General features: G+C 39.5%; 1 long non-coding RNA gene across 2 annotated transcripts; it reads left to right on the top strand.

The window, feature by feature from the left end:
- Window positions 1-1,436: 1,436 nt before the first annotated feature.
- LOC109496516 lies at window positions 1,437-12,221 on the top strand. 2 transcript variants are annotated; one of them, XR_006593208.1, is made up of 3 exons: window positions 1,611-2,138; window positions 6,776-6,910; window positions 11,470-12,221. It is a non-coding gene; the product is annotated as an uncharacterized LOC109496516 (long non-coding RNA). The 2 variants fall into 2 exon arrangements; XR_002152566.3 differs by lacking the exon at window positions 6,776-6,910 and having other exon boundaries at window positions 1,437-2,138.
- The last annotated feature ends 48,727 nt before the right edge of the window (window positions 12,222-60,948 follow it).

Raw genomic sequence — 60,948 nt, 5'->3', positions numbered from 1 at the left:
TAGCTGTTGCTACTTCCTGGAGTTTCTTTTGAGGAGAATTCTTCCATTTCATCATTTTGCGTAGTCCCTGTGGTAGCTCCAAACTGCAGGGCACTTCCCCTGTGCTGTCTGGAGTAATTTGTTTTGGTGGGCGGGACTGCCGTCAGACCCCATGTCTGCCCCCAGCCCACTGCTGGGGCCACAGTCAAACTGGTATGTACCTTATGTTCCCCTCTCCCAGGGGCAGGACTCACTGTGGAGTGATTTGGCCCCTGTCTGGGCTGCTTGCACACTGCCAAGCCTGTGGTGCTGCTTCAGTGGGACCTGGTGTATTAGCCAGGGTGGATCCAAGGTTCACAGGGGCGGGAGGTATAGGCTTAGCTCACTTTGCCATCGGTGGTCCCCTGAGGGAGGGGCCCTGCAGCACCAGGAGGGAGGCAGGCCCAGTGGAGGGATGGATCCACGGAAGCACAACGTTGGGCATTTTCGTGGTGATAGCAAGTTCTGTGACGGGAACTGGTTCCCTTTGGAATATTGCCTGGGGGATGGGAGAGGGAGATGGTGCTTCCCAGGGGGCTTTTTTCCCCTGCCAAGCTGAGCTCTGTCTCCCGGGGCTCAACGACTCTGCCTCCCGGTGTCCTCTTGGCCTACCTGCTCTCTGAGAGCAGAGCTGTTGACTTTTAACCTTCCAGATGTTAAGTCCCATTGGCTGTCAGAACTCACTCCATCTGGCCCCTCTGCTTTTGTGAGCCACACTTCAGGGGCTCTGCTTTGCAGGGCGGGCTGCCCCTCCACCGCCTCAGCTCCCTCCCGCCAGTCCGCATAGCACCTACCGTCTCTCTGCCCTTCCTACCCTCTTCCGTGGGCCTTTTGTCTACACTTGACTCCAGAGAATCCATTCTGCTAGTCTTCTGGAGGTTTTCTGGGTTATTTAGGCAGATGTGGGTGGAATCTAAGTGGGTCAGCAGGATGAGGTGAGCCCTGTGTCCACCTATGCCGCCATCTTCTCCAGACTTCTTCCCAAATCTCTTCTTAAATCATTCCTGCCACAAGCTTCTGTCATCTGGTCCCTCAACTTCTAGGGGAAGTTTAGGTACATTCATATTGTCACCCACTCAATCTTCAGAACCCTTTTCATGTTGCAAAACTGAAACTCTTTATCAATTAACTCCTTGTTCATCTTTCTCCCAGCCCCTGAAACAACCACTCTACTCTGTCTCTATGAAATTTAGGGAATTATAGCATTTTTACTACCCAATCTGTACCTTATTTGTAAAAATTTCATAGTTTTATTTTCTTTTTCCTACATTTAATTAGTTGCATACTTGTTTTTTTTTTTTAACTAAATGGTGCTTTTTATTTAAAGAAAATTATTAAGTCACAGTTCAGGTGCACTACAGAGAAAATAATAACTCTAAGGTAAAAATTCAAACACTTATTGACTGTGTTTGGGAATTTATTTGCTTTATTGAGTCAATATTCAGTGATACCTAGCAGGAGTTTAGCAGTGTCCTGGAGAATTGGTTTCCAAAGATCAGGGTCCTTGCCCTGGAGGTCCTTATAGTTTCATGGGGGAGCCAGACCAATCTGTTCAATCTAGGAAGATTTATTAAGTGCCTACAATGTGCCAAAAAAAGTTCTAGATGTTTGGGTTACAGCAGTACACAAAATAGACAAATATCCCCGTGTCCCCAAAATCTTATTCCCTCAGAAGCACTAAAGGGTGAACATATTAATAATTTATGGGTCATCTGATCCAGACACATGTCCAGTCTCTGTCAATAGTATTTGGGGTTGGAATATACCATAACTCCTTGTTATGTACTATGATATTTTTATTCCACCCTCCCCCAAAAGTAAAGTAAAGTAAAGTAAAGTAAAGTAAAGTAAAGTAAAGAAGTAAACTAAAGTAAAAGTAGAGGCATTAGGATTGAAGAGAGGTAATAGGATGTGGTCCCAAAAATGGCACCCCTAGTGTGCCATAGCAACACAGCCTTGTAATTGTGAGGTAGATGCATGATGTCACTGTGTCCTAGAGGATTCATAAGGGTGGAGGACCAGGGTGACTATCACCCTTCATCCCCAGCTCAGCTAACTACCATTCTCACCACCAAGCTATCTTGAAGTTCTGTTCATTCATTTAAATTCTATTTTGAGTGGTAAGTAAAGTTTTATTATTTCCTTCTATGACACACTACGAATTTCATTTTGGATTTTCTCAGTATTTCATTTTAAGATATTTCCCAAGTGATTCTCTTGCTTTTGTGGGCATATATTATTGATACACAAAAATCATGTCTTTTCAATCAACCAGTGACTCTGTTTATTTCACATCGATTTTAATATGAGATTTGTACTATCTCAGATTTTCCCCATATTGTTATCCTTTTCTACATGTCCACTGTTCAATATTTGCTTTTTAAAAAAATTTTTTTTTAATGTTTATTTATTTTTGAGACAGGGAGAGACAGAGCATGAACGGGGGAGGGTCAGAAAGAGAGGGACACACAGAATCCGAAACAGGCTCCAGGCTCTGAGCTGTCAGCACAGAGCCCGATGCGGGGCTCAAATTCACGGACTGCGAGATCATGACCTGAGCCGAAGTCGGACGCTTAACCGACTGAGCCACCCAGGCGCCCCAATATTTGCTTTTAACGTTATTGAATTTTAAAAGAAAATAAATCAATTTAACAATAAAACAATTTAGGGGCGCCTGGGTGGCTCAGTTGGTTAGGCATCTGACTATGGCTCAGGTCATGATCTCGCAGTTTGTGAGTTCAAGCCTCACCTCGGGCTCTGTGCTGACAGCTCGGAGCCTGGAGTCTGACTAAGATTCTGTCTCCCTCTCTCTCTGCCCCTCCCCCACTCGCACACTGTGTCTCTCTTTCTCTCTTGATAATAAATAAACATTTAAAACTTAAAAAAAAAATAAAACAATTTAACAAAACATGCTGGGCCAAAAAATGTATATAAAGTACATTTTAATGTTGTAAAGTATATATATATATATATATATATATCCATACCTACACATAGAAACAAAATGGTTGGATAGAGATATGTAAAAATGTTAGTGTTTGCCTGTGATCTATTTTCTTTTCTGTGTGTTTGGAGTTATATGACTCTCTGAATATTGTACCTTTATTATTTTATAGGATACAATGTATACTATTTGGTAGAAAATTAAAGATTCATGTGCTGTGTCTTAGGTTGTGTATATCAATTATGTGAAAATTCTATCTAATTACCTTCATATGAGCCAAAATTAGACTATTTTTTATTCAGTGTTTTTGAGCTTCCATCATATTCTATCCAGTGAAGCTCTGTGAATTCTCAAGCAGCTTTAACCTCTGTTTGTTGAATAAAAAACTAGCTAAGTATTCATATCTGCCTGTGAACCCAACCCCATCCTTTGAAGTTTATCTATAATACGGTTTTCCTAAAAACATGAATATTGGAAATGTGTGAGAGAAAGCTCACAGGTTGATCTGGTAAATCAGTGCATTGCCTCTTATTGACTCTATTAACCTTAGTCTAGTTATGTTCCTTTGCTAAGTCTGTTCCTCCTCAGTTAAATAAGCCTAATAAATCTTATTATAGTTTTATGTGTTCGACACTTGGTGATTGTCAATAATAATCATTCTTAGTACTCCTAATTGTTCTTTAACAGAACGAACACATCAGGTTGCAGTGAAAACATTTCTCTTTCTCATGGCAACATATCCGTTGTTGATATTTACTGTTGAACATGGTATGACTGGGAATTTTAAGCACTTCAAATGTAAATGTGAGGTTTGACGTGATGTCATAGAGGAAACTACCAAACAATCCAGCTCCTGCTTTCTGCCTCAGCGTCCCTCTCCATGCTGGGTGTGGGTGGCTGACTAATAAGGACAGCCTGTACTCTGGGGAAGTGAGAGGCACCCACTTAGTCCAAAACACCTGTCAGGACTGTGCTCTGGGTAGAACTAGGTGGATGGTGGTGACCACATCCAAGCAATTTCCTCCCTCTGTGTTTAGCAATTTGCACTGTTCTCTGACTACCTCCTGTCCAGTATCACTCAACCAGGAAAGCAGCGTTAATAAAGCCTACCATTTGCTGAACACCTACTTAGCATTGGGCACTTAATTCATTTCAGCCACAAATATTGATTAAGAATAATCTATGTGCCAGGCAGTGTTGTTGGAGCAGGGGATGCACCAGTGAACTAAGCAATCTAAAATGCCTGCCCTTGTTGAGTTTATATTCTAGTGGGAGAGACAATGATAAACAATATAAATAAATCAACAAACTATGAAATGCAGTCAAAGGTAATGTGCTGTTAGAAAAGTAGTGAAAGAAAGGAGGAGTGGGAGTGCTGATTGGTGGGTATGCAGTTTTAAATGGTGTGTTCATGGCCAGTCTTGTTGAGAAGGTGACATTAAGCAGATACTTGAAGACGGTGAGGGATCAGAGAACAAGGGTATGTAGAGGAACAATGCTGCAGGCATTGAGAAGAACCCTACACACTCCTGAAGAGGGAGTGTGTATTCTATGAATCCCAAGAACACTGAGCTGGGCACTGCTGTTACAAATCTGAAATCACACCCTAGTGGGCTTGGGAGAGATACATAATTGTATGAGCAGTTACAACAAATTTGTAAGTACTTACCTAAGTTAGAGAGAATAAAGGGGACTTTGTCAGCATTTGCCTTTTAGAGAAGTCAGATGTGCTTGCCTGAAGAAGTGCCCTGAACCTCAGAACTGAAGGGATAGAAGTTAATCAGGATGAGGGAAAGAGTTATCCAGACAGAGGCATTAGCGTGACTGCCATTAGGAAGTACATCTCATAACTCTGCCTGTAGGGAAAGTAATTGTCTTAGGCCACCAGCTGTTGCATTCTGAAATCCATCTCCACGTTTTTATTAGACCACATTTCCCACAGGCTGCTCTCAGTCCATGACTGAGTGTGGCAGTGATAATAAGACTATTTCTGGGAGGCTGATTTTGTTTCTGTTCCATATGCACTTTATTCCTTTTCTGCCTTTTTCTGCCTTTTTGGTAATATTTTCTGGTTCCATTTTATCTTTTGTTGGCTTATTAGCAATAACTTTGGTTGCTATTTGAGGGTTTGATCTTGAGCTTAAAATGTACTTTTATTTTGTCACAGTATACTTTTAAATAAAGCTATTTTTATTTAACTTAATGAGAACATTACATTAATATTTCATTTCCCTCCTCCCAACCTTTGTGGGTTTTTCTCCATACATTTTACTTTTACATATGTTTAAAACAATTTTAATGTTTATTTATTTTTGAGAGAGATAGAGACAGAACACGAGCAGGGGAGGGGCAGAGAGAGAGGGAGACACAGAATCCGAAGCAGGCTCCAGGCTCTGGGCTGTCAGCACAGAACCCGACACAGGTCTCAAACCCATGAACCATGAGATCATGACCTGAGCCAAAGTCAGATGCTTAACCGAATCAGCCACCCAGGTGCCCCTACTTTTACATATGTTTAAATCCCTACATTACATTGTTATTTTTTTCATGAAGAGTCAAATATCTTTCAAAGAGTTTAAATAGTAAGAAAAAAATCTTATACCTCTACCCATGCAGTTACTATTTCAGGTACTTTCCATTGCTTTGCAGAAATCTATGTTCCCATTTGGTGTTGTTTTCCTTCTGCCTGAATGACTTGCTTGAACATTTCTAATAAGGGGAGGTCTGCTGTTGATTAATCCTCTTAGATTCTGTGTATGTGAAAAAGATGTTATTTAAGACATTATTTTGTCATTATTTTTGAAAAATATTTTCACTGCTTATAGAATTCTAGGCTCAGAGGTTTTCTTTTTGCTTTAGCAACTGTTGCTTACGTTGTCATTACTTGGGTTGTTTCTCAGGAAAAATCCCTCTGGGTAATTAACATTTCTTACCTTTTTGGTTGCTTTAAGATTTTCTCTTTATCACTGGTTTTGAGCAATTTGATTATCATGTGCCTTAGTATAGTTTCCTTCATGTTACTTGTGCTTGTGCTTTATTGAGTTTCTTCCATTTCTGGGATTATAGTTTTCATCAATATGGAAAAACGGGGGGCATAATTTCTTCAAATGTTTTATCTGTCCCCACCTCTTGATCCACTCCTCCAGGGACTCCAATTACACAAATATGAGAGCTGCTGGAAGTTCTCCCACAGCTCACTAATGCTCTGTGAATTTATAAAAACATTTCTTTTTCCTCTTCATTTAATTTTGGATAACTTATATTGCTATCTTTAAAGTTCAGTACTTTTTCTGCAATATCTAATGTGCCTTTAATCACACCCAGTGTATTTTTTATCTTTCACATTGTACTTTTCATCTATAGTTCATTTGTGGGTTTTTTTTTGGTATTTTACATATCTTAACTTTTTCCAATTTAATTTTTAAAATTTTCATTCCAGTATAGTGAGGATACTGTATTATATTAGTTTCAGGTGTACAATATAGTGATTCAGGTATTCTATATATTACTCAGTGCTCTTAACTTTTTAAACATATGGAATATAGTTATAATAACTGTTTTACTGTCCTTATTTGCTATTTTTAACTTCTGTGTCAGTCTGGGCTATTCTCAATTGATTCATTTATCATCCCATTATGAGTTGAATTTTCCCGCTTATTTGTATGCCTGCTAAGTTTTGATTGAATGTATGATAATGGATGCTACCTTATCGAATGATGGATATTACTGTGATGCTAAAATTATTCTTGTGCTTTTTCTACTATGCAATTAAATTACTTGGAAACACTTTGATTCTTTGGGTCTTCCATTTAGGATTTAGTATAACTGGAGCTGTAGATGGAGCAGTAGATGGCTAATTATTCTCCATGACCAAGAAATGATCTTTCTGAGTACTCTACCTAACATCCCATAAATCCTGAGGTTTTCCAGCCTGGCTGTTGGCAACAGGTACTTTTCTAATTTCTGTGCACGTACTAAATATTGTCTTCTCTAATCCTAGCACATGATTCTTTCTCTGTCCTCAGAAATTACCTCACACCCAAGTGTTGATGGGAACCCTCTTATGATCCTATAGATTTTACATTTAAATCTTGACATATATTCCTAACCTACCCTCCAGTCACATCAGCAGTGTATGAAAATAATGTTTATCCCTCAACTTCTCCAATATTTTTTGTGTATTCACTTATTTATTTGTTCATTCATTCATCTATTTACTTATGTTTTAATACTATTTGGTGGAACTAGAGCAGCACCAGGTCTGGGGATACTTACTCCCCACTACTGACAAAAGACTCTTCTGAGTACTAATCCAGTTACCCATGTATCCCTAGGTTTTCCAGTCTTACTGATTTAACAGGCACAATTACCACCTACTCCAAGCACTAGGCACTGTTCCTTCTAATCCTTTCAGATGGTACTTTCCCTGGCATCACATACATGTGCTTAATATATGAGGGAGACCCTTTGACCCCTATGGTTTTCTCTCATTGCAGCTTTCTCCTCTCTGGTATCTTTTGAACACTAGTTGCCTTGATTTCTCAGAAACTCAGTTCTCTCGTCTCAACTCAGAAAGTCCACTGGCTCCATCTGGGTCCCCCACCCACCCATGTGCTGTAGCCTGAAAACCTTCTCTAAGCAGTCATTGTTCACATCTCTTTTGTTTCTTCTCTCTCAAGGATCACTGTCCTTCACATTACCTGATATACAAGGATTTGCCAGCAAATGTTTTATATATTTGGTCTGTTTTTTCATTGTTACAAGTGGGAGTTCAAAGTTAAATATACCATTTTGGCTAGCAATGCAAGTAGATAGCCAATTGTGACACAAGGACTCCTCCACCCCGCCCCAGTGACTTTGCAAACTCTACTTAGAACTGATGTGTCAGGACACCTGGGTTGGTTAAGCGTCTGACTTTGGCTCCAGTCATGATCTTACAGTTTGTGAGTTCAAGCCCCCTGTTGGGCTCTGTGCTGACAGCTCAGAGCCTGGAGCCTGCTTCAGATTCTCTCTCTGCCACTCCCCCACTTGTGAGCTCTCTCTCGCGCTCTCTCTCCCTTTTTCTCTCTTTCTCTCAAAAATAAATAAATAAACATTTAAAAAAAGAACTGCTATGTAGTCAAAGATGCTTTTACCCAACCTTTATTCCTTCTCTGTTCTTCACTAGAGTTCAGACCAGAATAAGGTTCTAAAGGCTCTCCTAGCTTCCCCTGAATTCATGCTTTCTCTCACAGATGTTTCCCCTAATAAATTTTTTGCACATTGAATTCTGTTTTAACATCAGCTCCTCCCAAGTTCTGAACTAATTCAAAAGTAAGATACTCTGATCCAGAAGAGGGATATGTTCTTTGCGATAATATTTTCTCTACAGAGGCTACGTCTTATTTACTGAGTGTGGCCTGAAACCTTAAGTTTTAAATGCATATTACCCTGTGCATGGAACTAGTCTATTTTATTCAATCAAACCTTTATGGATGTATATTTAAGTTCTTTCCAGTTCTACACCTTTTCAAATATAGCTAGGGTAAATATCTTTGTTCAGAAAGCTTTGTACACCAATCTGATCATTTGATTAGAAGACATTTTTAAAAAGAAAATGTATGGACCCTATGGAGTTTACATTTAAATCTTGATGCATATCCCTAGCCTGCCTCTCAGTCTCACTAAGAGTGTATGAAGGTAAGTGTTATGTCTCATTCTTTCCAACGTTATATATTTACTTACTTACTTCTGCTTAGTAGTATTTTTCAAGGGATGAGATTAAAAAGGAAGTAAAGCAGGTCTCAGAGTTTATACAATAATCTTGTTCTATGGATAATTATGTCTCCCTTGTAACTGAAGCTTTCCTGCACTTCAGACTTCAGGGAATATGTCTTGAATCAAACGTGACTTTGTCGTGGTTTCCACAACCACTCAGTAAAACATTTGGATTTATTGTGCCTGTCCCCCTAGGAAACACCTCACAGCACAGATGTGTCTCCACTGACTCTGGCTTTGAGGAAAAGCATATCTGAAGCAGAATTCCAGCCCCATCACTTACTAACTGTGTCTGTGACCTTAAGCAAGCTGCTGTATCTCTGGGTGCCTCAGTTTCTGGTACATAAGGGTCAGGAGGTGTGACAGGCATAGGCAAGTTTTGAGTCCTGGTCAAAGACTTAAACATAGCACCTGAGGTTCCATTCACCTGTGAGGATGAGGCTCTGAGACCCACTCCTTCTCCTCCTGCTCTCCCGAGAAGGAAACATATGAGGTTGCAAACAGCCTAGTTATGGTCTAAAAGATGCCATTAATGCCAGGCATGGGAAAGTCACACATGAGTGAGGAGGAGAAAAATGCCAGGACTCCTGACAATCTCCTTTAGGTTCACAGCACTCAGTGATTGCAGGAGTAAGATCATTCCAATTCATAAGGGCCGGTACAAAAACATCTAGGGATTTTACAAACCAGTTGTTAGATTGTCAGCAGCTTGAAATCAGTAAAGGCAGGAGTGTTTACATGACAGAAATTAGCCAACATATGTTACAGTCTGGTGCATTCTCCCCTCCCCCTACCAGGACCAGTTTACCAGTGCACTACCAATGTGCAGAAGTCGATGGGGTTGGTGCCACTTGTATGCTTTTCTCTTAGTTTACCTATCTAAAACACTCACTTTATTTCATCCTTGGGTGAGTTGTTTAAGTAGAGGTAAAATAATATATTGTAAAAGTATGGATCTAACACCCATAGTTTATTCTGTGGCCTATTGTACCATCATTCAGGTCCCCACCTTTAAATGAACATTGTAGAAACTGGCACACCTTGGGTGGGTTTAAGGAACCTGTTGGGGAATCCAAAGGTCATGGATGAAGTTTGTCAGAGTCACTGGGAGGGTTGCCAGCAGTCAATTTAACTTTGTCTCCCTGGTGACAAACAGCCACCAGAAATGAACCACTAGAGAGAACTAGAATAACTTAGTTAAGATTAACTCTTGACATAGCAGAAAACATAATTAAATTAGTTTAACTTGTGATAAGAAATTATGTCAGAGAAACAAAAGTCCACTGCAGAGTAGTTATATACATGATTAACTTCATAAGTCAATGATGCCATAAAGTAACAAACTCCATATTTCTGAGCTTCTATTCTCACTGGATGGGCTTCTCCTAAGTCCAGATCCCCTTGTGGTACAGAAATTGTTGTCACAGGTCCAGGCACCATATCCAGACACATCAGCATTCGATGGAAAACAAAGGTCTGACCCTTACCGTGTGTGTGGTATTCTGAGTAAGGAAGCCTTTCCCCCCAAAGCAGAGCTCTCAGACTGCATTTCCAATAATCTCATTTTGAACTTGAATAAAATGTTGATATATTTGTAGTTTTACAAGGAATGTATATCATATTTCATCTATTAAAAATTAAATTTATTAGCTACACTCTTCTATTTAACATTTAATCTTTGTTGGATGAACAGGATTTGATGCATGGTTTTACATTTGATTATTTCTCCCTCCTAACATCTGATATTTAACTATGACACTAGATATATAAAACATCATCCCAGATTATGTTAGGATCTAGGATTGAAGAGAGGGAAAGACAGCATGATCTCTGACCTCAAGAAGCCAACTAGTCTGTTGGGAGACATTCAATAAAACAAGCACTGACAAGAAACTGTGATAAGTGTTTTCTATTAGAAGATAATTGTATGGACTTGTCTGCACTTAGCAGGAAATGACCTAACTCCAGAGGGTCAGAGAAAGCCTCCTGAGAATGAAGGTAACTAGCAATCAGCCAGATTAAGATGGAGGAAATCATTCCTGGCAAAGGATGTATGAGGTTGTGCACAAGAGCAAGTATGAGGTTGTGGAAATTAGAGCACAGGCCATGTGATGAATAGAAAGAGGATCAAATTTGGCTGAAACATAGCATGTGGGATGCTGACTCAAGATACTGCATGAAACATAATGAGCTTTACTGAATATTTACTGAGTTAATTACTTTTTTTATAATATCACTGATTGGAAGAACATTCTCTAAATTCTTAGGTCAGTACTGATGGATTATTTGTATAGGCATCTGTCTTTAACAGTTCCTCAGACTTTTAAGGATGCCATATTATATTTGACATTTGTTTCCTTAGTCTTCTAGAACCAACAGTTTCTCTTAGGAGCCCTGGTTCCATTTATTAGAAAATGGTATAAAGTAAAAAGACTAAGACCTGGATGCTGGGTTTGCTCATTATGACTAATAATACAAAACTCTCCAAAACAGGATAATAATTGCCAAACTAGTGGATTTTTGCTCCCATGTTTACAGGAGAAAAGTAGAGTCTGGATAAAGAATGTCACTGTAATATGTTTTTCACTCTATGTTTAATCATTAATATGCTTCATTGTTATTGGTTTCATTCCCATTAGAAAATAAGGATATTTCTCTACATTAAAAAATAAAAACTAATTTTTTATGACCCTCCCTGTTCTTTCTTCTCCTTCCACCACTTTTTTCCGCTTGACAACTTTTGGCTGCAGTCTTTTTTCTTATTAATTTCAAGCAAACTGAGAGCCTTGAGCTTCAATTTCCTGTCCAGCCCTGAGATTCAAAGGTAGCTTTGAGCTGAGACTATTCGTCCATGGATCCTCCACGTAAAGTTACCCCACCTTTTAATTCTGATTCATTGCTGATTCCACCAAAAGAAATGTCCCAGAAACTTACATCAACTTCCCAATCATCTTTCTCCAAAGTGCAAAACCTGGATCGTATTAACGTTAGCCCCAGTTTTAATAGCAACTACCTCACTCCTCTACCAGAGGAAACGATCCAACAGCAATACAGAGATGAGATGAGCCAACATGAGAGGCAGTGGGAGAAGTCAGCGTTCCCTCAGAAGAAAAAGACATTCATGGAGAACATGAGACAGAAAAGTTACTATCACATGGCACCTTATCGGGTTGAAAGGGAAGGAAAGATCTATTTCTCACATGATAGAGATCAGAATAAGTGTAAATGCCATTATTGCCTCATTCAAAGGGAAGCTATTTCCGGGAACTCTAAAGGGCAAAATGCATCCTCTTGGAAAATGCTAGTAGAAGGCTTTAGCCACTTGAACATCAACTCTGATACCACAGAGTCCCGCTGTCCATCAGAAAAGCTTCCACAGGAGTAGAAAAGAAAGAAGAGCCATCAAGAGAGGGAGAAGAAAATCAAACAGTTCTTCAGAGGCCCTGAAAACAATAATTGAAATAAACCGAAACTCATCCTCATGTGATGAGATCAGAATTAATTCAGATGTGTGAATATTGATTTTTATCCAAGTCCTTGGGTGGAACTTTTTGGGAAGCAAACAATTAGGGATGGTCACTAGGAGAAGCAAGATCCGATGTCTGGCAAAAAATCATATTAGAAAGAAACAATGTTTCAGTGATTTTAGGGTGATTCTGGGGCATGCTGGGAGCAAACTACTCTGAGGCTGGGAAGATGGTTAAACAATGGCTTTTAATTTGCCATTATTTCGTTTTCATGATGCAACTTGCTTTTTCCCTCCTGGGATCTTCTTTTCTCTTATATATTGTCATTAAGGTATAAAGGACCCATGTAGTGTGAATGTCTGGCTGGTTGCAAAGTGCTTTTGTTCTGTTTTATGGGTTGGCCACAAGAAAAAGCACTGTGTCTGATGAAATGCATGTGTGTTTTGGAATTCTGAAGTTAATGATAAGATGAGATCCACATCTAAAGTTTTGAATTAAAAGAATGTGTTGTAAAGGGATGTGTGAATAGAGCTTGTGGGCTTCACACTGAATTGTTTTGGTAGAACATACTTACCAAAAAGCAAGTATAGGTAAATATTTTATGCTTCTTTAAAATTGAGTATTAATCCTCCCTATGAAAAGAATTTCTAATGTGTTGCCTCAATTGTCAGCACCAAATACCTGTGTATATAAATAAGCCTATCATTCAAAGTCAGATATTTTATTCAGTATTGCCTGGCTCATATTTTGTCAAGGGACACTACATATGTAGATTTAGAGTAGAGGTGTAGGAAAGAGGTTTTGAAACATTTGCATTACTCTTTGGGATACCATAGTCAGGATGGCGTGAGGAGCAACCATGCCATTGGATGGACCAACTTCTCCATCTGGGTAGCAATGGGAAGCAGAATATCCTGCCTGGAGCGTAAGCATCTGCATGTTGTTCAGTTACCACTGGCTTAGGCACTCCATGATACGTTCTTCACTCCCAGGTGCTCCTTCTATGTTTAATATGAACAATACTCCCATGCCTGCTGTAGGGAATTAAAAGCAGAATCATGTTGTTTGTACTTCTCCCAAAATTATGACAGAGATTAGAGATGTGGTTTGGGTTTTCATGATATGAAATTAGCTACATTTCTCAACTTCATTCCTGTAGAAATTTCTGACAGTACCCCACCACAGAACATAACATTCTGTTAATGGGAAAACTACCTTAGCTCTGGAGCTATCTCCTTTCCTATGCAGTCTTCAGCAATGTGATTCAGTGAAATCCATGATATTTTCACACATGGAAATTACTTCAAGACTTACCAATTAACAGGGACTGGATTCCAGTTTTGTGATTGCACCAGAGAGTATGGGAGTTAAACGAATCCTATATGGTTTATACCACAATTCAAGGGGACAATGTAAAAAAAACAAAAACAAAAGTTTATACATTTAGAATTTCATAGCCTACTTTCCTTATGTAATTCAGATGAATATTTGAGAGAAATAAAATAGTTTGTTTGCTTCATTTGAACATGGCAATACTCTAAGTGTTTATAGGTACATGTACATTTAGATATAGAACTAATCTGCAACTGACCCAAAACAAAGTAGGGTTTTAGGTATAGATATTGACATACTTCTGCTAAAATTGATATGTGAATGCAATGAATAGCAAACACAAGCTTGAAGAACAAAGTTATTTATATTACATATGTATCAGTTATCAAGCCTTACTAGATAGAAGTCTGTACTAATTCAGATGATTCCGTATCAGCATAAGAACAGACAAATAGAGTAGTGGAAGAGAATAGAAAGTCCAGAAACACTTCCAGATTAAACACTATAGATATATATTCCCCTGTAATTCAGTGGGGCAACATTATTTCAATGTGGAAAAAATGAACTTTGATCACTACCTTACAGCATACAAAACATTAATTTAAAATTGTTTGGGGCAGGGCACCTGGGTGGCTCAGTCAGTTAAGCATCCAACTTCAGCTGGGGGTCACGATCTCGCGGTTCATGGGCTCAAGCCCCATATCAGGCTCTGTGCTGACAGTGCAGAGCCTGGAGCCTGCTTTGGATTCTGTATCTTCCTCTGTCTCTCTGCCCCTCCACCGCTCACACTCTGTCTGTCTGTCTGTCTGTCTCTCTCTCTCTCTTAAAATAAATGAATAAATAAACATTTAAAAAATTAAAAATAAATAAATTAAAATAAAATGGTTTGGGGCACCTGGCTGGCTTAGTCAGTATAGCATGTGACTATTAATCTCTGAGTCTTGACTTCAAGCCCCACATTGGATGTAGAGTTTACTTAAAAAAAATATAAAATGATAAAATGGTTTATCAAACTAAACTTGAAAGCCAAATCAGTAACATTTTTAGAAGAAAACAATATATCTTTGTGACTTTAAGCATACAAAGACTTTTAAAGAAGATATAAAAAGCACTACCTATAAAATCAAAATTTGATTAATTGTCCTTAACAAAATTAAGAATTTTAAGAGGTTAGGAAGATGGCTGGTAGGAGGACCCTAAGCTCACCTTACCCCATGGATATAACTAGATAATACATCAGTGTATACAACTAGATAATACATCTGTGTAAATGGCCCAGGTAATGACCCAAAGATTCACAGAACAAACCCTACAAATAAAGATGAGGTCACATAAAAGAGGGTATAAAGGGCAGTGATGTGGGGGAGAGCTAAACACTATGGGTCTGGCCACTGAAGGGAGGAAGTCTTGGGTGCAGAGAAGGGTAAGAGATAGACTTTCACATTGGGGAGCCCACAAAGGGAAGATGAATCCCCATAACATTTGGCTTTGAAAGTGAGAGGGGCCAAATTTCATGAGTTCTTACAACCAGTGGGACTTAAGCCTGTAATTTTAAAAATCAGCAGGCTAGGCTCTGGGAGGGCCCAGAGGGTGTTAGGAAGCTGAGTCCTTGCCCTTAAAGAGACAGCATGACAAAGAGCATGTGGAGAGCCACTGTAGAAGCAGCAGTTCAAAAAATGGGACATACAAGAGGGAGAGTTATTTGTTTATCTCAGTGTTGGCCCTGGAGAGGCAGGACTCACAGGGAGACCCCTCCAGTAACAAAGTTGGCAGGCAACATTTCCCTCCCCCTGCCTCAGCATAAACACATGGCCACCTGCAGAAACCATTGCAGAGCTGACACTAGCTACCTAGCTTGGTTACATCAAGGCCCTCCTCCCAACCTTTCAGCAGACCCACCATTTCCAGTCATGCTTGCCTCAGTCCCAGCATTGCCGGTCCCCTCCCCCAGAAAAATGACATAAACCTCAACAATACCATGTCTCCTGACCTGTACCTTTTGTGGGGCCTCAGTCCTGGCTGTAGTAGCTGGTCACTTCCTGGGGAAGACATGAACACCTTGTTAAAGCTTCATCTGCTGCCCACACGCACTTTCAAAGTGTCCCTGGCTAGCCCCTGTCTCCACAGCAGCTGCTGCATGTCCCCTGTGGAAGAGACCAGCACACAGCCTGCGGGCACCGTGTCCCCACCTGCATGTACTTTACTAAGTGACCATGGCTACTCTCTGAAGTGACTGCAAGTTCTCTGTGGAAGAGGACCAGTACCACCTTGTAAATAGTGCCTGCCCCACCCATTACTTTCAAGAGCAGGGGGCCTTCCTGACTTTCCTAATGCACAGAAACAGACACAGATAATTATTCAAAATGAGGAGACAGAGGAATATGTCCCAAATGAAAGAACAGGACAAAAATACATCAAGAGACCTAAGTGAAACAGATATAAGTACTATACCTGATAGAGAATTTAAAGTTATGATTATAACCATACTCGTTGAACTTGAGAAAAGAGTGGAGGACCTCAGTGAGACTCTTAACAAATAGATAAAAAAGAACCAAGCACAGATGAAGAATAAAATAAATGAAATTAAAAATACAATTGAAAGAATAAATAGCATCCTAGAGGAAGCAGAGGAGCAAATTACCAACCTGAAAGACAGAATAATGGAAAGTAATCAAGCTGAGGAGGTAGAACAAAAATTTATGCAAAGTGAGGATAGATTTAGGAAACTCGGTGACTCCATGAAGCATAATAATATTTTCATTATAGAAATCTCAGAAAAATAAGAGAGAAAAGAGGGCAGAAAATTTATTTGAAGAAATAATAGCTGAAAACTTCCCTAATCTGGGGAAGGAAACAGATATCCAAATCCAGGAGACACAGAGATCCTCCAACAAAATCAGCCCAAGGAAGTCCACACCAAGACACATTAGTAATAAAAATGGCAAAAAGTAGTGATGAAAAAAATTTAAATCGCCAAGAGAAAAGAAGACAACTGTACACGAGGGAAACCTCATAAGGCTCTCAGTGGATTTTTCAGCAGAAATTTTGCAGGCCAGAAGACAGTGGCATGATATATTCAAAACGCTGAAAGGGAAAAACCTGCAGCCAAGAATACTCTATCCAGCAAGGCTATCATTCAGAAGAGAATGAGAGAGAAAGAGTCTCTCAGGCAAACAAAAAATAAAGAAAGGAGTTTATGATAACTAAGAAAGTACTACAACAAAAATTAAAGGGGACTCTGGCTGGAAAGGAAAGACCATAAGTAAGAGTATGGGAAGCAGGAAGCACAAAAGCAGCAAAAATACATACATCTGTAAAAATCAGTCAAAAGATTCACAAAATAAAAGGATGTAACATATGACACCATATACCTAAAACATGAGGCGGAGAGGAGTAAACAACGGATTCAAGCATAAGTGACCATAAACTTAATATAGACTGCTACATACAGAAGATGTCATATATAAACCAAATGCTAACAACAAATCAAAAACTAGTAATAGATATACAAAGAATAAAGAGAAAGAAATCCAAGTATATCACTGGGGAAAGCCAGCAAACCATGAAAGAGAGCAAGAGAATAAAGCATCAGAAAAGATTAAAAAAACAACCACAAACCAAGTAGCAAAATGGCAATAAATACATAACTATTAATGATTATTTTGTTTTTAAAATAAGCTTATTTATTTTTAGAGAGAGAGAGAGAGAGAGAGCAGGGGAGGGGCAAAGAGAGAGGGAGAGAGACAGAATTCCAAGCAGGTTACACACTGTCAGTGTGGAGGCTGATGCAGGGCTCAAACTCATGAACCACGAGATCATGACCTGAGCTTAAATCAAGAGTCAGACGCTTAACTGACTCAGCCTCTATTAATAATTACTTTGAATGTAAATGGAATAAATGCTCCAATCAAAAGACATAGGGTGACAGAGTAAATTTAAAAACTTAAGACCCATCTATATGTTGCCTACAAGAGACTCATTTCAGACTGAAAGCCATGTGCAGATGGAAAGTGAGGGGATGGAGAAACATTTGTCATGCAAATGGATGTGAAAAGAAAGCCGGGGTGGCAATACTTATATCAGAAAAAAGACTTTTTTTAATTTAACGTTTATTTTTGAGAGACAGAGAGAGACAGAGCATGAGTGGGGGAGGGGCAGAGAGAGAGGGTGACACAGAATCTGAAGCAGGCTCTAGGCTCTGAGTTGTCAACACAGAGCCTGACACAGGGCCCGAACTCACAGACCACGAGATCATGACCTGAGCTGAAGTTGGACATTTAACCAACTAAGCCACCCAGGTGCCCCCAGAAAAAAAAGACTTTAAAGAAAACACTGAAACAAGAGACAAAAAAGGACACGTATAATCATAAGGGGGGGCAATCGAACACAAAGATGTAACAATCATAAATATTTATGAACCGTATGGGAGCATCCATATGTAATTACATCCATATGTAATTACATCCATATGTACATCCATATGTACATCCATAATTACATCCATATGTAATAACAAATATAAAGGAACAAATCAATAGTAATACAATAATAGTAGAAGACTTTAACACCGCACTTGCATCAATGGACAGATTATCCAAACAGAAACTCAACAAGGAAACAGTGGCTTTGAATGAAACATTGGACCAGATGGATTTAACAGATATATTTTAAACAGTACATCCTAAAACAGCAGAATATATATTCTTTTCAAGTGCACCAGGAACATCTCCAGAATAGATAACATAATTAGGCCACGAAACAAGTCTCAACAAATACAAGAAGATTAAGGCATATCATCCATATTTTCTGACCACAGTGCTATGAAACTAGAAATCAACCACAAGAAAAAAATCTGGAAAAACTACAAATACATAGAGGTTAAATAACATGCTACTAAGCAATGAATGGGTCAATCAAGAAATCAAAAGTTACATGGAGACAAATGAAAATGAAAACATAATGGTCCAAAATAATTGGGATGCAGCGAAAGCAATTCTAGGAGTAAAGTTTATAGCTAAACAGACCTCAAGAATAAAAAAAAAAACCTCAAACAATCTAACTTTACAGCTAAAGGAGCTAGAAAAAGGAGAACAAAAAAAAATAGTAAAATAATAAAGATTAGACTAGAAGGAATAAAATAAAATAGCTGATGGGGATAAAGGAATACACTTGTGATGAACACTGGGCATTATTGAAGTGTTGAGTCACTAAATTGTACACCTGAAGCTAATATTACACTATATGTTAACTAGCTGGAATTTAAATCAAAACTTAAAAAAAAATTAAATTTAAAACTTCTTTAAAAAATATGTAAGAATGGAAATCTGTGCACAATTTACTATCTACACTAACAAGAGTTTATATTTCACTGGCTTCATCAACATAACTACACTAATCCAGGAAACTTTTGCCTAAAAAGATAAAGATTGAAAGTAACTTACTTGTTTATCGTAGGAATTACCTTAAAGACCCATCAACTCTTCAATAAAAATTCCCAAATGACGTTTTTCAAACCCATGAGTTTTTTAACTGTTTATCTTAAAATTCTTGACTTAATATGTCCAGCAAACCCAAACCATTCTATCACAATTCTTACTCGATGCTAATTACACCCTCCTCCTATATTGCAAGATCTGCTTTACACCACGCTTCAAGACCTGTGTGAGTATCTCTCCTGCCTGCCACCTCTGAGACTCCACTAAGGCTCTGCCCAGGAAATGATCTCCCTGATAGTGTCATGCAACAAAGTCAGCTTTCCTTACAAGTAGTTTGATATTTGGGGATTACAGTATATGAAGAACATAGTCACCACTGCTGTACACCATGGGACAGTGGACTAGGCCTAAATCTTAAGATCACTATATATGGATATTTCTGAACCATTCACTGACTGAATGATCACAGGTAGACACAGAGAAGTCAGTTACCAATCTAGAGGTTTAAATGTACAGAAACGCAAGCAAAAAAGTAAACAGGTGTGAATATATTTATTGTAAGGAAGCAAATTCATTGCAAGCATAACAGAAAACCCAGAAGCAGAGAAGAAAATGATTAATCAAAGCATGTATGAAATAGGTATTAAGTTCCTTAATATCTATTTCTGTCACAGCCATCTTTCTTTTTTTTTTAAGGAAATTAATGATATTTCTTTTAATTTTTATTTTTGAGAGCTAGAGCATGAGCAGGGGAGGGGCAGAGAGATGGGGACAGAGGATCCAGAGCACTGACAGCAGCGAGCCCCATGTGGGGCTTAAACTCAGGAACCGTGAGATCATGACCTGAGCCAAAGTCCCACACTCAATCAGCTGAGCCACCCAAGCACCCCTGTCAGAGCCATCTTTCTGAGACACATTCTCCCCTAAGCATAACATGGGGCTGTCTGTCCCCAAAGTTTCTGGATGCATAAGAAATATTGGCCGGGAGGAAAAAACACTCTTTAAACCCCTTTTCTCACCCTCAGGAGACCGTGTGTTTCCTGGTCTGGACAGTACCAGAGGAAAAACCTCAAACACATTGCACATGCTTAAGTCATTGTGCATGCCTATTGGAGCCATGACCACTGCTGCTGATACCCATTGCTGTGCATGTCCCTTTGCAGTATATGCACCTTGCTGCTCTAGTTTACCGAGCAGAGCTGAGGCAGAGGCGATCGTGTTCCTTCCATCTTGATTCTAACCAAAGACTCAACTGGTAGGTCCACAGTTCAGTACTTTTAGGAGATTAAGTGTGAGTGAGTACGAGGAGGGAGCCTGCAGGCCTCAGGCTGGTCAGAGTAGCATGGTGTCTGTGCTCTTCCTCCAAGGAAGAGGATCCTCAAGATCTTTGTCCTTCTCCTCACAGGCATCACAGCCACCAAAGCCCTTATCGTTGTGGTGGGGCAGGGACAGGGGAGGATGGTGGGCTGCAGAGAAGGGGTCAGATGAATACATGGCGAGTTTTGATGTTATTTGAGGTATCTGAGTCCTGGAAACACCTGGAACTGTCAGCAGAGAGAGCGCAGAGGCCAGAGTCCTCAGTGGGACCCTGGGTGGGAAGCGGGCCAGGCGGTGTAGAAAAGGTCTGGAAATGGGGAACGCTGCGGGGTTATAACTGTGTCATGAAGGTTTGTAGTGCACTGTGCAGGGTGTCAAGGGAAGAGCGGGCTCACTAGTCCGTATCGCAACTAGACACCTGAGCCCTTGTAGTGCGAAGACGGCCATAGGCAATACACAAAAGATTGTGCTTTCTATGTTCCAACAAAACATTTAAGGAAGAAAAATAGGCCTAGTACAATAAAAAAGAATGAAATATTGCCATTCGCAACTACGTGGATGTAACTAGAGGGTATTATGCTAAGCGAAATTAGTCAGAGAAAGACAAATATCATATGACTTCATTCATATGAGGACTTTAAGAAACAAAACAGATGAACATAAGGGAAGGGAAACAAAAATAATATAAAACAGGGAGGGGGACAAAAACATAAGAGACTCTTAAATATGGAGAACAGAGGGTTGCTGGAGGGGTTGTGGGAGAGTGGATGGGCTAAATGGGTAAGGGGCATTAAGAAATCCTGAAATCATGTTTGCACTGTATGCTAACTAATTTGGATGTAAATTAAAAAAAATAAAATTTAATTTAAAAAAAGAAAGAAAAATGGGCCTAGTAAATGTGAGTGTGACAAAAGTAATAGTGACTCAAGTTTGAACTTTCAGTGGTATTTTTCCAAATGTCTTCATCATGAGGAATCCAAATGTGAAACCAATCCTCACCTTTTACCTATGCTTAAGGCTATCTTACTGTCAGCTTGGCTAATGTAAATGGTCTTTCAAATCCCTATGTTTGGTGTTACTACAAACCATATACACATATTCTTACCCTGGGTTGATTTTGGAAGTATTTGCTAAATAAATAAATAAATAAATAATAAGTAAATAAATAAAACATTTAGCCATGGTACTGGTATAGCTATCCTCTTAAATACAGTTTCCAAATACCAATATTCTACTTTCTTTTTTAAATTTTATTTATTTATTTTGATGGGGGGAGGGGCCAAGAAAGAGGGAGAGAGAAAATTCCAAGCAGGCTCCATCCACACTGTCAGCACAGTGCAGGGCTTGATCTCATTAATGGTGAGATTATGACCTGAGCTGAAATCAAGAGTCAGATGCTTAACCAACTGAGCCACCCAGGTGCACCATCAATATTGTTCTTTCAGTGTGAAATATGAGTGGGTGTGTAAGATCAGGATCCAAATCTAAACAAATAGGAGATAATCAAGAGTCGTTCCAGCCTATTGAAACTGTGGCTATGAGTACTTTAATATTTGGTGTTTTCTATTGCCAGAAATTTATTTTTCTGAAAATTTTGTTGAATTGCTATGGATACAGTGATAAATTTCCCCATACTGATGAAGGGAAGGCAACACTGATTAAGAAAAATTCCATTCTGGCTTTGCCTGTGGAAATACACCCTATGGCTTTTTTTCATGCTTATCAACAACAGAATACACACATCCATCTCAGCATAGTTTAAAATAACCAAAGTCCTTATGAGTACATCCTCTTGGAGTAGCCACTCTGTGGGAAGAGTAACTTCCTTTAAAAAAAGTATATAGTATCATGTTTGATAAATGGCTTTAGCTTATTTATAATTTCATATATAAATGTAGAATGTAGAGGCACCTGAGTGGCTCAGTCGGTTAAGCATCCAACTTTGGCTCAGGTCATGATTTCACAGTTTGTGGGTTCAAACCCCGTGTCAGGCTCTGTGCTGACAGCTCGGAGCCTGGAGCCTGCTTTGTATTCTGTGTCTCCCTCTCTCTCTGCTCTGCACCCTGCTCTCTCTGTCTCTGTCTCTGTCTCTGTCTCTGTATCTCTCTCTCAAATAAATAAACATTTAAAAGTTTAAATGTAGAATGTGTATTTCTATTGTCAGCATGTAGTAACAACACACACACACACACACACACACACACACACACACACCTAGGCCCAGCAGACTATTGATGAGCGACCTCAAATAAGAGGAGCCATGAACTGAGAATCAGGATATTATACCTGATCAAGAGAAAGAAGTTAAAGAAGCATGTGTGGTTCGAGGTGAAGGGAAAGGGAAGAAGAAAGCAGGAGCCGTATGTGTGCATTATGCATTATGACATATGCAGGAGGAAAGAAAACATTAGAAAAGAATCTCACAGCTTTCTGAAAATTGCCCGAAAATGTGAAGAGATTACAGTGTGCAGCTTCATGCAGTAATGCACTTTAGGATTTAATTGGTGCTCTTGAAAAATGCAGTCCTTACTAAATCAGAGGAAAATATGTTTACTTTTAACTACAAAAATGTACATTGTTTCACTATTTTCATTTGTTCTTCTTAAAACACTGTTGTGTGGCCTTCTCAGCCATTGCATCAGTAGTGAACTCAACTTTTTACAGCACGTGCAGAGTGCCAATCAACATACTCTGGCTGTAAGTAATGCAGGGCTAGACTTTCCCATATTCAGCTGTTTCTGGATTGCATCTCTTTTCTATGTCTAGACCCTACCTGAAGGGCAGTGACCAAAGGGACAGCTCCAGGTTCTTATCCCTTCTAACTTTGTGAGGCAACCATCATCCCCGCAAAATACCTCTAATGATATTGTCACTCTGAAAGCCATCCACTCCAGTTTCTACACTGTGATTAATCTATACACAAAAAGTTAAAAGTCATGGTTTATTAACTTGCCTAGATAATTTCCATCTGTGCTTAATGATAGTGAATGGCCGACCAACCCAGAGCTGTGTAGCGTTATGACAATAGCTCCATTTATTGACTTCTTCAATAATAACAGACGTTATTGGGGCACCTGGGTGGCTCAGTAGGTTAAGCATCCAACTTTGGCTGAGGTCACGATCTCATGGTTCGTGAGTTCGAGCCCCACGTTAGGCTCTGTGCTGACAGCTCAGACCCTGGGACCTGCTTCAGATTCTGTGTCTCCCTCTCTCTCTGCCCCTCCCTGGCTTGCACTCTGTCTCTCTCTCTCTCTCAAAAATAAATAAACATTAAAAATTGAAATAATAGCAGAAGTTATTACAAAAACTCCTATTTATATGGTGTGTACTATTAGCCACTTGTTTCTCCTAGGTTCTATACATTTATAACCTTATTTAATCCTCCCCAAAAAAGGTGGGTCAGAGTATACCCAAAACATATCTGACTCCAGTAAGTAGCAGATGGGGATTCAAATTCTAAGTTAGAAGCCCTTGCTCTTTCTCAAAGTAAATACTTCTGAAAACGTTGGCCAGGAAAACTGATGATGTACATGATGACTACCATGGTAATCTCATGTTTTCATAAAAATTTATAGTAATATATTTTTTTTCATTGTTTGACATAAAAGACTTTGTTCTTCTCTTAAAGGGAAGGTTTCCCAAAATGTGGCACACAGACATCACATGGTGCCCAGATGAAATCATTTATACAAAAACAAACATTTGAAAAATTTTAATAATAATATACTTATTTCATTGTGATATAAAAAATATAACTGGAAGGGTGCCTGGGCGGCTCAGTCAGTTGAGCATCCGACTTTGGCTCGGGTCATGATCTCACAGTTCATGGGTTCGAGCCCCGCATTGGGCTCTGTGCTGACAGTGCAGAGCCTGAAGCCTGCTTTGGATTCTGGGTCTCTCTCTCTCTCTGCCCCTCTCCCGCTCATGCTCTCTCTCTCTCTCTCTGTCAAAAACAAACGTTAAAAAAATTTTTTTTAAATATAACTGGGATATTAAAGTCATTTACAACAGTTTGTAAGGAGAAAGAAAGAATAACTGATATCACAATCCTCATGGAAAATGTCACAACGTCTCTTGCAAAACTTTTGAAATTTCATTAAAAGTTATTTAAAGGCAGGGAGGGAAAAGCACAAATCTCCTTTTCCCTCCATCAGCCTAACAATCACCACATCTCAAAAGCACCTTCAGAGGCCTGGCTCTAGCTTTATACCCCTATCACTTTACATAATACAAGAATTACATCTCTGAGCCCCCATTTGCATTCTCACACCCCCAGAAATACTTCTGAGGATTTCTGGGCAACTAAGAGTCCTAATCAGAATTCACCCTGCCTAGAGAATGGCAGGGGAGTACAAGCAACAGTTTTTCCCCCTCTTACAGAAGGTTAAAATATTTCCTGGTCAAAAAGGTCTGAAAATCTAGGGTTCAAATTGAACATGAGACTAAAGGTAGGTGTCCCGATTTGCCACAAAATATGTGAGAGGTGCATAAGTTCTGGAACTGGATAAATGAGGGCCTTGATTAAAAAAAAAACACCAAAAGAAACCAGGGGAACTGACTGAGGCAAATAGACTTGTTGATTTGGGTCCTACCTACTCTGTCCCCTTATAGGATGTGGCATGAAGTAGCCATGGGTTTTAATCCTGCCTCTGACACACACTGAGTGTGTGATGATACAAAAGATATTTTCATCCTTTGGGACTGTTTCCTCAGTTCTAAAATAGAAATTATAATATTTACACTAGATGATTGTTATGACGATTCAAGGAGTTGATGTATATGAAGTGGGCATTACATTGCAAATGGGTATGGCCCATTATATTCTTTTTTTCATTTACATTTAAATAGTTTTTATTTCATTTACCATACATTTACATCTCTAGAAAGTGATGTTGATTCTGAATTTCAAGTAGGGATGTAAGACTAACTTTTTAAATGGTTTGAGTTTAGAAACTTAATAGAAGTAGCTTTGTAAATAACTGAGGACTGACAGCGTTGCTCTAAGTCGTGGTATAGGCTTAAAACTGTATCCCTTGCTGTGTGTGATGCCAAAAAAGTCAAAATTCTCGTCATGCAGCCCGCACAACTCAACACCAGAGTCTGTCAAATGGTCAGGCAGTCTTCAAGTTACAATGCAGAGGCAAACAGGACCACATAGTTAACTCCCCAGCTATTATTTTGGCTTGTTGCATTTCTATAGATTCAGCCAATCAGATGACAATGAGCTCAAATGGTTTCACACATTTTATCAGTTAAAAGACACAACAAAAGCAAGATCAGCTTGGTGTCAGCTTCCTGCAACCCTAGTCCTGCAGGGACTGAGACTGAATAGAAGGTGTTCAGCGACAGACACTGCAGGTGGTGGGGTCTCTCTGCCAGTGGGGACTCCACATCTGCACCCTAAGGCAGTGAGCATTTTTTGTCCAGAGCTGTACTCTCAGGTGGAGCAAGGAGCACATCCTGTACTCAACTGAAAATTGATGGATGAGGAATGACCTTGTGTCAGCCTCCAGCTAGAGAGGGAGGCAGGTGAGAAACTATCTGGTGGAAGTACCTCATCAGGCTGCTTACCTTCCCCTGCTCCAAGAGGAATCACAAAGTGTTCTTCCAAGAGTCAGGTGTTTACAATCTAGCTTTACCTACACAGCCTACATGGGGACACACAAAATCATAAGGGCACCAAGGCAGACATGGTCCCCTACACTGTCTGTAACTAAAAAGGTCATATGCATGGTGCCTGCAAATGTAATATCTCTAATACTGACTCCTAAATGCTAGAGATGCTTCTATTGTCAGGATCATTACAAAAGATTAATTAATTCAATACACATGCACAGATTCTCACCATGTTTCAGGAACTATGTGGGATGCTGGAAATGAAAAGATCAATGTACTTGCTATGGGGGATACCAAACTGGTGGGGCAGATACACACATAAACAGAAAATCACTTGAAATGCAAAGGAGAAATACAGGGAAGGGACTCAGCAGAAAAAAAAATAAAAACGTTGAGAAAAGTGGCCAGGAAGTAGGAGGAAAACTAGGAGAGGAGATTCATTGCCAGAGTGAAGGAGCTCACCTGAATTCCCACATTCACTGGTCACTGGGTTTATATACTTGATTCTGGTGATATGAGACTGGGCGACATCTATGCCTTACACTTAAAACTAAAATTGGCCTCTCACTTAAAAACTAAATATAATTGACCCTTGAACAATGCAGGGGTTAAGGGCACCAACCCCTTTGCACAATTGGAAATCCATGCATAACTTTTGACTCCCCAAAAGCTTAACTACTAATAGACTACTTTTGACCAGAATTCTTATTGATAACATAAACAGTTGATTAACACTTATTTTGTATGAAACCATAAAACAGACTCTAAGTATAGATAACAAACAGGGTTGCTGGAGGGGAGGTTGGGGGGCAATGGGTTACATAGGTGATGGCTATTAAGGAAGGCACTTGTTATCATGCGCACTAGGTGTTATATGTAAGGGATGAATCACTAAAGTCTACTCCTGAAACTAATATGACACTATATGTTAACAACTGGAATTTAAATAGAAACTTCAAACTAAAAAAAAAAAAAAAAACTTACCTCATATGTATTATGTATTGTATTCTGAGAATAAAGTAATCTAGAGAAAAGAAAATGTTATATAAAGAATCACGAGGGGCGCCTAAGTGGCCCAGTCTGTTAAGCATCCGACGCTTGGTTTCAGTTCAGGTCATGATCTCACAGTTTGTGGGTTTGAGACCCAGGTCAGACTCTGTGCTGACATCTCAGAGCCTGGAGCCTGCTTCAGATTCTGTGTCTCCCTCTCTCTCTGTCCCTTCTCCTCTGGCACGTGCTGTCATGCTCTCTCTCTCTCTGTCTCAATAAATAAGTAAACATTTTTAAAAAGAATCATGAGAAAGAGAAAATACATTTACAGTACTGTACTATTTCACCAAAATCTGCATATAAGTGGACATGCATAGTTCAAACCTGTGTTGTTCAAGGGTCAACTGCAATCAGAATGGCCCCTTTTTATTAAAAAACGTATCGAGTTTAACATAACTCTGTGAATCTACTAAAAACTACTGAATTGTACACTTTACGTAGACAAATTGTAAAGAATGTAAATTACATCTCAAGAAAAGTTTCTTAATTTTCTGTAAGAAAAAGAACTCAAGATCTTGGGCAAGATGGTGGCTTAGGAGGACGCTGGGCTCACTGCACGTCCTGCTGATCACTTAGATTCCACCTACACCTGCCTAAATAACCCTGAAAACTGCCAGAGGATTAGCAGAATGGAGTCGCCGGAGCCAAACGCAGACGAGAGGCCCACGGAAGAGGGTAGGAAGGGCGGCGAGGCGGTGCGCGCTCCACGGACTGGCGAGAGGGAGCCGGGGCGGAGGGGCGGCTCGCCAGCCAAGCAGAGCCCCCGAGTCTGGCTTGCAAAAGCGGAGGGGCCTGACGGACTGTGTTCCGACAACAAGCGCGACTTAGCGTCTGGGAGGTCATAAGTTAACAGGTCTGCTCAGAAAGCGGGAAGGCTGGAGGACAAAGGGACGGAGAGCTGCTGAGCCCCCTGACGACAGAGCTCAGTTTGGTGGGGAACAAAGGCGCTCGCCAGCGCCATCTCCCTCGCCCATCCCCCAGCCAAAATCCCAAAGAGAACCAGTTCCTGCCAGGGAACTTGCTCGCTCCGCGCAAACACCCAACTCTGTGCTTCTGCGGAGCCAAACCTCCGGCAGCAGATCTGACTCCCTCCCGCTGCCACAGGGCCCCTCCTGAAGTGGATCACCTAAGGAGAAGCGATCTAAGCCTACCCCTCCTGCCCCTGTGCACCTTGCCTACCCACCCCAGCTAATACGCCAGATCCCCAGCATCACAAGCCTGGCAGTGTGCAAGTAGCCCAGACGGGCCACACCACCCCACAGTGAATCCCGCCCCTAGGAGAGGGGAAGAGAAGGCACACACCAGTCTGACTGTGGCCCCAGCGGTGGGCTGGGGTCAGACATCAGGGCAGACTGCGGCCCCGCCCACCAAATCCAGTTATACACCACAGCACAGGGGAAGTGCCCTGCAGGTCCTCACCATGCCAGGGACTATCCAAAATGACCAAGTGGAAGAATTCCCCTCAGAAGAATCTCCAGGAAATAACAACAGCTAATGAGCTGATCAAAAAGGATTTAAATAATATAACAGAAAGTGAATTTAGAATAATAGTCATAAAATTAATCGCTGGGCTTGAAAACAGTATACAGGACAGCAGAGAATCTCTTGCTACAGAGATCAAGGGACTAAGGAACAGTCACGAGGAGCTGAAAAACGCTTTAAACGAAATGCATAACAAAATGGAAACCACCACAGCTCGGTTTGAAGAGGCAGAGGAGAGAATAGGTGAACTAGAAGATAAAGTTATGGAAAAAGAGGGAGCTGAGAAAAAGAGAGAGAAAAAAATCCAGGAGTATGAGGGGAAAATTAGAGAACTAAGCGATGCACTAAAAAGAAATAATATACACATAATTGGTATCCCAGAGGAGGAAGAGAGAGGGAAAGGTGCTGAAGGGGTACTTGAAGAAATAATAGCTGAGAACTTCCCTGAACTGGGGAAGGAAAAAGGCATTGAAATCCAAGAGGCACAGAGAACTCCCTTCAGACGTAACTTGAATCGATCTTCTGCATGACATATCATAGTGAAACTGGCAAAGTGCAAGGATAAAGAGAAAATTCTGAAAGCAGCAAGGGGTAAACGTGCCCTCACATATAAAGGGAGACCTATAAGACTCGTGACTGATCTCTCGTTTGAAACTTGGCAGGCCAGAAAGAATTGGCACGAGATTTTCAGGGTGCTAGACAGAAAAAATATGCAGCCAAGAATCGTTTATCCAGCAAGTCTGTCATTTAGAATAGAAGGAGAGATAAAGGTCTTCCCAAACAAACAAAAACTGAGGGATTTGTCACCACTAAACCAGCCCTACAAGAGATCCTAAGGGGGACCCTGTGAGACAAAGTCCCAGAGACATCACTACAAGCATAAAACATACAGACATCACAATGACTCTAAACCCGTATCTTTCTATAATAACACTGAATGTAAATGGATTAAATGCGCCAACCAAAAGACATAGGGTATCAGAATGGATAAAAAAACAAGACCCATCTATTTGCTGTCTACAAGAGACTCATTTTAGACCTGAGGACACCTTTAGATTGAGAGTGAGGGGATGGAGAACTATTTATCATGCGACTGGAAGCCAAAAGAAAGCTGGAGTAGCCATACTTATATCAGACAAACTAGACTTTAAATTAAAGGCTGTAACAAGAGATAAAGAAGGACATTATATAATAGTTACAGGGTCTATCCATCAGGAAGAGCTAACAATTAGAAATGTCTATGCGCCGAATACCGGAGCCCCCAAATATATAAAACAATTACTCATAAACATAAGCAACCTTATTGATAAGAATGTGGTAATTGCAGGGGACTTTAACACCCCACTTACAGAAATGGATAGATCATCTAGACACACGGTCAATAAAGAAACAAGGGCCCTGAAGGAGACATTGGATCAGATGGACTTGACAGATATATTTAGAACTCTACATCCCAAAGCAACAGAATATACTTTCTTCTCGAGTGCACATGGAACATTCTCCAAGATAGATCATATACTGGGTCACAAAATAGCCCTTCATAAGTTTACAAGAATTGAAATTATACCATGCATACTTTCAGACCACAATGCTATGAAGCTTGAAATCACCCACAGGAAAAAGTCTGGAAAACCTCCAAAAGCATGGAGGTTAAAGAACACCCTACTAAAGAATGAGTGGGTCAACCAGGCAATTAGAGAAGAAATTAAAAAATATATGGAAACAAACGAAAATGAAAATACAACAATCCAAACGCTTTGGGACAAAGCAAAGGCAGTCCTGAGAGGAAAATACATTGCCATCCAGGCCTATCTCAAGAAACAAGAAAAATCCCAAATACAAAAGCTAACAGCACACCTAAAGGAACTAGAAGCAGAACAGCAAAGGCAGCCTAAACCCAGCAGAAGAAGAGAAATAATAAAGATCAGAGCAGAAATAAACAATATAGAATCTAAAAAAACTGTAGAGCAGATCAACGAAACCAAGAGTTGGTTTTATGAAAAAATAAACAAAATTGACAAACCTCTAGCCAGGCTTCTCAAAAAGAAAAGGGAGATGACCCAAATAGATAAAATCATGAATGAAAATGGAATTATTACAACCAATCCCTCAGAGATACAAACAATTATCAGGGAATACTATGAAAAATTATATGCCAACAAATTGGACAACCTGGAAGAAATGGACAAATTCCTGAACACCCACACTCTTCCAAAACTCAATCAGGAGGAAATAGAAAGCTTGAACAGACCCATAACCAGCGAAGAAATTGAATCGGTTATCAAAAATCTCCCATGAAATAAGAGTCCAGGACCAGATGGCTTCCCAGGGGAGTTCTACCAGACGTTTAAAGCAGAGATAATACCTATCCTTCTCAAGCTATTCCAAGAAACAGAAAGGGAAGGAAAACTTCCAGACTCATTCTATGAAGCCAGTATTACTTTGATTCCTAAACCAGACAGAGACCCAGTAAAAAAAGAGAACTACAGGCCAATATCCCTGATGAATATGGATGCAAAAATTCTCAATAAGATACTAGCAAATCGAATTCAGCGGCATATAAAAATAATTATTCACCATGATCAAGTGGGATTCATTCCTGGGATGCAGGGCTGGTTCAACATTCACAAATCAATCAACGTGATACATCACATTAACAACAAAAAAAGAGAAGAACCATATGATCCTGTCAATCGATGCAGAAAAGGCCTTTGACAAAATCCAGCACCCTTTCTTAATAAAAACCCTTGAGAAAGTCGGGATAGAAGGAACATACTTAAAGATCATAAAAGCCATTTATGAAAAGCCCACAGCTAACATCATCCTCAACGGGGAAAAACTGAGAGCTTTTTCCCTGAGATCAGGAACACGACAAGGATGCCCACTCTCATCGCTGCTGTTTAACATAGTGCTGGAAGTTCTAGCATCAGCAATCAGACAACAAAAGGAAATCAAAGGCATCAAAATTGGCAAAGATGAAGTCAAGCTTTCGCTTTTTGCAGATGACATGATATTATACATGGAAAATCCGATAGACTCCACCAAAAGTCTGCTAGAACTGATACATGAATTCAGCAAAGTTGCAGGATACAAAATCAATGTACAGAAATCAGTTGCATTCTTATACACTAACAATGAAGCAACAGAAAGACAAATAAAGAAACTGATCCCATTCACAATTGCACCAAGAAGCATAAAATACCTAGGAATAAATCTCACCAAAGATGTAAAGGATCTGTATGCTGAAAACTATAGAAAGCTTATGAAGGAAATTGAAGAAGATTTAAAGAAATGGAAAGACATTCCCTGCTCATGGATTGGAAGAATAAATATTGTCAAAATGTCAATACTACCCAAAGCTATCTACACATTCAATGCAATCCCAATCAAAATTGCACCAGCATTCTTCTCGAAACTAGAACAAGCAATCCTAAAATTCATATGGAACCACAAAAGGCCCCGAATAGCCAAAGGAATTTTGAAGAAGAAGACCAAAGCAGGAGGCATCACAATCCCAGACATTAGCCTCTACTACAAAGCTGTCATCATCAAGACAGCATGGGATTGGCACAAAAACAGACACATAGACCAATGGAATAGAATAGAAACCCCAGAACTAGACCCACAAACGTATGGCCAACTCATCTTTGACAAAGCAGGAAAGAACATCCAATGGAAAAAAGACAGCCTCTTTAACAAATGGTGCTGGGAGAACTGGACAGCAACATGCAGAAGGTTGAAACTAGACCACTTTCTCACACCATTCACAAAAATAAACTCAAAATGGATAAAGGACCTAAATGTGAGACAGGAAACCATCAAAACCTTAGAGGAGAAAGCAGGAAAAGACCTCTCTGACCTCAGCCATAGCAATCTCTTACTCGACACATCCCCAAAGGCAAGGGAATTAAAAGCAAAAGTGAATTACTGGGACCTTATGAAGATAAAAAGCTTCTGCACAGCAAAGGAAACAACCAACAAAACTAAAAGGCAACCGACGGAATGGGAAAAGATATTCGCAAATGACATATCGGACAAAGGGCTAGTATCCAAAATCTATAAAGAGCTCACCAAACTCCACACCCGAAAAACAAATAACCCAGTGAAGAAATGGGCAGAAAACATGAATAGACATCTCTCTAAAGAAGACATCCGGATGGCCAACAGGCACACGAAAAGATGTTCAGCGTCGCTCCTTATCAGGGAAATACAAATCAAAACCACACTCAGGTATCACCTCACGCCAGTCAGAGTGGCCAAAATGAACAAATCAGGAGACTATAGATGCTGGAGAGGATGTGGAGAAACGGGAACCCTCTTGCACTGTTGGTGGGAATGCAAATTGGTGCAGCCGCTCTGGAAAGCAGTGTGGAGGTTCCTCAGAAAATTAAAAATAGACCTACCCTATGACCCAGCAATAGCACTGCTAGGGATTTATCCAAGGGATACAGGAGTACTGATGCATAGGGCCACTTGTACCCCAATGTTCATAGCAGCACTCTCAACAATAGCCAAATTATGGAAAGAGCCTAAATGTCCATCAACTGATGAATGGATAAAGAAATTGTGGTTTATATACACAATGGAATACTACGTGGCAATGAGAAAAAATGAAACATGGCCTTTTGTAGCAACGTGGATGGAACTGGAGAGTGTGATGCTAAGTGAAATAAGCCATACAGAGAAAGACCGATACCATATGGTTTCACTCTTATGTGGATCCTGAGAAACTTAACAGAAACCCATGGGGGAGGGGGAGGAAAAAAAAAAAAAAGAGGTTAGAGTGGGAGAGAGCCAAAGCATAAGGGACTGTTAAAAACTGAGAACAAACTGAGGGTTGATGGGGGGTGGGAGGGAGGAGAGGGTGGGTGATGGCTATTGAGGAGGGCACCTTTTGGGATGAGCACTGGGTGTTGTATGGAAACCAATTTTTCAATAAATTTCATATATAAAAAAATAAATAAAATAAAATAAAATAAAAGTAAAATACAAATTGTATCATTTACTTTCCTATCTAAAATCTTTCAATGGCTTCCTGCTGTATTTAAAGTAAATTTCAAAATCCTTACCATGCCCTAAAAATAAATAAATAAATAAATAAATAAATAAATAAATAAATTACATTTTAAATATAATTTTTTGAATAATTAGCTCAGTGTATTTATAGGTCTATGACCAATTTATAGTCATGACCACCAACTCCTATTGGGGTAGCCAGTAAAACTTATTTTGTTAAATATACTAGAGTTATATTAGGCCCAAAGGCCCTATATGTAAAGTTCCATAAATAAAATCCACGTAGAACAAAGTACCAAACATAAGAACAAAATTATTTGTGATTAACAGCAAAATTTTTGTCTCTCAGTGAGAATAAGGCAAGCGGGGTGAAAAGGAACTAATGGGCACTGTTGGCAGTATCCTGGAAACCTTAATAGCAAATAGCTAAAATAATCTGTGGCCTAAATTATGTAAATGTTGTTTCAAAACTCTACATCTGGAAGAAATGATTCTGTTTGATAATAATTTTAGGATATTGAATCTTTGAATTTTTTGTAATCATAAAAGGATTTAGCCACAATTAAAGTCACTTAAAAAATCTTACTGTAGAATTTTGATGGTTTCCTGTCTCACACTTATGTCTTTCATCCATTTTGAATTTATTTTTTGTGTGTGGTGTAAGAAAGTGGTCCATGCCATCAAAATCCTACAGGAGAAAACAGATAGCAACATCTTTGATTTTGGCTAAAGCAACTTCGTACTAGACATGTCCCTGGAGGCAAGGGAAACAAAAACAAAAACGAACTATTAGGACCTCATCAAGATAAACAGCATCTGCACAGTGAAGGAAGCAAACAACACAACTAAAAGGCAACCAACAGAATGGGAGAAGACATTTGCAATGACATATCAGATAAAGGCTTAGTATCCAAAATTTATAAAGAACTTATCAAAGTCAACACCCAAAAAACAAATAATCCAGTAAAGAAATGGGCAGAAGACATGAATAGACACTTTTCTAAAGAAGACATCCAGATGGTGAACAGACACATGAAAAGGTGCTCAATATCACTCATCATCAGAGAAATACAAATCAAAACCACGATGAGATAGCACCTCACACTCATTAGAATGGCTAAAATTAACAACTTAGTAAACAACAGATGTTGGCAAGGATGCAGAGAAAGGGGAACCCTTTTGCACTTGGTGGGAATGCAAACTGGTGCAGCCACTATGGAAAACAGTATAGAGGTTCTTCAAAAATAGAACTGCTCTAGGATCCAGCAATTTCACTACTAGGTATTTACCTAAAGGATACAAAAATGCTGATTTGAAGGGGCACATACTCCACAAGGTCTATAGCAGTGCTATCAACAATAGCCAAATTATGGAAAGAGCACAAATGTCCATTGATGAATGGATAAAAATATGCAGTATACATGTACAATGGAATATTACTTGACAATCAAAAAAATGAAATCTTGCCACCTGCAACAACATGGATGAAATGAGGGTATATGATACTAAGTGAAATAAGTCAGTCAGAGAAAGACAAATACCATATGAGTTCACTAATATGTGGAATTTAAGAAACAAAACAGATGGGAAGGGAAGGAAAAATAAGATAAAAATAGAGCCATAAGAGACTCTTCAGTAGAGAGAACAAACTGAGGGTTTTTGGAGGAGATATGGGTGAGGATTGACTAAATGGGCATTGGGCATTAAGAAGGTCACTTGTTGGGATGAGCACTGGGTGTTATATATAAGTGATGAATCACTGGGTTCTACTCATGATATCAATACTACACTGTTTGTTAACTAACTTGAATTTAAATAAATAAAATTTAAAAATTAAAAAAATCATACTAAAACAGCTACCCGTATGCCAGTATCCTGAATTATCCAGCTTTTACCAAAGTTACTATATAAAAATATCATCAAAGAAAACATTGGCAGTCATTCATTGAACTCTTTTCTGGAGTCTATATCTTACTCCATTGATACATCTATTCTTGGGTCAGTACTAAGCTACCTTGCAGCACAGACATATTTTGAGTATTAAGCATTTTAAGCAAAATCATTCACTTTTTCCTACAAAAACACAGATGATATGAGGAATACTATCTTTGGAATGAAATATGAATTATGTCTCTAACTCTAAGTGCTCTTTGGTGAAACAATTCCTGAGCTTCAGTTTTCTCATTTCAAAAAAATAGGTTAAGGGCACCTGGGAGGCTCAGTTGGTTAAATGTCTGACTCTAGATTTTGGCTCAGGTCATGATCTCACAGTGGTGAGACTGAACTCCGTGTCTAGCTCCACTCTGGGCGTGGAGCCTGCTTAAGATTTTCTCCCTCTCCCTCTGCCCCTCTCCTGTGCGCGCTCTCTCTCTCTCTCTCTCAAAAGAAAAAAAAATAGGTTAACATCCCTATGTAAGAGAGCTTTATTCTGGTTGTTGTAAGGTATGTTGACTTGGTAGGTTACACATGCTATATATAACTTTACACTTTTGATGCTATGACTAAGAAATAGTGCATAATTTTATGATGAAAATGCAATGTAACTTCCCCCGATTTGTCAATACAGAGCCCTGACAAGGAAAGACTTTTAAGCACCCAAAATTAGTTGTGGAAAAAAAAGGAAAATTCTTTATAGCAAGGGATGACATTAAACTACAAACTACATTCTCTTCAATTTTTCAGCCACATTTTGGGGAAATGTATTTTTTTAAATATTTATTTAAATAATATCTACACCTAACATGGGGCTTGAACTCACCACTCTGAGATCAAGAGTTGCATGCTCTTCTGACTGAGGCAGCAGGCTCCCCTGGGGAAATGTTTGAGATCTCTTTTTAATGTTTTCTTTCATCCTCTTATTGATTATGTCATAATGAATGATGCACACATGCACTTTACCCCATAGGCATTCTTCTTCCTCTTTCCTTCACATTGAACCAGTGGTACTCCTTCACCTTCTCCCTTCTCTGGTGTATTATCCTCTCAGTTAATGGCCCCTTTTGACAAGGTTGCTAAACACCAGACTCCTGGGTCTAGTGGAGTGTGTACGTGTGCACATAAAAACTGTTATTAGAAAAAAGAGGAAAAAAAAAGAGAAAAACTGTTGTTAATACATGCAATGTCTTAAATATACCTAATACATAGATATATCTAATTTTAAGATTTTTTCAACACAAATTCTATATACTTCTTTTTAATAAAGCTATGCTTCCCTCAGTGAAGAGTTAGCTCTGATAAGAGTTACCCACAAGGACCTTGAGGGCTATTTAAGTCTATGTTGGGATGGATGTGTGTAATCTATTGTTAATAAGCATGAGAAGGAAGTCATCCTGAATATTTCCAGGGAGGACAACAGCATATCATTCCAAGCAACAACAGAATGCAACCCTCCTGGATCAATGCTCCTTCATAAGACCAACTGTAATACTTTTTCATCATGGAAGGCTTTTATCAATTTATTTGTACCGTTCAACATCATTTTTTCAAAAATTAATTTCTGCTAATAAAAAACATCAAATGTTGAAGCACTCACAACCACAGGCTCAACCAGCTAGGAAGAATCTTGATTATGTCTTTCTCCAGATCTGGACATTAATCTTACTTGCCCACTCATATTTCACACTGAGAATAGAATCTTGTTATTTTTCTTTTTTGTGAAAAGCTGTATATTTATACACACACACAAATTGGGAAAGATAAAAAAGTGTTCACAGTGGTTATCACTAGGTGGTGGGATTATTAGTGTTTCTGACTCTCTTCCTTTTGCTTATTACAGTGTCTAACTTTTCCAGATAAATCACATTTCTTTTGTCATATGAGAATTACTTTTTAAATGTTTATTTATTTTTGAGAAAGAGAGAGAGAGTACCAGTGCACACAAAAGCACAAACGCCTGTGTGCAAGAGGGGGAGGGGCAGAGAAAGAGGGAGACAGAGGATCTGGAGCTATGTGGGGCTGGAACCCACAAACTGTGAGATCATGACCTGAGCCAAAGTCAGATGCTTAACCGACTGAGCCACCCAGGCACCTTGAGAGTGCTTTTAATTAAAACAAAAATTCTTTTCATTAGGTCTGACATTTTTTTTCCTGCAGGAGCTAGTGAGAGAAAATAAGAGTTCTGGTTTGAATGGTGCTTAAACAAAATAGTTCACAATTAAACAGATAACAACAAGCCAGGCTAGAGAAAGGACGTCTTAGTTCTTTGCTCCCCCTGCATGACAGTGTAGCCTGAAGTATGATTAAGTCAATCTTTCCAAACCTTGATCTCTCTTTAAAAAATGAACATACTTGGTGGTGCCTGGCTGGTTCAGTCAATAGAGCACACGACTCTTGATCTCTGGGTTGTGAGTTCAAGCCCCACTTTGGGTGTGGAGCATACTTTAAAAAATATTTTAAAAATATAAAAATTTAAAAAGGGGAATATATTTGTATTGGTTCCAGTTCCCTAACAAACATAATTTACCAGCATGGGTCCAACACTGAGAACACTCCAGCAGAGAGACTCTTCAGGAGACCAGTACACTGTTCAAACACCTGCGTGAAAGAAACCTCCAATTAACTTTGGCACCACAGACATGCCAAGATAAAGCTTTTCACTAGAAGCTTAAGTAAATAAAACCTTCCTTTTGTGCATCTTGTATTTAATTCAGAATTAAACAGTTTCTTACTAAGTAGTACTTGAAAAACATATCATTTAGAAACCCAAAATATTGCCTGTAATTTGTCAAAAGAAATATTTTTAAGTTTTATTCTATCAGAAAGTTGTGGCCTTGATAAAAATAAAAATTTGTAGAGCTGAGAAAGTTCATTATTTCTGGCATCCTTTGTAAATTCCACAATTTACATTTAGGTTTCTTTCCTCAGTATCTATTCTGGGAAGACAAACAAACAAACAAAGGAATGGGAAAGGACCAGAAAGTTCCTTTTTTTAAATGAAATGCAAAAAAGGGAGTGGGATTGGCTTAATTCCACATTACCAAATTAAAGTTTACTGTCAGTTTGTTAGTTGGCAAAACTAACATCAATTTATACACACCACAGTACTTTAAAAGATAGAAGTTTAACTCTTCTGTCAGTTATTCTGTCTCAGAAAGCAAATAACCTACAAACTGGATTACACTGGTTTGTAAGCATCACCACAACTTTTTTTGGAAACATGATCATGTTGCAGAAAGGTACATCACAAATGCAACCAAAACCTTTTCTACAGATCAGAAAATGAAATGTATTTTGGACATATTCATTGGGCATCAAGTATTAGGGAAAGAGCCGGTTCCAATATGTTGACATTCTGCTCTGCCTTCACGCTGGATAGTGTGGCCAGGTGTGCCATGTCCTTCACTCTGGGGAGAAGCATAACCAAGGCAGAAGCAGTCAAACGCGATGTCAAAAGCCTAAGGGTGGCTGCCTGTACCCTCGCTGCTACACGCCCCCCTCCATGAGCACCCCAGGAAGTTCTCACCTGGTGGGCAGCCAGAGCTCCAGGCTTCTCAGAACAATTGCTGGCCCCTGATTCCTCTTCTCCCAGTACTTGTCTCAACCACTGGTTTTGCTGGTCTCCTGCTTAAAGGAGCACTGTAGCAGGATTCTCGCACAGCAAGTTGTGACACGGAGGCTATTTTTTCTAAGAAGCAACTTTTTGTCGGCACTGCTCAGTTGCGTTCCTATCCAAAGTACTGAGCCCCAAACGCCACATGGTGTAGTTTTTTATATATATTTTTTTGTGTCCCATATATGGTAACACACAAACATGCAGTCTGATTAAGTGGTCTCATATTACAAGGTCCTGAGGGGTGTTGTCCTATATAGCCAGGTTGCCTTGAGGTTTTTGTTGTTGTTGTTTTTCCTTAGGAAGAGGACCCTACCACATTCCCCCCTTTGATGCTCAGACCCCTCTATTGAGGGTCAAAGAGCATTATCTTGGTTTGGAGGTTTATATAGGCTGTCCTTCCACATATTTAGTATAGTTCACCTGGGTCCCACCATTTGATAGTTGCGTTGACATTGTCCCAGGTCTCTCAGGGATGAGAAAAGTTAGACAAAGGGTAGGGATCTGGCTCAAGGTGATCTGGGGTCCCCCACCATTGGGTTTTCCAGGTAGTTGAGTTATAAAATTTTTGGCCTAGGCATATTAAATTTTTAACAGAGATGACGATGAACTTTTTTTTCCCACTAGGAAGACAGTTTTTCCCAATAATTGAGCTTTTGAGAAACCAAACCCCGGTAGTAGGACTGGAGTATTTTGTTTTACTATAAGGCTTGTGGGGATCTAATTTTTTAGTCTTTTATGGCCATTGTTTTCCTATGTTGGCACCAACGAAGTATCCTATCCACAAAAGGAAGGTGAGCATTAACAGAAACCTCTCACCACATTTCCAGCTGGCCAGGGCGACCTCAGCCAATCCTATGACAAAGAGTAGAGCAAGAATCACAATAATAGTGACAAGGCGTGACAGTGCATCACAGTAAAGAAACAGAAAATAAGGACAAGTCTTTTGTTTCATCAGACAATCAATTCCTCAAGCTTTTGCTGTGTGTAGATTAGCCAGCTTCCAGAGTGACTAAAACAGGGCTGCAGTCTCCTGGAGCCTCTGGAGTTGCAGATTGCTTCTTCCAAATGGTCAGTTTGCACAGCATTGATGGATCAGGAATGCACTCCCAGCTTCAAGATGCCAGCTTCACTCTGCTGTAGTGAATCCAGGGACCTAGGGACTGCTACTTTTACTGCAGTAGAGATGGACAAAATGACAGTGAACAGGCCCCTCCAGAGGGGTTTTAGGGGTTGGACATTTTACTCTTTTATCCATATTGTATCTCCTGGTTTAAAAGGGTAAGCGTTTGTGGTCAGATTAACAGGTAATCGCTCCCTGACCCTGTGGTGTAAGGTGGTTAGGGTAGAGCCAAGGGCCTGCGTCTGTTGTCTTAGGGTTAGGTTTTCTATCTCATTTAGATTCCCCCCTTATGCCCTTGATAATGGAGGGAGGGTTCCCATAAAGCATTTCATAAGGGGAGAACCCCATCTGCTTCTTTAGCCTCCCACTTGCAGCTGCAGTCTGCCTCCCTGAAGGTCCCTTATTTCTCCATGCCTAATGTCAACCCTTTCCCTATTTATTTCTCCCATGGAATAGGGCCTGTAACTGCTGTTAGAGAACAGGGTCGATGATCATTCTGTCTTTTTTAAGCTGATAAGGGACGGTGTAGGGATACAAGAGTTAGAGTCTACCCAAGGGTCAGTCGAGTATACAGTATAGTTTTATAGGAAGGCTGGCAGGCATGAGGCAGCATAAACATTAGCAGACACAAAGAGTAAAACATAAAGATTATACTGACCAACAAGATGACATCTTAAGATAATCTCCCCAGTTTTCAAACCTGTCAAATAATCTAGGAGAGACCCTGGCTTTGTAAACAACATATGTCAGGGAATCGCTCATAACTCAGGTGATGGAGGAGCAGGAGCAGTAAGTAATTAATGGTGGCTCTATTTCCAAGAGTTTGGTCCTAACTTAATTAAAAAACAATTTTTAAGTATCTAATGCTTGTGAGGTGTTATTTAGAGTTTTGCTGTGTATAAGCATACAGTTTGTTTTATTTTGAGGTGTAAAACTTTTTTAAGAGCCAGAAGTTCTACTAGAGAAAGAGTCCAGGCAGCCATTTACCAAATTTGTAAAGTTTTAGGTAAGCCAAACCTCGGTATTATTTTATAAAGCAGAGTTTTTATTACTTTTTGTGCTTTCTCTGTCTTGTAGGGGAAGGCCTTTACCCAATTAGTAAAAATATTAACCCATAAAAATAGATGTTGGAATCTTTTTGACCTTGGCATATGAGTGAAACATAATTGTTAGTCTTTTCTGGATAGCCTCCAGTTCGTTGATTGCCTGGGAGAGCAAGTTTGTGGTTGAAAGGATTGTTTCTAAGACATACTTCACAGGCTGATACTACTTGCAGAACTGTCCTTGACAAATGTTTTTTTCCAGTAAACATTTTTTGGGCCATTTAAGAAGTTTTGTTCCTCCGTAAATGAAAGGTCTGATGCTATGTTTTAATGATCTTTTACCTCTGCGTGCTTGGTAATAGTAATTGCCTTGCTCTGTTTGTAACCATTTTAAGGGATGGAGACAGTGTCTAGAAGTCAGACCCCAGTTTATTTATTTATTTTTTTGGAGGAGGGGGAATAGAGTAGGTGGGATTGAGTCTCCTTTAATAATTGATACAACAGGCAAACTATTTTCCTGAACCCTAGTATCTATAGCCTATAATATCTAGTAATTTTCAAAAACTCACATAATTGTTTATCTGTCCTGGAGTTAGTAGCACCATAGTCTCTAGTTAGTTATACTCCTTTCTAGCAAGGGAGTTAGACTCTCTGGCATTATCAGGAAAGAATGAGAAAAAATTAGGTTTCCCCATATATGTCCCAGGGGCTGAGAGAAGCATTTAGTTAGAAGTTTTCTGGAGATGCCTCTAATCATCATGATGTGTTTGGATAGTTGGCCTGGAGTGGAAAGGAGGACAGAAAAGTAGCTCTGGTGTCAAGATGGAAATAAACCAGTTTTCCTTCTATATTTAGAGTTACCCAGGGTCCTGGGCTTTTGATAAACAGTTGGTTTAGGGGAGCTACGATGAAGATACCCAGGCCCTGGGTTAGTCCCTTCCAGAGACACTGGTTATCTGAGCCCTCACAGATAGAGGTCCCTGAGGGCATTCAGATCTCCAGTGACTGTCTCCACACAAGGGGCATGGCTTATAGGGTTTTTATTTTGGTTGTCCCCTCTGAGGACATTCTCATTTTAGTGCTCTGAATGGCCATATAAATGACACTTGGTGCCAGGACCTCGGAAAGTCCAGTCTTACATGGTACATAAGGCCACAACTAAGGCCTCAGATTTTTTTTAAGTCTCCTTTCCTGTTTTGTTTGTAATATACCCAATTAGCAGCTTGTAAGAATTCCTCCAGGGTCCCTTTAAGGCCAACAGCCAATTTTTGCATTTTCTCTGAATATCTAGGGCTGATTGAGTGGCAAATTTGTCCTTTAAAATTATCTCAGCCTTAGGGGTGTCAGGGGAGATAGCCATATATTTAAGGAGAGCCTCCCTCAACCTCTCCAGGAAGGCAATTGGGCTCTCATTTTGTGTTTGTCAAATAGTGGCTAAATTAGCATAATTTAAGGGCTAAATCTTAGATTTCCTTAAAATTTTTTAAAAACATCTGTCTCATTAAGATTCTGATTTAACAAAAGCACTATATCTTTCCAGGTCAACTCAAAAACATACGTAATATTCTGAGAAGTCTTTATGTACTTATCTGATCAGAAAATTTACCTAGATCTCTTTTTATCTGTCTTAAACCTTGTAATGTAAAGTTTTTTTTCTTCTGGAATTCTAGCTTCTTGTAAGGGAAACATGTCTGTTACATTACAGGGAGGGCCTGGATAAGGTGGGCAGCAGGGAACAGAATTTTATTATTATTATTATTATTATTATTATTATTATTATTTTATATAGATTGCAGACCCTAGGAGAGGGGGAGGAGCTGGAAGACTTCCTTTCCTCCTTCTCTAGGTCTGTTTTGGATACACATTGTTTCCCCTCCTGATTGCTGGACTTTATAAAGGGATGCCATTAAATTAGGATCCACCTTACATTGTTTACATATATCTTGATTTTTTTAAGGCCCAAAAACAATGAACATCGGGGAATTCTCCCCCATTTCCCTTTACATTTGCAAAACAAGTCCAACTGTAAGATAGTATTGTCATTGATATTTCCCTCTGGAGGCCAGGTTCCCTCTTCCAATTTGTATTGGGCCAAGCCTTTGTGCAAAAGAAAATGAATCATAATGCATTCCAAAGGAGTAATGGCTTTGGTTGGGGAATTACCCATTTATAGGAAAAAGGAAGATAGTTGTCCCTTATTTCAATTTCCTATAGCTGGCCAGGGGAAACCTCGTCTCCTAGCCCTACATTGTGGCTGAATATGCGATTGGCAGCCAAAGCCCTGTTAGTCTTGCAAGGTGCTGGGAGTATTTATTCTTACCTAGGCTTGACCCTACCTCCAAGAGCTGACCTGGTCTTTTCTGTTTTGTTTTGTTTTTTTTTCCTTACCCCTCCGTTTCCCACCTGTAAGATGTTGTGAGTATGGACTGTGACCAAGCAAGACTTTCCTGGTTGTCATAGGATGTACTAATTTTATTTGGCCCAACAATAACTTACATATTAATCATTGACTATTGAGGGAGGAGGTTAAAAGGCCAAAGTCAAGGTCTATTCCTCTGCCTTTTTCAACAATGCCCACATAAATATGTTTTAGCCATGTGGATATCCATTCTTGGCATATAATGGGCTAAGTTTAGTAAAATAGCTCCCAAGTATCTTAGTAAAAGCTCTTCATATATCATTCATCCCTCATATGGCAGAGGTATCCATACCTCTGCTGAACAGGAACATCATAAATGTGGAGGATTTGGAGTCCAGAACTGAGGTTATTGTCATCATTTTCCCAGCCTTTGGATCAAAGGAGGAGGAATTTTAATCTTAACCCAGAGTACTTTTTAAATGTATTTATTTATACCTTAGTCCATCCTGACAACACATGAAATTTTTTTTTAAAGATTTTCCTTCACGAACCTTTTACAACTTTTTTTTTTTTTTGGTATTTAGATTTTTCCCAAGCCATTTTTCTCCAAATAACCAGTCTTGTTTAGGACAAAATTACTTTTTTTTACCTTCAACAAAAATATATTTCCATTTCTTTTATCTTTCTTTTGTGTCTATTTTTTTTACTATAGAGTTGTTTTTATTTTTATCAGTTTAACTACATTTAGCAGAATTTTAACTCTTAGAAACCTTAGTCTCCAGTGAAAACTAAGTAGTAACCAATTGTGAACTTTGTTACATCAGAATTTTTTTAGATGGCAAACTTACGAACCCATTAAGCACATAGCATGTTTTCCCATAGATCCAAATAGCCTTAGTTTTTTTTTGTAACAAGTCAAAACCACAGGCGTACATCTAGTACTTAGTGCTTTAGCCTCTTATATCATTAGCTATCCAATGAATTCAATCTCAATTTATCATGTAAGCAAAACTTTAACGTTTTATGTTACCAAAGACCTTGAAAGCTATCTTAACAATTACCCATGAAAACTATGAGACAAAGTTAACCATTACTTTAAGTCATCCCTTTGCTGAAAAATTGGAACAGAGATAACATGAGTTTATTTGACCTTTAGCAAATCTAGGTAGAATAAAAGTTTTTGTTTTCATTTAATTTGATAAACATTGTCTATCTCAAACCAACAAACTTAAATTAGTTTAAACACTGAATAGGTTTTACATGGGTCCACTTAAGAAAATTTGTTCCCCATGGTTAATTTTTACCTGGAACGTTGGTGGGGAAATCTGAAGTCAGTGATCTTCACTCCTCAACATCTAGGGTGGGAGGAGGAGCTGATGGTGCCTGAGGCATTGAGGGGCCAGTAGTGCAGCTGCACCCCAGGTGGTGCAGAAACAGGAGAGGGGAAGGGAAGGCAGAAGAGACAAGGTGCCAGCAGAAGGCAGAGAAAAGAATTCCCAAGTGTTTTGTTTGTTTGTTTGTTTGTTTTTTATATATGAAATTTATTGACAAATTGGTTTCCATACAACACCCAGTGCTCATCCCAAAAGGTGCCCTCCTCAATAGCCATCACCCATCCTCTCCTCCCTCCCACCCCCCATCAACCCTCAGTTTGTTCTCAGTTTTTAACAGTCTCTTATGCTTTGGCTCTCTCCCACTCTAACCTCTTTTTTTTTTTTCCTCCCCCTCCCCCATGGGTTTCTGTTAAGTTTCTCAGGATCCACATAAGAGTGAAACCATATGGTATCGGTCTTTCTCTGTATGGCTTATTTCACTTAGCATCACACTCTCCAGTTCCATCCACGTTGCTACAAAAGGCCATATTTCATTTTTTCTCATTGCCACGTAGTATTCCATTGTGTATATAAACCACAATTTCTTTATCCATTCATCAGTTGATGGACATTTAGGCTCTTTCCATAATTTGGCTATTGTTGAGAGTGCTGCTATGAACATTGGGGTACAAGTGGCCCTATGCATCAGTACTCCTGTATCCCTTGGATAAATCCCTAGCAGTGCTATTGCTGGGTCATAGGGTAGGTCTATTTTTAATTTTCTGAGGAACCTCCACACTGCTTTCCAGAGCGGCTGCACCAATTTGCATTCCCACCAACAGTGCAAGAGGGTTCCCGTTTCTCCACATCCTCTCCAGCATCTATAGTCTCCTGATTTGTTCATTTTGGCCACTCTGACTGGCGTGAGGTGATACCTGAGTGTGGTTTTGATTTGTATTTCCCCGATAAGGAGCGACGCTGAACATCTTTTCGTGTGCCTGTTGGCCATCTGGATGTCTTCTTTAGAGAAGTGTCTATTCATGCTTTCTGCCCATTTCTTCGCTGGGTTATTTGTTTCCTGGGTGTGGAGTTTGGTGAGTTCTTTATAGATTTTGGATACTAGCCCTTTGTCCGATATGTCATTTGCGAATATCTTTTCCCATTCCGTCGGTTGCCTTTTAGTTTTGTTGGTTGTTTCCTTTGCTGTGCAGAAGCTTTTTATCTTCATAAGGTCCCAGTAATTCACTTTTGCTTTTAATTCCCTTGCCTTTGGGGATGTGTCGAGTAAGAGATTGCTATGGCTGAGGTCAGAGAGGTCTTTTCCTGCTTTCTCCTCTAAGGTTTTGATGGTTTCCTGTCTCACATTTAGGTCCTTTATCCATTTTGAGTTTATTTTTGTGAATGGTGTGAGAAAGTGGTCTAGTTTCAACCTTCTGCATGTTGCTGTCCAGTTCTCCCAGCACCATTTGTTAAAGAGGCTGTCTTTTTTCCATTGGATGTTCTTTCCTGCTTTGTCAAAGATGAGTTGGCCATACGTTTGTGGGTCTAGTTCTGGGGTTTCTATTCTATTCCATTGGTCTATGTGTCTGTTTTTGTGCCAATCCCATGCTGTCTTGATGATGACAGCTTTGTAGTAGAGGCTAATGTCTGGGATTGTGATGCCTCCTGCTTTGGTCTTCTTCTTCAAAATTCCTTTGGCTATTCGGGGCCTTTTGTGGTTCCATATGAATTTTAGGATTGCTTGTTCTAGCTTTGAGAAGAATGCTGGTGCAATTTTGATTGGGATTGCATTGAATGTGTAGATAGCTTTGGGTAGTATTGACATTTTGACAATATTTATTCTTCCAATCCATGAGCAGGGAATGTCTTTCCATTTCTTTAAATCTTCTTCAATTTCCTTCATAAGCTTTCTATAGTTTTCAGCATACAGATCCTTTACATCTTTGGTGAGATTTATTCCTAGGTATTTTATGCTTCTTGGTGCAATTGTGAATGGGATCAGTTTCTTTATTTGTCTTTCTGTTGCTTCATTGTTAGTGTATAAGAATGCAACTGATTTCTGTACATTGATTTTGTATCCTGCAACTTTGCTGAATTCCTGTATCAGTTCTAGCAGACTTTTGGTGGAGTCTATCGGATTTTCCATGTATAATATCATGTCATCTGCAAAAAGCGAAAGCTTGACTTCATCTTTGCCAATTTTGATGCCTTTGATTTCCTTTTGTTGTCTGATTGCTGATGCTAGAACTTCCAGCACTATGTTAAACAGCAGCGATGAGAGTGGGCATCCTTGTCGTGTTCCTGATCTCAGGGAAAAAGCTCTCAGTTTTTCCCCGTTGAGGATGATGTTAGCTGTGGGCTTTTCATAAATGGCTTTTATGATCTTTAAGTATGTTCCTTCTATCCCGACTTTCTCAAGGGTTTTTATTAAGAAAGGGTGCTGGATTTTGTCAAAGGCCTTTTCTGCATCGATTGACAGGATCATATGGTTCTTCTCTTTTTTTTTGTTAATGTGATGTATCACGTTGATTGATTTGTGAATGTTGAACCAGCCCTGCATCCCAGGAATGAATCCCACTTGATCATGGTGAATAATTATTTTTATATGCCGCTGAATTCGATTTGCTAGTATCTTATTGAGAATTTTTGCATCCATATTCATCAGGGATATTGGCCTGTAGTTCTCTTTTTTTACTGGGTCTCTGTCTGGTTTAGGAATCAAAGTAATACTGGCTTCATAGAATGAGTCTGGAAGTTTTCCTTCCCTTTCTGTTTCTTGGAATAGCTTGAGAAGGATAGGTATTATCTCTGCTTTAAACGTCTGGTAGAACTCCCCTGGGAAGCCATCTGGTCCTGGACTCTTATTTCATGGGAGATTTTTGATAACCGATTCAATTTCTTCGCTGGTTATGGGTCTGTTCAAGCTTTCTATTTCCTCCTGATTGAGTTTTGGAAGAGTGTGGGTGTTCAGGAATTTGTCCATTTCTTCCAGGTTGTCCAATTTGTTGGCATATAATTTTTCATAGTATTCCCTGATAATTGTTTGTATCTCTGAGGGATTGGTTGTAATAATTCCATTTTCATTCATGATTTTATCTATTTGGGTCATCTCCATTTTCTTTTTGAGAAGCCTGGCTAGAGGTTTGTCAATTTTGTTTATTTTTTCAAAAAACCAACTCTGGGTTTCGTTGATCTGCTCTACAGTTTTTTTAGATTCTATATTGTTTATTTCTGCTCTGATCTTTATTATTTCTCTTCTTCTGCTGGGTTTAGGCTGCCTTTGCTGTTCTGCTTCTAGTTCCTTTAGGTGTGCTGTTAGCTTTTGTATTTGGGATTTTTCTTGTTTCTTGAGATAGGCCTGGATGGCAATGTATTTTCCTCTCAGGACTGCCTTTGCTTTGTCCCAAAGCGTTTGGATTGTTGTATTTTCATTTTCGTTTGTTTCCATATATTTTTTAATTTCTTCTCTAATTGCCTGGTTGACCCACTCATTCTTTAGTAGGGTGTTCTTTAACCTCCATGCTTTTGGAGGTTTTCCAGACTTTTTCCTGTGGGTGATTTCAAGCTTCATAGCATTGTGGTCTGAAAGTATGCATGGTATAATTTCAATTCTTGTAAACTTATGAAGGGCTATTTTGTGACCCAGTATATGATCTATCTTGGAGAATGTTCCATGTGCACTCGAGAAGAAAGTATATTCTGTTGCTTTGGGATGTAGAGTTCTAAATATATCTGTCAAGTCCATCTGATCCAATGTCTCCTTCAGGGCCCTTGTTTCTTTATTGACCGTGTGTCTAGATGATCTATCCATTTCTGTAAGTGGGGTGTTAAAGTCCCCTGCAATTACCACATTCTTATCAATAAGGTTGCTTATGTTTATGAGTAATTGTTTTATATATTTGGGGGCTCCGGTATTCGGCACATAGACATTTCTAATTGTTAGCTCTTCCTGATGGATAGACCCTGTAACTATTATATAATGTCCTTCTTCATCTCTTGTTACAGCCTTTAATTTAAAGTCTAGTTTGTCTGATATTAAAATGTAATTTAAACCCTATCTTTCAAATTTCTTTTTTCCCAGTTTTACTGAGATATAGTTGCCAAATAAAAATTATATATATAATATATAATATATATATATACACATATATATATAATGTGATATTTTGTGATATTTTGATATAATGTGATATTTTTATATATGCACTCATTGTGGAATGATTACCACAATCATGCTAAGTGTCTGTTAATGGATGAATGGATGAAGAAAATGTATGTGTGTGTGTCTGTGTGTGTGCGTGTGCGCTAGAGTAATATTAGGCTTCAAATAAGGAGGAAATACTGTCATTGCAGCAACATGAATGAAACTGCAGGACATCATGTTAAGTGAAATAAGCCAGACACAGAAAGACAAATACTGTATGATCTCACTCATATGTGGAGCCTAAAAAAGTCTAACTCATAGGAGCAGAGAGTAGAATGAATGGTGGTTACCAATGGCTGAGGGCTGGGAGAAATGAGATGTTCATCAAAAGGTACAAAGTTTCAGTTATGCAGGATAAATAAGTTCTGAAGATCTAAGGTACAGCGTGGTGACTACAGTTAATAATAATGTATTGTATAGTTGTGGTTTGTTAAGAATATAGTTCTTTTGTGTTTTCTCCCTACCCAATAAGCTGGTAACCATGATTCCAAATTACTTTAAAAAAATTTTAACAACTTTATGTAAATACAATCCACATACTATATAATTCATCTTTCTTTCTTTCTTTCTTTCTTTCTTTCTTTCTTTCTTTCTTTCTTAAGAATAGTTAGCATACAGTGTTATGTTAGTTTCAAGTGTACAATATAATAATTCAACAAGTCTGTACATTACTCATTGCACATCATGTTAAGTGTACTCTTCATCCCCTTCACGTATTTCACTCAGACTAAGAGTCTGTTTTTTATTTCCTTTTAGGATTGCTTGTTCTAGCTTCGAGAAAAATGCTGGTGCAATTTTGATTGGGCTTGCATTGAATGTGCAAAGAGCTTTGGGTAGTATTGACATTTTAACAATATTTATTCTTCCAATCCCTGAGCATGGAATGTCTTTCCATTTCTTTGTGTCTTCTTCAATTTACTTCATAAGGTTTCCATAGTTTTCAGCATACAGATCTTTTACATCTTTGGTTAGGTTTATTCCTAGGTATTTTATGTTTCTTGGTGCAATTGTGAATGGGATGAATGTCTTACTTGTCTTTTTGTTGCTTCATTATTAGTGTATAAGAATGCAACTGATTTCTGTACATTAATTTTGTATCCTGTGACTTTGCTGAATTCATGTATCAGTTCTAGCAGACTTTTGGTGGAGTCTATCAGGTTTTCCATGTAGAGTATCATGTCATCTGCAAAAAGTGAAAGCTTGACTTCATCTTTGCTAATTTTGATGCCTTTGATTTCCTTTTGTTGTCTTATTGCTGATGCTAGAACTTCCAACACTATGTTGAGCAACATTGGTGAGAGTGGACATCCCTGTAGTGTTCCTGATCTCAGGGGGAAAGCTCTCAGTTTTTCCCCATTGAGGATGATATTAGCTGTGGGCTTTTCATAAATGGCTTTTATGATGTTCCCCGGCCAAGCTCTGTCTTTCCGGGGCTCAACAACTCTCCCTCCAGGCGTCCTCTTGCCCTCCCCACTCTCTGAGAGCAGAACTTTTGACTTTTAACATTCCAGATGTTAAGTCCTGTCAGCTGTCAGAACTCATGGAGTCTGGCCCCTCTGCTTTTGCAAGCCAGACTGGGGGGCTCTGCCTTGCCCAGCAGGCTGTCCCTCCACTGCCTGGCTCCCTCCCACCAGTCTGTGTAGCATGCACGGCCTTTCTGCCCTTCCTACCCTCTTCCATGGGCCTCTTGTCTACACTTGGCTCTGGAGAGTCTATTCTACTAGTCATCAGGTGGTTTTCTGGGTTATTTAGGCCAATGTGGGTGGAATCTGAGAGATCAGCAGGACGAGGTGAGCCCAGCGTCCTCCTGTGCCACCATCTTCCCCTGAGATGATTTTAAAGGACAAATTTGTCACTCAATCAGCCCTAGATATTCAGAGAAAATGCAAAAATTGGATGTTGGCCTGGAAGAGACCCTGGAGGACCTCTTATGAACTCCAATTGAGTTTATTACAACCTAGATGAAGAGAAAAGAACAGGAAAGGAGGCTTGGAAATCTAAGGCCTTAGTGACAGCCTTATATACTATGGCGGACTAGACTTCTTGAGGTCCTGTCACCAAATACCACTTATGTGGAAATTCAGGGCACTGGAAACAAGACTGCCCTCAGAAGAGACAACAGAAGTCAAAGCCCTGTAAGCCCTGCCCCTTGTGTGGAGACAATCACTGGAAGCCTGAATGCCCTCAGGGACCTCTATCTTTGAGGGTTCAGATAACCAGTGTCCCTGAAAGGAACTGATGGAGCCTGGGGAATCTTTGATGTGGCTCCTGGGAACCAATTGTCTATTAGAAACCCAGAGCCTCGGGAACTCTGGATATATATATATATATATATATATATATATATATGCAGTTAATTTCCTTCTTAACTCCGGAGCCACCTTTTCTGTCCTCCTTTCCACTTCTGGCCAACGATCCAAGCTCAGCATAACAATTAGAAACATCTCCAAAAAAAAACTTATGACTTAGTTTTTCTCTCAGCCCTTGGGATGTATATGGGAAAACCCAATTTTTTCTCATTCTTTCCTGATAATGCCAGAGAGCCTTAATCCCTTGCTAAGAAGGGACATTATAACTAAATTAGAGACTATAGCATTACTAACTCCAGGACAGATCCACAATTGCGTGGGTTTTTAAAAATTACTGAATATCATAGACTGTGGATACTGGGGTTCAGGAAAATAGCTTGCCTGCTATATCAATTATTAAAGGAGACTCAATCCTACCTACTCTCCTGAGAAAATGAACTGAGATCTGACTCACGAACACTGTCTTCAGACCTTAAAATGGTTACAAACAGAGCAGGGGCAATTACTATTACTGAGCTCACAGAGTGAAAAGATCATTTAAACACTGCATCAGGTATTTCATTTAAGAAGGGATAAAATTTATCAAATGGCCCAAAGAATGTTTACTAGAAAAATTTGTCAAGGACATTTCAACAAGTAATATCAGCCTGCAAAATTTGTCTTAGAAATAATCCTCTCAACCACAAGCTTACTCTCCCAGGCAATCAAAAAACTAGAGGCTATCCAGAGGATGACTGACAATTAGATTTCACTCATATGCCAAGGTCAAAGAGGTTCCAACATCTGTTGGTATGGGTTAATACTTTTACTAATTGGGTGGAGACCTTCCCTGCAAAACGAAAAAGACACAAGAAGTAATAAAAGTTCTACTTTATAAAATAATACCTGGATTCAGCTTACCTAAAAATTTACAAAATAGTAATGGTAAGCGGCTGCCTTGGCTCTTTCTGTAGTAGAACTCCCAGCTCTTAAAAAAGTTTTACACCTCAAATTAAAACAACTTTCTACTTATACCCAGCAAAACTATAAATAACACCTCACAAGCATTAGATGCTTTTTAAAAAATTAAATAAAGTTAGGGCCAAACTCTTAGAGAATAGAGCCACAATTGATTACTCAGTGCTCCTTCATCACTTGGGTTATGATAAATTCCCTGACATGTATTGTTTCAATATAACCAATAATTCTCACAGAGTCTTAAAACTGATAGATGACATTCAGGCATAAATGGACAAATTTAGGGTCTTTCCTGGATTGTTTGGCTGGTTTGTAAACTGGGGATATTATCTTAAGATGCCTTCTTCTTGGTTAGTATAATCTTTACTTTGTGTTTTTTCTCTTTGTGTCTGCTAATGTTTATGCCGCCATTTACCCCTGCATGCTGGACAGATGTTATAATGCCAGGAGGATCACTCCCTGTAACAGGAACGGGAGAACTTGATGGGAAAAATAAAAATAAGACGCTATTGGGGGCTGCTTGATCCGACCTGCCCTGATGTTCTCCAAGTCTGTTGGGTCATCTCTGATCCATCCTATCAACCTCTGCCTAGACTTGAATTGGGCAGACCACTTGCTTTAAATTTTTTGTTTAACGTTTATTTATTTTTGAGAGACAGAGCGGGACAGAGCATGAATGGCAGAGGAGCAGAGAGAGAGGGAGACACAGATTCCAAAGCAGGCTCCAGGCTCTTAGCTGTCAGCACAGAGCTCAACATGAGGCTCCAACTCACAGACTGTGAGATCATGACCTGAGCCGATGTCAGACACTTATCTGACTGAGCCACCCAGGCGCCCCAAGACCACTTGCTTTAGATCCCTGTCTGGACCAGATGTTAAGCGCAACTCATTGCCTCCTCAATGATACCAATTCCAGCCTGGCCAGAGCTGGCTGGCTCTGCTTGTCCACAGGATGCCCCTTTTATACAGCTACTCCAATAACACAGGCAACTGTAAGTGTTACCCTGTTAACTAAAGACCCAGACCCCCACATGGTGAGACCTGTACTAACTGGAGTCAAACTGTCCCAAACAACTCCCAGATGCCTGACAGAAAATTGGGAACAGAGCCAGTCGGCAATCTGACCATTAGCCAATACAACCAGACTCTTGACAGTCAGAAACTTAGTAATCTTTCTACAACCCAACCCTGGTGTCCTTCCCTCCTAGGACTTTTATTTGTATATGGGACTGATGCTTACCTATGTCTACCAGCTGATGGGATGGACATGTGTACCCTGGCATTCCTCACTCCTCAGATAAACATTGTTCCCAACAATTAGTCTATTATAGGACCCTTGGCAGCATGTACTTAATCAAAAAGAGCTATTCAAGTCATACCTCTGCTGATTACTTTAGGAATAGCAGCAGGGGTGGACACTAAAATAGGAGGAATAGTCTTCTCAACCACTTATTATCATAAATTATCCAAGGACCTAACAGATGACATAGAACAAATTGCCAAATCCCTGGTAGTTTTACAAGATCAAGTAGACTCCTTAGCAGTGGTAGTCTTACAAAACAGGAGAGGGCTAGATCTGCTAACTGCTGAAAAGGGAGGACTATGTCTCTTCCTAAATGAGAAATGCTGCTTCTATGTTAACCAATCAGTAATAGTTATAAATATGGCCCAACAACTAAGGGAGTGAATTATCAAATGGAGGCAAGCATTAGTAGACTCATGGAACTCTTGGAGAAACATATGGTATTAGGCATCCTGGCTCCTCCCTATAGCAGGTCCTCTCCTAATACTTTTAATAGCCCTCCTGTTTGATCCTTGTATTCTTAATATGCTAACCAGGTTTTTTTCCTCTCACCTAGTGTCATAGACTCTAAGTCTAAAGTTCTCTCTTGGCCAGCAATAGAGCGGGACACAGGATGAAAAGCAAGAGATGGCTAATGTCTGGGAAAAGATAAGAGCCCCGAATAAGGGTTCTTGCCCTGTATTTATTAAAATCAGAAGGCTTACAAATGGGATGGGCGTGCACAAAGAGACAATGAATTGGTGAACATTAACTCATGGGCATGAGGGAAAAAAGGGGTTTGAAGACATATGGTGTTTGGGGTTTGGGTCAATAAAAATAAAATCCTGGTGCCAGGCAGATGGGCAGATGATTGTTAATGGCAGGCAGGAGACATTGTGTCTGTTTATCTTAGCTAGCCTAGGGGATGAGACAGACAGGGCAAATAACCTCTGGGTTAACAAGGCACCTTTTCTTTTGTTAATCAGCTCCAATCTGGGCAGCATCACCTGCAACAGTGAAGCACAGCAGTCTATAGCCCTATTTATCTTACCTAATTTCGCCCTTCCTTCCTGTGAAAGTAGCTTTCTGCTATAGTACTAAATTGGGGGGCATTTTCACCCTGAACGCCTAATCTTTCTTACCTCATATACCTTTGTATTGGGGTCCTTTGCCTCCCTCTCTATTCTGGGTGCCTTTGCACCCCCATCTCTATCCTGGGGTCCTGATCTTGTTTACCCAAACTCGGGTGTGAGCATCCTATGGCTTTATGCCTTGTTAACCCATTGGTGTAAGCCTGGGGTGTTCCTAAGCTTCTTCCCCACAGCCTAGAAACTATGAAACTCCAGAGGATGCTTCAATTGGACCATTCTGTCACTACTCTCCTTTGGGAAAAAACCCCAGCTGTCTCACTCTTCCCTTCAACGTCCCTGTCCAGCAGGAAGAAGCCAGAATGGTCTTTTCCCCTCCTCCCATGACAGCAAGAGGTTCCCTGGCCCCCACAAACTGATTTTCTCTAAGGCTGCTATAGCAGCTAGAAAATCAAGAGGGGGGAATAAGAAGGAAATCTGGCAAGGGCAGATAAAAAAAGGGGGGCCAGTCAGATGTCTGAGACCAGATCTTCCCCTTGCATGCTTTTGTTTTCTATACTCTTGCTTACCACCTGCATTTGTCACCTTCCCATGTAGCACAACCAATAAGTGCCCCCCCACACACTTTTTTCCTTAAGCCCCTACAATCCCACCCATAAAAGAAGGCCAGAGTTAGGGTTAGGGACTCAGACTTTGGAGATGATGCCACTGTGCTGGCACCTGTGCAGAATAAACAGTCTTTTCTGATTCCTCGAGTAGGTGTCGTTTGTCTTTTTCTGGGAGCCGAGTATTTACTGTAACAATAGAATCATAAACTCTCGTTAACATAGATACTAAGTTGTATGCATGGTATTCTTCCTTATTATTTGCCTCTATATAACATATCAGTTGAGTTTTTGAGGTAGTATATGGAAAGGAAGGAGAGGAAGAGGACCCTGACAAGCAAGTAACTCTTTGTAGTTAAATTAGAATATATTTTTAAGGTGACTCATATATTCCATACAACTGGGTTTAACTTAGTTTAACTTAAAGAAATACCTTGAATCGGCAAAGAGAGGAATGTGTGTGTGTGTGTGTGTGTGTGTGTGTGTGTGTATGTGTGTGTATATAAAGCAGTTTAAAGTTATGGTTCCTTTTTAAATGGGAGCCGTCATAATCCCCAATCTTTTATTTAGTCATATATATATATATATATATATATATATATATATATACTCAGCAGACACTATCATTACCAAATCATTACCAAATTTTACTTTCTCACTCTCCTAATCCTTATTCCTAGTGCAGTGCACTCAGGAAATGATTAAAACCAAGTGAGAGATAGTGACTTCTCATCCTAACACCTAATTAGCAGATGACAAAATTCATGTCATGCAATGCCTGGACAGCTATGGATCATGAGAACCTGGGCTTTGTTGATTTCTAAATTGCTCCCTTCCAACTTCAAGGTGTAGGCTCCAACCCTGATGCCAATATTTAACTTCCTGTTTGCTCCTGTTGAATTTAAGCTGTGGCAAACTGAATGAATTTATAGGCCCATATTTGGACTTGGATGGAGGCAAGTTGTGAGGTAGCTTTTGTGAAATACTGGACACAGCAGAAAGTATAAAAGACATTGTAGAGAGAAGAAAAATGTCCTCTTAGGTGATTCAGGAACTGTCTGTGGCTGCTGAACAAGGAGCTACAGCTGGGACTGACAGCAGCCCCTCTTTCTACAGAAGGGCAGAAACTTCCAACAAGACCAGAGGTTTCCTTTCATCCAACTAAGAGAATCTAAGAACAAACTTAAATCCCTATAGGACTGAAACGCAATGTTCACAGACTCTGGGAGTGGCATTTCCCAGAGGCCTCTGAAGTGCTGACATCTAAGCTTAACCTGCTTGGTGCTTAAGGTCAAATTATTTATTCTGCACCATGTGTAATGCAAACCTCACACTTCCCTCATAAAATGGGAGCACAGTAGGGAAATGGGATCCCTTAGCTAAACCCCATAATGTATGGCACTCAGCTGCACCCCAGCCTAAGCACAGCTCTACACAGGATACCAACTGTACAAGAAATCATGTACACCTGCTGACTCTTTTACTTGTGAGTTCCCATCTGTACCAAATGACAGCTGCCATATGCAAAACAGACACTGTTGTCTGAATTTTTTTCAAAGTTTTCATTTTAATTCCAATTAGTTAATATTACAGTGTTATATTACTTTCAGGTGTACAATGTGGTGATTCAACAATTTCACACATCACCCAGTGCTCATCATAAGTGCATGTCTTAAGCCCCATTTCTGAATTTTAATGGGAAACTTTGCAAGTGGAACTTCTATTTCATCAGCAATTACACATTTTTGTGGCCTGTGGCTCATATTAAAGATGTCCTTTGTGTATGAAACACTTGAATTAGCAAGGATGAGGACAAAATGGGGGCTCTCACATGTATTTGCATGTACTTCTATAACAGCATGTAGTAGTCATTGGGAATTTTCTGTAAAAAGACTAATGTTTTCCACATGGTCATTTGTAATCTGTAGTGGGTCATGAGATTAATGTTGTGGGCCACAAGCAGTATTTTAAAGAACTGAGATAAAATAAAACAGAAAATGCCACAGTGTCCTACATATATAATATATCCATAGACCCCCACACACACACTTTTGTGCCTTCTCAATTATATTTAAAAATATATGTTTTTCATGCATTGCAATAGAAAAGTTTGAAGGTCACTACTTTAGAAGGTATTAGATAAATGCCTAGAGGCCATTTCTTCAAACATACATGAAAATGATGGGTTGGGACCTGCTCAGAATAAGTTCACTGTCGTCAGTAGCTTCCAATATAATACTGGAAATTGTCAGCGTAGTTTACTTTGGTTCAGCTTTACTGTAGCCACTTGACCCTAAGAAAACTCACTTGTGTAATCGTGAACTTATGAGAAGAAAGTCTGATGAGTGGTGAGGGGTTTTGATCATTATCTCTGTCAATGCCCTATTTTCTATTGTCTCTTTCTACAGCAGCAATGTGTGTTCGTGGGTGTGCTTCTGCACATGTGATGCTGCCTTGATCCATTCTCTTTTTTTTCCCTCCCTGCTTACTATGCTATCACATACTTCGCAGTTGTTGGGTAGCCAAAGCCCAGGAGGCTAATGAAGTACATCAGAGAATATTCTTTTCATGACTTGTTTCTGTTTAAATTTATTGAGACTCTTTTTCATGATCCAAAGTAGACTTGTTTCGTGAAATGTTTTATGTACACCTGAGGTGAATGTGTATTTTGCTCTCCTTGAATAGAATATTTAGTAAATGCAAATCACTCAATTTGAATGACAGTGTTGCTCAAGTCTACTATATCCTTGCCATTTCTCTACTTGTACTATAAATTATTGAAGAGGTGGTATTGAAATCTCACTGTGGATTTGTCTATTTCCCTTGAAGTTCTGGTAGTTTTTGCTTCAGATATTTTGAGCCTCTGATACAAAGAACATAACATTTAGGATTGTTATATCTTTTTTTTTTTTTTTTTAGTAGGCTTCATACCCAGCATGGGTATGGGGCTTGAACTCACCACCCTGAGATCAAGACCTCAGCTGAGATCAAGAGTCAGATGCTTAACTGACTGTGACCTGGATTGTTGTGTCTTTTGATTAATTGGTCACTTTGTTATTATTAAAGGACTTTCTTTATCCTTGGTAATATTTTTTGTTCTGAAATCCACTTTGATATTAGTGGTCTCTTATATTTATTGCTTTTGTAATACATCTTAGATTTGTAATATGTATTTTTCCATATTTTAACCTTTTTGTGTGTTTACATTTATTTAAAGAAATTTTTAAATGTTAATTTACTTATTTATTTGAGAGAGAGAGGCACAGAGTGCGAGTGAGGGAGGAACAGAAGAAGAGGCAGACACAGAATCTGAAGCAGGATCCAGGCTCTGAGCTGTCAGCACAGATCCCTAGGCAGGGCTTAAACTCACTAACCTGTGAGATCATGACCTGAGTCGAAGTTGAATGCTTAACTGACTGAGCCACTGAGGTGCCCCTTTTTGTTTGTTTACATTTAAAGAGTATTTCTTGTAATCAGTATATAGTTGGGTCTTGAGTTTTACATTCAATCTGACAACCTTAGCTTAAAATTTTTTTTTAAACATTTATCTATTTTTGAGAGACAGAGAAAGAGCCTGAGTGGGGGAGGAAAAGAGAGACAGAGTGTGAGTGGGGGAGGGGAAGAGAGAGATTGGGAGGCACAGAATCCAAACTAGGTTCCAGGCTCTGAGCTGTCAGCACAGACCCCAACTTGGGGCTTGAACACACACACTGTGAGACAATGACCTGGACTAAAGTCGGATGCTTAACTGACTGAGGAGGCCCCACAATCTTAGCTTTTTAATGGTGATTTTTTAGACCATTTAAATTTAATTATATTATTACTGAAGTTATATTTGAGTCTATTAATCTGCTATTTAATTTCTATTGGACCCACAGGTACTTTGTTCCTTTTTCCTCTGACTACTTTTGGATTGAGTTCTTTTTTATGATTGCATTTTATCTCCTTCTTTCTTGTCTTATTAGCTACAAGTTTTTTGTTTTGTTTTGCAGTGATTGCTTTAGGTTTTATGAAGTACACCTTTATTACTACCTACTTCAAGTATTATTATTTTGTAGTGAATTTTAGGGATTTGAGGGCTGATCCAGGAAATAGACATGGTCAGGAGGTGGCAGTAGCCTGAAACAAACTTTATTTGGGCAAGCCATGCTTGCCTGGAGGGGATTCCCTGATGGCAGGGAAACTCCTAGGGGAGAGAGGAATCAGAGAGGGAATTTACATGTCTAAGTCATATAAATTAGCAACCTGACAAGGAGATTCTGGATCAGAGAGTTCTGAAGAGCAGCAATAGCTTAGGGTCTTTTATAGCTATAGGGTTTATCTAATCTATGGCTAACAGATGTTAGGCACAGTTTAATGGGCTATGCAAAAGAGATGGGCTCTGAATGGCTAAAAATCTGCTTATTTGGGCTCTGTTTAAAACAATTGATGTTGGGGTACCTGGGTAGCTCAGTCAGTTAAGTGGATGACTCTTGAATTTCAGATCAGGTCATGATCTCACTGTTCGTGAATTCGAGCCCTGTGTTGGGCTCTGCACTCACAGTGCAGAGCCTGCTTGGGATTCTCTCTCCTCCTCTCTCTCTGCCCCTCCCCTGCTCTCTCTCTCTCTCTCTCTCTCTCAAAAATAAATAAAACTGTTTAAAAAATTAAAAAAAATTGTATGTATACGAATTTGAGTTTGGAGCCAGTACTTTTAATTTTTTAAAGTTTATTTGAGAGAGAGAGCACAAAGGACGTAGAGAGAAAAAGAGAGAGAGAGTCCCGAGCAGGCTCCCTGCTGTTCCCACAAACTGTGAGATCATGACCTGAGCTGAGATCAAGAGTTGGACACTTAACTGACTGAGCCACTCAGGCACCCCTGAAGCCAATGGCTTTTGAGTCAACACTGGCAAATAAACAAACAACCTAGCTGCCAATATATAGGAGCTATCTTTAACCATTTGCATAACAATCCATTCCCTGTTTTTATATTCGTTTACAATCTAAATTGTATGTTATCTCCTAATGCCTGAGTTTAGGGACAGAGATAAAGCATTTTGAAGACCCAGAATCCTATAAATGCAAAAACCAGGATTTTGAAACCCATTCACAGCCAGTCTTCCCATTTAGGGGGAAAGCCTGGAGAACAGATCACAAAAGATTTTTATTTGATCAATTGATCAGTAGTATAGTAATATTATGGTCCTTTTGGTGAAAATTTCTCTGGTTATCTGTAAAACTTTTGTGCATATTATTTAGCCATATGCAACAAGATGTGTTAAGAAGTACACAGACCCCTCACTTGGAAGCCACTAAAATAATCTATCACTATGGGGTTATCTAATACCAACATCCCCAAAGTATGGCAAAATTCGACTAAGAGTTCTAGCCCTGACTGTTTATTTAATTTGTGTGGTTAAGGGGCGCCTGGATGGCGCAGTCGGTTAAGCGTCCGACTTCAGCCAGGTCACCATCTCGCGGTCCTCGAGTTGGAGCCCCGCGTCAGGCTCTGGGCTGATGGCTCAGAGCCTGGAGCCTGTTTCCGATTCTGTGTCTCCCTCTCTCTCTGCCCCTCCCCCGTTCATGCTCTGTCTCTGTCTGTCCCAAAAATAAATAAACGTTGAAAAAAAATTTATAAAAAAAAAAAATTTGTGTGGTTAAGTCCTTAGACATGACCATATATGTTTCTTTTAATTGTTGTGTG

Source organism: Felis catus, chromosome X (assembly GCF_018350175.1).
Source record: "Felis catus isolate Fca126 chromosome X, F.catus_Fca126_mat1.0, whole genome shotgun sequence".
NCBI classification, from domain to species: domain Eukaryota; kingdom Metazoa; phylum Chordata; class Mammalia; order Carnivora; family Felidae; genus Felis; species Felis catus.
This window is presented reverse-complemented; position numbering and strand designations above follow the sequence as displayed.